The 72,089-nt window shown below is 42.7% G+C and overlaps 1 protein-coding gene across 3 annotated transcripts; it reads left to right on the forward strand.

The window, feature by feature from the left end:
- Window positions 1-24,814: 24,814 nt before the first annotated feature.
- Window positions 24,815-59,672, forward strand: LOC142488744 (anterior gradient protein 3-like). 3 transcript variants are annotated; one of them, XM_075589120.1, is made up of 8 exons: window positions 24,815-24,900; window positions 37,974-38,106; window positions 38,372-38,435; window positions 41,727-41,779; window positions 44,266-44,342; window positions 46,774-46,837; window positions 57,405-57,488; window positions 59,453-59,672. In XM_075589120.1, exons 2-8 carry the CDS (start codon window positions 38,001-38,003, stop codon window positions 59,500-59,502), a joined length of 498 nt encoding a protein of 165 aa, XP_075445235.1. In that variant the 5' UTR covers window positions 24,815-24,900; window positions 37,974-38,000; the 3' UTR covers window positions 59,503-59,672. The 3 variants fall into 3 exon arrangements, with proteins under 3 accessions (XP_075445235.1, XP_075445236.1, XP_075445237.1); XM_075589121.1 differs by lacking the exon at window positions 24,815-24,900 and adding an exon at window positions 25,137-25,204; XM_075589122.1 differs by lacking the exon at window positions 24,815-24,900 and adding an exon at window positions 33,982-34,111.
- Window positions 59,673-72,089: the final 12,417 nt, after the last annotated feature.

A 72,089-nucleotide genomic window follows, 5' to 3' on the forward strand; every position in this document is an offset into this window, starting at 1 on the left:
AAACTTCCATTAAAATGAGCTTTGAGTGTGTTACGGCACATTCGCAGCTAGCTTCAGATGTGTGTACAAGTTTCCTCCAGCTGTTCAGGCTACTGATCAACCTGTGTACCACAACTCCTGAATCTTCTCCACTTGCAGGGTCTGGAGTTCCTGCAAGATGATAGCCGGAGCCAAGGAAGGTTTCCCCTGAGAGACACAAAGATAGATTAAAGAGAGTAAAGTGATTCAAGCAGCAGCGTTTATAATAGATTGTAGGGGATACAGGTGAGGGGGCAGGAATGCCAGACAGCATACAGTTACAATAGTTGATATGGGAGAGAATGGGGGCCTGCTTCAGTGTTTAGCAGTAGGGGGTTAATGTTGTTCAAGTTCCCCAAGTGATGAGGTTAAGGCAGGCATACAGGGACTCATCAGAGGACATACCGACAGAGCCGCCCCAACAACCATTACGCTTGAGGTAATGCTCCTTCTGGGAGTTCTTATTCTCCCTGAAACTTATAGATTAATCAGGTTATTTCTGCTTGAGTTTAATCATATCTAAACAGATTATATCTTATTAGACTGAGGTTCTGTTTTTCATCCTGTGTACTTTGCAGGCATCACTGAAATTCATGGATTGCAGGTTGCAGGTATAGCATAGCCTCCGGCCGCTATTCTTCTGTTGGGCCTCCACAGTGTAAGTCCTGGCCCAACAGAAAAATAATTCTGTTTTTTGTTTAGGTGTGCAGTAAACAATGACATGCATGTGTCTTATATATTCTACAAATTTTACTAATGTATCTAAAGTAAGGCACTGTTTAGTCTACAGCTTAAATGAAGACCAGTAAGAATGGAAGCCCTTAACTGCACCTGTACAAAATGAAGCATAAATGGAGCACTATACGTAAAATATAAGTAGTGTTAATAACCTATCATTTACTGTATAAAAGACTATTAAATATGTTGCTCTTAAGGCTCTGTTGTTAGATACTAAATGGATGTAAATTGATCTCTGATCATGGAAATACATAGGCCTGGATACATCAAGCTGCGGTAACTTAAAAACCTGGTATTATTGGGGGGGGGAACGTGTGTTGTTTTTAGAGGGCAATACATCAAAGTTGCACCGCCAAACACTCTTTATATTGGATCCTTAACAAATATTGGATCTGAAAAAAAAAGACCTAATGCTGAATTTTTTACTATTAACGGTTATTGTCACATTCCGATATTTATCGGAACAGGATGAACTCCAGAGAGACCTCAAATATTTTATCACCAACTCCAGGCTGACGTTACACCTGTCATTCCATGTATATAATGGCCATTATATAGGCAATTATGTACGTAGGCAAGACAACCAAAACCATCATCATCATTTATTTTTTGAGTAAAAACACGACTCCACTTAAGGATTCAGAATAAACAGCCAGAAGGAAGAGGTAAGTCTTACACTGAGTCTGTAACCTGAAATAGGTGATAAAATTGTAATTAAAATACAGTACATATTAACCCCTTAGTAGCCCACGGGTCAACTAGACATGAGTTTCCATGACAGCTGAGCATAAAGGGCCAAAAGAGGGTTAATATATGTATAAAACTACACTACCTAGCACCCTTGGCCACCTTAGTGGCAAGTAAATTATTGCTGTGCAATGCTTTACTAGTCGCTATGGTAAACAAGGGGATAACCCAATCCACCACCCCACCCGGAAAGCTTAACCATCCTTCTCGGGACAACTATCTCCTACCTGCACCAAACAAACCTACCCACCCTCTAGACTAATGCTCAATATCTCTATTGGCCAAATGTAGCTAATAGTGGTTTTGGGCATTCACCAAACAATAAATAAACATTTACAGTATAAAAAAAAGCAGCATAACATTAAAAATACATTTCCAATACATTTGAACTATTGAACCACTGATTGCCAATTTGGCTATCCAGGTCAATTAAGAAGGCCTAGGTAGCCTCAGTGTCAATCAATGGTAAACTATAATGAAAAAAATGATCCATTTACAATATGAAAAGACATTACTTACCCACCTTCATTACCCTAGTGGCTAATCACTAAGGAAATTAATGGGTTAACTCCTCCTGCCACCCCTACCACCAACCACAGAACAACTACCCCCATCATCCACTCTTCCTACCCCCAACAAGACTATCCTCCACAAGATAACAAAATACAATAAATAAAATATGCATTATAATAATTAATAAAATAATCAAAATGATTCCATTTAATTCATTGATTGTCACTGTGGTTACCAAGACCTTCAATGGGGTCCTACATAGCAGCATTGGCAATCAATGACCACCCTAAATAAACATATTACTTACCCCTGCCAGGATGAAGGCTGTCATCCACATTCTCAGTGGCACCCGCAGATTAATCCAAGGGACGGTGCTTAACTCTAAAAATAAAGCAAAGAAACAATCCCTGTCCGTTGATCAATAAAAAAAAAATACATGCAAAACAATCCCATGCCCGAAGAAAAACATACAATTCTCACAATTAGTCTTGTTTGTCTATATAAAAACGTACATGCATTACCAATTACAGTATGTTTTTAAAGGCAGTTTTCCTTGTTACAGGCCTAAGCATGTCCACGTTGAACATACAGTACTTTCTACCTTTCTTCCCAGATAAACAAAATATTTGTCTAGAACATCTTACAAAAAAGCAGGATTTGCAACTAGTTTTAATTAGGCATTGCTCAAAGCGCCTGTTCAGTTTAAAGCCAGTAAACATTTATTACACTTGGGATTTTATGGTAAAAAGACATCTGTAATTACATTAACAAATTATTAAAACTTCATGTTAATGGTTAAGAGGAGACATACATTATGAGATTGTGAAGCAATTGTGTTGATCCATTAATAATATACTCAAACCAGCAAGGTTTCTGTACATACAGTACTTTTATTTGCCTTTTAATATAATAATAGTTTTTACATGCTTCTACAGTTATAGTAATACATGAACTTTACTGCCCTCTGCTGACAATGATTTTATGGTGTACAGTAAGAAAACATTACTGGCACCACGTTGTATAGACACACCTTTGTGTTCCACAACTTGATATCTCTTTCATCTTGACAAATACATTAATCAAATGTCTACTATTCAAATAAACAAGGTTACAGTTAAAAATATAAAGATGTAAACATTATACTGTATCTATCAACATTTCTAGTATAATTCTTTGGTGATCTACAAACTAAGCTTTACACTTTAGCCCATTTACGAAAATAAAATAAGATTTCTATTTTATGTAATATTTATTAAAAAAGCTTATTGTCACTGTTTTTATGTATTTATTATTATTATTATTGTTGTTATTATTATTATTATTATCGTTTATGTGTAATGTGCAAAATCATTCTGAAGTGCGGTATAATGGGTGTACAGAGTTATGTTCTTTACATAAATAGAATGACATACCAAATAAGGACCAAAAAATTCAAATAGATACAAAAGTTAATGATATCTCTGCTATTGAGATTTTACAATCTATAGCGAATAAGGGGCAATGTAGAAACAAAAGGTAAAATGGCTGATTATTGTGGGACAGAGTATTCTTCGGGGTTAATTATGATCCACCTGCACAGCTGATCAAATTAAGGTTTTGGGGTGAGAATGTTATTGGGTGTTGGCGTGGAATTTGGTTCAGTTGCACATGTGGTCCCAATAGATTTGCAGGAGGGTGTTGGAGGTTAGAGGTATGCCAGATTAGAGGATATGGGAAGTCAGCGTAGGGATTTGCATAGTGTCGCAGCAGAAGGGGAGTGGTGAGTGATGTACAGATATAGCTAAGGCACTGAGGGAAGAGATCCATTCCTTTCAATGGGACCTCCTGCTGCATTAATCCTTCCGGGTCGCAATCAGCGAGGTCATGGCGCTGGGAATGGTAAGGCTGTCTACAGATGTAGCAGACGTTATGCAACCATTTTTCAGGTTGAATGATGCACTAAAGTGCGTCATGGTCCGAGATTGTCTTCTGCAGACTACAGTAAAAGGCCCATTAGATTAACACAGCAGATGTGCCTGCTGTGTTAATCTACCGGGGTCTACCTGTCAGTAAGAGACACGCAGTAAGAGATATGCTGAATCAGTCACTCTACCTGCGTACCCCTAACAGGTGATCGTGGGGGTTTTATTTAAATTTTAACACCACATTGTTGTAGCAGGGGATCTCCGGAGCTGAACCGCATTGATTTCAGGTCCGGGTCCCGTTATCCCTCTGCTTTGTTTACTGTAGATCCCACGGTCACGTGACCCTCAGGATTTTAACATGGCAGGGATACCGGCATGAAAACCCCTCCTGTCCAATTTGCATAATGTCCTCCAGCAAATCCAATGTAGTATCCTTTGCATTGAATCCGCTGCAACTCCGTTATTCGCTGTGTCGCACGATCATGATCCCCCGACGTCATCACGCCTGCCTCGTAGTGGAACGCATCCTCCTTACGCTGCATGTCATGTCACCTAACGCTGCGTGTCACGTCTCCTTGTCTCCCAATTTCACTGACATTATCATGCTTCATGGCTCCAATTGGAGGCATCTGGGTCATCTGATCCCGCAACCTCTTTCAATACTCCAATCCTCTACAGTGGTATCCGGTATCCCTTGATAATGGTGGCGGTCTTTGTCTGGATGTTAACATAAACGATCCGTGCACATAAAACAAAATACTGAATAGTCCAGCACTCCCTATTGTATATAAAGAAATCAGATTACTGGTATAGAACCAAAAAGGTAAGTTTTAATATATGCACAAATGAATCAAAAAAAGCATACAATACCACACATGGAAAACTACAATAACATAAAGGTAGTACCATATATGGGGTTTGTGGAGGAAAAAAGTGGAACAAAAGAAGGGGGGGGGGCGCAACAACAAAAAGGTGGGTATACAGGGGAGTACAGGGGGGCAACGTTTCGGGGATTAACCCTTTGTCAGGCCCATTCCCCTCAGTCCCAAAAGGGACAAAGGGTACTTCCCTGATCCCAGAACCCACAAAACCACAAATAGGCCCCAAATGAGAAAGAATAAACCCTCCACTAATTCTGATAGCAACAATTTGTAAGTCTAAATGAATAAGTAATGACAAATATATCCTCCACTAATCTAAGTGTTCAAAACTAGACAGAGATAAACATAGTGAGATAAATGCAAAATCTAAACATAAAGATCATAAACAGGATGCAGCACTAGGCGTTCAAAAGTCATACGAGGTGGGTAGAATAAATCAAACCACATGGTTCTCTGCACAATAATCAGAACGCGCCTGCTCCTCACTCAGAAGGGTGCCTGCAATCATCTGCACAGTCAGGAAGTGTTTTAAAGCCCTGATGGCGTCATTATCAGTGGGCGGGCTCTGAGATAAGGTAATTACATCCAGCTGACACCCAGAGCAAGATCATTGACAACAGACGTCCTCTGCATAAGTGTAAATAGGAACAGTTGCCATGGAGAGTCCCCGTGATGTGTGGAGATCAGTGTAAGCCTCATGTGCAGTGGTACTCCATGGTGTACTTGTGTGTCAATGCACAGCAGCAGGCAGCAGATCACCAGCAATCACACTGGGACTCAGGATTCATCCAGAAGGTGGATATAGGTGTACAGCAGTATGCAGCAGGTTACCAGCACTGACATAGGAATGCAGGATATGTCCAGAAGGTGGATACATATACAAATCAGGTGTCAGAGACTCATCATTGTAGTATCAAGCCTCCACAGAACAACAATATCCCCATAGGGGCTACCTATAAATGGTAAATAAAAAACATACCACAGTAAATGCAGAGTAATCCATAACTGTAATTGAATACAGATTATATGTGAAAATAAAAGGATTTGTAATAAAGAAAGTGTATTTACAGAGATGGTTAAAAAAATGTTTTTGATGGTTAAAAAAAAGGGGGGGTGGGTTGTGTGCACAATATAGTAAGCATCAATAGTGATCTTCTAAAGAGATAACTGTTCCACCAAGTGGGTCAAGAGGTCCCAAGGAGCTCTATAATATAGGGGGCCAAGCTAGTGGTGGGGGGGCCTACCAATGCGAAGGACGGATCAACCCGTACAGACAACCGCACGCAGGGACCCATCACTATATACACATACCCCAATAAAAGGGGCACTAGAGACATATATATATACACAGGTACCAGGCATCATGATGCCAAAATAGGACACGGTCACTGTGAGCACATATTGATATGGCATACGGGCATAGCTGCCTAAAAAAAGCAACTCATATTCAGATCTTTGTTCATGCCTGCTGGGACCATGGTGCCCAGGGTCCTAGTCCATTTTGACTCTTTTTGGAACAGCATTTTCAGTATGTTGCCTCCACGTCTTCCCATCTTTCTGCCATCTATTATCTGGTACCGTAGTTGACTCACAGTATGCCCAGCCTGTGTGAAGTGATGTGATACTGGCGCTTCAGGGTCACACCTACGTATAGCAGCCTTATGCTGTCCAATCCGATCCTTCACCCTCTGGGTGGTCTCCCCCACATAGCCCTTGCCACCTGGATATTTAATTAAATATATGACATCTTTAGAGAGGCACGTATAGAAATCTGTAATTTTGTGTTTCTTACCAGATAAAGGATGCTGAAATGTAGAACCCTCCACAATATTGTTACAATGATTACAACTACAACATCTGTAGCATCCCAACCTGGGGGTGCCCATAAAGGTTTGCTTGGTAGTGGTCTCCCAAAGGTCAGCCCTAACCAGACGAGCCCGCAAATTTTTACCTCTCTTATATGAGAATAATGGAGGGTCACTAAGAGTAGGAGCTAACAAGGGATCACTACTGAGAAGAGGCCAATGCCGTCATATAATGTTCTTAATAGGTCCACTATTAGTGTTATACGTGGAGACAAATGGAATTGAAAATTAATTTTTGTCATGACCTCTTGCCCAGTGGGGATCCAATTCTCAGCCTTTACACATTGATCAGAAAATACTTTAACAGGGTAACCCCTAGAACGAAATTTACACTGAATTTTATCCATGCCCTCAGTGATCTTAGATGGAGTGCTGATGATACGCTTAGCGCATAAAAATTGACTATATGGTAATCCCGCGGTAGTGCCAGGAGGGTGAAAACTTGTGAAGTGTAACAGGTTGTTTCTATCTGTGGGTTTGGAGAACATATCGACTCCAGTTTGCCATCATGCACACTAATGGTTGTATCCAAAAAAATAATGCGTACAGGGTAATGTGTAAATGTGAACTTAATGGTTGGGTGGGCCATATTGAGATCTGAGACAAAGCTCAATAATGATGTTACATCACCCTGCCATATTAAGAACACATCATCTATGAGCCGCACCCACATACGCCCACAGTCTACAAAGGAATGATGATGATACACATTATCAATTTCAAATTTGGACATAAAAATGTTGGCGTATGTAGGTGCTACGTTCGAACCCTTGGCCGTACCCTGAGTTTGAATGTAATAATTGTCTTCAAACAGGAAATAGTTGTCATGTAATATGATCTCTAATAAGTCCACAATTAGCATACCTTCTCTAGGAGAGAACACATTGGCCTGTTCCACGGACTCTTTAACCGCCAATATCCCATCCACATGAGGGATACATGTATACAGACTATTAACATCAAGGGTAGCGAGTAACAGTGGTGTATCCAAGGTGGATAACATTCTAATCTTCTCTAAGAAATCTGTGGTGTCTCTGATGTACGATCTACTTCTGGTCACCAAAGGTCTAAGCAATTTATCTAAAAATATCGAACAAGGTTGAAAAACTGAATCTGTCCCTGCCACAATTGGTCTACCAGGTGGAAGGGAGAGATTCGTATGAATCTTGGGGATGGTGTAAAGCACAGGAACTATAGGATCCTTTTTGATCAAAAATTCCTTTTGTTTCAAAGAGATAACCCCACTCTCCATTGCAGCAACAACTACCTTGGATATCCTTTCTTGTACCCTGTGCGTGGGATTTGAGGTGACTAATTTATAGGAATTACCATCCGCTATCTGTTTTAGGATTTCATTCCTATAGTCAGTTTTATTCATGACCACCAGTGCACCCCCTTTATCAGCTGGTTTAATGAATAGACTAGTATTGATTTCCAATTCCCTGATAACCTCCTGCTCACTTTTAGATAGATTAAAGGCTATCTGTTTTGTCCTACGCTTGAGTAAAGACTCCACATCACGTTGGACAAGAGAGATATACTGTATGTCTCAATAGCATGATTGTAGGTGGGGGGTTGAAAGAACTTTTATTCTTACAATCAGCTGTGAGCAGATGAAAATTGGCATCAACATCAATATCTTCAATGGGGGGTGTGACATCAAAGGTGGGTTTAGAAAAGAATCCTTTAAGTCTAAGTGACCTATAAAATCGTGCTAACTCGACCTCCAGATCTCTATTGTTGGTTAAGTTCGTAGGTACGAATGACAGGCCTTTATTCAGAACCCTGATCTGTTTCTCAGACAACACCACATCAGATATGTTAATGACCAGCGAGTCTGTGAATGTGTGGACATCCCCCTCCAGGGTTGACACGAAACAATAGGGAAAAGCAGGCACTAATACTCGGGAAATAGAAGGATAAATGATGTCGAAGAGAGCGTGTGCCCATTAAAAAGAATAATTTAATAAATACTACAAAAAAAAGCTACTTTACGGGTACACAGACCCCTACCAACGCGTTTCAAGCGTAAGCTCTTTCTCAAGGAAAGTCACCTTGAAAAAGAGCTTAGGCTCGAAATGCGTTGGAGGGGGTCTGTGTACCCCGTAATGTAGCTTTTTTTTGTAGTATCCATTAAATTATTATTTTTAATGGGCACACGCTCTCTTGGACATCATTTATCCTTCTGTTTCCCGAGTAATAGTTGTAGTGTGGTACTCGGGCGCTTGCTCTAACCGTTGTTTATTATTAGATATATATATCTTATTGGGAATAAGAAATAAGAAGGGTATGGTACAACCTTTTTGATGTTCTCTTAAAGGATCCTCGTGTGACTCAAAATACCCCAAAAAAAAGGTCTATCCTTGACCCTTGATAGATATGGAACACAAGAAGATATGGGGGAGCACAATGTGAGAGGAATGAGCTTTCTTTCGCTGATGGTCAATGTGGTATTTAAACCTCCATTGATCCCTCAGAGGAAGATCAGACAACTCCTTGGATGAGGAGCTTACATATGTGTGTATTGTCACAGGGGTGAATATTCAAATAAAGTTACCATCACCCATACTGCTTAGTGTCACTCAATTTTAGATTGTCATCAGCCCTCAGACACTGGAGCATCAAAGATACCTTTATTAGTGTGTACTCACACTGGCCCGTGTGAGTATTTTAATATATCCCACCATTTTCCCTTCCACCATTTTTGTATGTTTAACCTCTGGTTAGTGGTTGTACGCTTACCCGCCTGATGACCTGTTATTAAGACGGGAGTTGAAAAGATACGGAGATAGGAGATCACTCACATTAGGCCGTGTGAGTGGAGCACTACCCATCAATATTTGTCACAAGCAGTATTATATTGCTTTATCCAGCAGCTGACCTGTGTTTATATATACCTAACTGCCTTCCTTTATTGTTTGTATTCACATCCACATGAGAGGCGAATCACAGTGAAGAGTCCACCTATCGAAACAAGAAGCATCAAGGACGCAGAGAGAAGTAAAGAAGGAAAAAAGACCAGGAAGGAAGAAGTTCTACCATCCAGAAGCAAGAAAGAAAGAAACCTTGATGGGATACAACTTACACAAGGCCGTGTAAGTTATTTATTTATTTAGTTATTTACATATTCACCCCTGTGACAATACACACATATGTAAGCTCCTCATCCAAGGAGTTGTCCGATCTTCCTCTGAGGGATCAATGGAGGTTTAAATACCACATTGACCATCAGCGAAAGAAAGCTCATTCCTCTCACATTGTGCTCCCCCATCTCTTCTTGTGTTCCCGAGTAATAGTGCCTGCTTTTTCCTATTGTTTCGTGTCAATTACCTCAGAAAAAACGGAAGCACACCCCCTGTTGTAGAAGAAGACTGGACAGTCATAAGGATATCACCAACCCTTACGTGAGTTATTCAATATCACATGCAAATTCTCCATTCCGATATCATATGTTGGGACACTTTATTGTGAGGTCCCTTACTGCATTGCTTGTGGGGACCCTAGCCTACTAGTCGGATTACAATGGATTAGTGATTACAATACGGTTGCTTCATGTGTTATGGGTTGGCCATCCCTTATTCATTATTCAGGGGGTTACACTTCAGGTATCATCACTCAATTTCATTGAACTTTATTTTTTGTTTAGTACAACTTTGAGGCTTTTTTCCAGAGCACCACACATTTTGCTTTTTTTCCCCTCCAGGGTTGACTCTGTCCGGCGATGTTTCCTCCCCACCCGCCGCGTCCTCTGTACTGGCCGCGGGCAGTCGTGTTTCTAAAAAAGCAGGAGTAACCCCAGAAGAAGAATCGCTTTCTGTAGAGTCGAATGCCTCGCTTATTTCTGACTGACCACCCTGTGGGCGAGGAGCCCTTCACCTTCTGTTCTCTCTCCCTACTTCTCTCCATCTCCAATTATATACTCTATTGGTGTTATTGTCTCTGGCGTTCTTAACATATTATCCCTCTTGCGCATCTCAATATCTTTTTTGAGGGTCTCTAAACTTTCATCTAACTCCTTCTTAAATTTATTAAGATCAGGCTCTGGAAGGGTTGTGGCAATGGACCCCTGCAGTTCCTCTATCTGTTCTTTAAGCTCTATGACTTCTTTCTGCAGATACTCTATAGTCAGAATTATAAGGTCCAAGGAACACTTATTAAGTATCAATTCCCACTTGGTGCAATATTCTTTATTATCAGCAAAGAGAGTGGGTCTAAGATTAGATCTAACACCCCTAGGAATTCTTTTAACACGATAATACTCTGCGAGTGTGGTCGCATGCAATTCAAGATTCAATTTGTGCTTCAGCTTCCTCTCCAAATCTTTGGAGGAATCACTTGGATTATTTTCCTGGAGGAAGTCCCTACTCCCCACACAGAGCATAGCTATATGGCTAGCATCCAAGTCTGTGTAAGCAAAAATATTTGCATCAATGCGAGGAGCAGCAGTTTCCTGGGATTCCGACATAAGGGTTAAGTGGTGCACGTTTATCAATGGGTAAATACAATGCAATACAATAACGATAAACAGCACCCACACTAATGAAATAAAGTATACAATGCGGGGTGCCAAGGATTAGAGAGGACCCAATCCCTCTCAAAACAATACAAAATACTGAATAGTCCAGCACTCCCTATATTCTGAATTAGTGGAGGGTTTATTCTTTCTCATTTGGGGCCTATTTGTGGTTTTGTGGGTTCTGGGATCAGGGAAGTACCCTTTTGTCCCTTTTGGGTCTGAGGGGAATGGGCCTGACGAAGGGTTAATGCACGAAACGTTGCCCCCCTGTACTCCCCTGTATACCCACCTTTTTGTTGTTGCGCCCCCCCCCCTTTTTGCCCCACCCCCTGTTTTGTTCCACTTTTTTCCTCCACACACCCCATATATGGTACTACCTTTATGTTATTGTAGTTTTACATGTGTGGTATTATATGCTTTTTTTTATTCACTTGTGCATATATTAAAACTTACCTTTTTGGTTCTATACCAGTGATCTGATTTCTTTATATAGGGAGTGCTGGACTATTCAGTATTTTGTATTGTTTTGAGAGGGATTGGGTCCTCTGAAGTCCTTGGCACCCCGCATTGTATACTTTATTTCATTAGTGTGAGTGCTGTTTATCGTTATTGTATTGTGTGCACATAAAACAGAAGGACATAGAAGGGACTATATCAGCATAGAGGATAAAACAATAACTATCCCTAAATATTAAAAACTACTGTGACCAGTGACCAGTGTAAAAAATTAAAAATATGGTTGGTATCTATTCAATGTCAGTAACAAAATCAACATAATATTAACAGATCCAAAACAGCAAACAGTGGCAACATCACTAGAAAATAGTGGCAACAACACTAGAACATATATTTATCTATCTTCAATGATGCAGCTAATTGACAAAAAGTCATTCAACACACTAGGATATACTGTGTCTAATTTATGTATCCAGTATGCCTCACGTTGTAATAATAGGACATCTTTATCTTTCCCTACTTTGGCTTTTTTAATGTGCTCAATCCCCATTAGACTAAGGGAAGAGACTGTATAGCTGAAGTCAGAGCAATGTTTTATAAGAGCAGTATCTTCAGCACAATGCCCAATTTTGCTTTTATGCTCTATAAATCAGGGTTTGAGCATTCTAGTACGTTTAAATATAGAAAAAACCTGGCGCCAAATTGTCAGTGGAATGTCCTGTACTCCTCAAGGGATCCGCACACTTGCTCGACAGACCATGCAAAGAGAAAAACACAAACAAACAAAAATCATAGCGCAACACTGTAGGGTAAGCAGTACTGCACTAATCACACAAACAATTAAGAGTCCTAGCGACAATTAAAAAACTATTTATTAAAAGGAACTATGCCAAATCAGGCATTGGCAAATACAAAGAACCGCAGGTCATCTGGAACACAAAAACTGGAGCCCTACTTACAGACAGCAAGGCTTTAACTCGCATTGGTAGGAACAAGTCCTAAATTCAGATGGTCTCCCTGCCGGGTGATGTCTCTGCTCCGTTGCGGCTTAAGCTCCAAACCGTCCCTACGATGGTAGCTGGAGCAGCTCCGGCCGTGGAGGCTGGTGTGCGGGGTCCACAGCTCTGCACCGCGTGTAGACACACGCCTCACTTCCTCCTCCGGAACAAACGGGAAATCATTGCGCGCCCGCGCGCGATAGTACCCGTAGCCTTAAAGGGACAGCTGGCAAGCTGAAGGGAAAGCTGGGCTCCAATGTTCAAAAGCCAGACCAACAGTGGCAATGCCACTAGCCCTACGCGTTTCTTAGATGTCACTCTACTTCCTCAGGGGCTTAAATCAAGCTGTTCTCTCTCCAGAGTTTTCAAGGTATTTCCTAGGCTTCAGATAGGATACAAGAAGACAGACCTTGATTCAGTAATCTCTCCACTAACTCACTCCTGTCTGCTGGTCAGAGAACAGCTTGATTTAAGCCCCTGAGGAAGTAGAGTGACATCTACGAAACGCGTAGGGCTAGTGGCATTGCCACTGTTGGTCTGGCTTTGGACGTTTATGGTCATTTGAACATTTGAACATTGGAGCCCAGCTTTCCCTTCAGCCTGCCAGCTGTCCCTTTAAGGCTACGGGTACTATCACGCGCGGGCGCGCAATGATTTCCCGTTTGTTCCGGAGGAGGAAGTGAGGCGTGTGTCTACACGCGGTGCAGAGCTGTGGACCCCGCACACCAGCCTCCACGGCCGGAGCTGCTCCGGCTACCATCATAGGGACGGTTTGGAGCTTAAGCCGCAATGTAGCAGAGACATCACCCGGCAGGGAGACCATCTGAATTTAGGACTTGTTCCTACCAATGCGAGTTAAAGCCTTCCTGTCTGTAAGTAGGGCTCCAGTTTTTGTGTTCCAGATGACCTGCGGTTCTTTGTATTTGCCAATGCCTGATTTGGCATAGTTCCATTTAATAAATAGTTTTTTAATTGTCGCTAGGACTCTTAATTGTTTGTGTGATTAGTGCAGTACTGCTTACCCTACAGTGTTGCGCTATGATTTTTGTTTGTTTGTGTTTTTCTCTTTGCATGGTCTGTCGAGCAAGTGCGGATCCCTTGAGGAGTACAGGACATTCCACTGACAATTTGGCGCCAGGTTTTTTCTATATTTTTGTGTTTTTCTGTTAGTACTGGCACTATCACCGGGCAGCCAACCTTTAATATAAGTCATTTTATATTACCACACTGTGTTTTACACTTTAGCGCTAGTTCACAATTTTTTGTTCACCATTCTAGTACGTTTGCCAATATAGCAGAGTCCACATGAACATTTGATCATATATACAATATTACTGGTCATACAGTTGATACGGTCTTTAATAGTATATGATTTACTACTCCTTGGATGATGGAACTGTTCCCCTGTTGTTAGGCTGTTGCACACACTAAAGCCATAACATCTGTAACAGCCCGCTTTAGGTATTGTCATAAAATGTGGAGTCCTGTAATAATTGGGATTATCAGCTTTGATCAAAGTCCCCTTGATATTTTCTCCAGTTCTTTGCAAACATTGCCAAGAGTTTCATCAGTCTGTAATATTCTCCAATGCATTTGTAATTTTTTTTAATAAAGCCACTGGCCATTGTAAACTTACTAATGAAAGTCATACGTTCGTCTTTGGATATTAGAGATCTATTTTTAGGTTCTATACTGAATGCTGCACGACTTCTGATCTGGAGACAGGCCCCGCCATGACAGTCTTCAAACATACCCCTACCCAATAGACTGAAGACTCAGGCAAGGTTATATAAAACAGGATCATTTATTGCATCCACTGCAGGTGTTGTTACAGTGAATACAGTTGGTAGCATAGGATCCCAGGCCTCTGGATGGTGCCTTGCCTTCTCTGAATTGAGGCCTTGCAGTCTGGTAGTTCTCCTATCCTCAACCCCCTAAGGGGTTGAGAGCACATCTCTTCCCGGCCGGAAGGGACTCAGCTCCACTCCTCCTCAGACTAGACTCAAAATAAACTCTCTATCATTTAGAATGCCTCCTCTCCTAGTACAGAGGGGGAGGGCACAAGGTCAGCACCGATTGGCTGTACACAGAACCAGTTCACCTCCACCCCAGTCACTCAGAGGCTGCATGAGGGGGGTGGTAAACCACACAGGATAGCCTGTCACTGCCTGTAGCTACTAAGACTTACGTGACAGAGGCAGAAAGTATAGCCTCGACCAGCCATGGCTAAACACATAAGGGGCAAACATCTTCCTAGTTAACGTTTAAATATTTTAATGGGAAATATGTAGCTTATTCGTAATGCTACTGATTTGGGAGAATGTACCCAATAGTTACCCACATATTTTTTCAATAAGTGTGTGACTGATTTGTTCTGCAGCCTTCATTAGAAATATGAACCTAATAAGAAAATATGCGATAACAAATTCTACCTACCACAAAATGTTGCATCGAACATTTATTTTCTGCTATTATTGACCACAAATGTCATGCTCCTTTCTTTTGAACCTCTTATAGATCTGTTTGTAGAGCCAGGATTTTTTTGCTGATACAGCTGGTGGAAAAGCAGTTGTTGGTGGGACTGCAAGCACCGGTGGGACAGCATCGGGTGTCTGCGGGACTAGGCAAAAAAAACAAACTGTTTTGGATAGGCACATTTAATATCAAGAATTCATTTGTGTTGGACGCTTCCATGCTTGGACCTGCTCCACTCCTCCCAGTGTGTCTCTGCTCCAAAATCCAGCTAATTTTTAGTAAACTGTCAGCACGGCTCTCTGTTGCTGTTGTTTGTCTCACCTGGTATTCTACTGTAGGTGTTTTTGTAGCGTAGCATTGTTGTCTGACAGTTGTTTTATTTATGTGTTTGATATCTTCTGACACACCTTTTTAATCTATTGGAGCATGGACCACCTCAGTGGGTTGTACAGGGACACAGACTAGCTGTGTTACTTCCATGATTCTCTGTACAGATGGCTGAGGAGTATCCTCCCTCAGCTCATTTTCCTCCATACTTTCAGACCCCCTGTCTAGCATTGAGGATGTGTTTGGTAACACCCTACCCTGCCTCCCCTTCACATTGTGCACAGGGGTTAATGGCCTTAAGAGGTTAACTGTGTGGGCTCACATAGAGTAACTAATGCCCCCCTCCCTTCATATGGTATGGAGTGACGTAGCAGGAAAGAAGTAACTCCCTCTGTATGCAGGGTGATCAGTGATCTCACCATGAGAGTATACAGGCATACCCCGCTTTAAGTACACTCACTTTAAGTACACTCGCGAGTAAGTACATATCGCCCAATAGGCAAACGGCAGCTCACGCATGCGCCTGTCATCACTTCCTGAACAACAATACCGGCTCCCTACCTGCACCGAAGCTGTGCACAAGCGGGGAGACTATAGAGCCTGTTACAAATGCATTATTTACATCAGTTATGCACGTATATGACGATTGCAGTACAGTACATGCATCAATAAGTGGAAAAAGGTAGTGCTTCAGTTTAAGTACATTTTCGCTTTACATACATGCTCAGGTCCCATTGCGTACGTTAATGCGGGGTATGCCTGTATAAGACTGCTCCGAAGGTTCCAGATCTTATCGGAGTGACAGTTGGAGGAGCCTCACTGTTAATCATGTAAATATATATATATATGTGTATAGTTAATGTATAGTGATAATACTATGTCCCTGTTTGTTATTTTATTGTCAGGGAAAGTGGCCCATAGCCATTATACTACAGATGTTTACAGGTTCTCAGAGAGGAAGCCCATGTCCCATAGGGGTTCAGTAGCAGCACAGGGACATAATCGGACTGGCCCTGCTTAGAGGCCCCCTGTTGTCTCTGAAACATAGTGCTTAAGAGAGGCACACAGTAACTTATACCGGATTAGTGATGGCAAAGTTCATGATGGAAGGGGAAACCTATGATGGGGCCCAATTGATACAGAGAGTTGCGGACATTACGCAGAAGATGGCCACTTTAGATAGCCGTAATAGCAACAAGCTTAAGTACCTCGCTAGAGAATCAACTGTGGGTGCTAACTAGGGAATAAATAAATAAATAGTACAAACACTGTTAAGATACAAGAAGTATGTCTATTGTGGATAATGTCAATGTGTGTGGAGCATTGTGAACGACTGTCAATAAAGCTCTTATTTGTACAGTACTACAAAGGTTTCTCGCGTCCTTTATTATACTATGAGCATATCTATGTCCAGCCTGCACAGATCCAACATGAGAGGGTTACACTTCTGTTGGCTATTATCGAAGACCTTAGTTTACCGGATACAGCTGAACTTGCACTGACTGCCATGTCACTCTGTTAGAGTTCAAGTCACACTGTTGTGCCCATATACAGTATTTCCACCTGCACTGCTACCGCAGGTGAGTTCAAACTGTTAATAATAATAATAATAATAATAATATGTTTATCTCTGTTTGACCTGCAACAGCTAGGACCAGATCTGTCTGAATTCACACTTACTACTCTGTTCACAGCTTACCTGCTTCAGGAGGTATTACTGACTCTGATTACCTACTAATTTTTCTGCCCATACAATAACAAGTGAAGACCCTCAGCCAGATGCCATTCAGCTACACTTTTCTGCACCTAATGTCAATGAGCCTTCCTTGTAACCACAAGGGGGGACCGACACACTCAGAGCTGAGCTTACTGTGACTTCCCGAGCCCCTGTCCCTGCCATTATAAAGCAGAAACTTTTAGACCCTTTCCCATTCAAAGTGAAACTCTCCGTAATAGCAGCTCTGTCTATTTCACCGATACAAGGGAAAGACAAAAGAAGAAGCCCAATTATGATATTTAAAACTACAAAGCAAATGTTTTTATCAGGGGAGGTCAAGGTCACAAGGAAGCCACGAAACAAATCTATTCCACTATTCCTCAGCTATCCACTCCCAGGATGTTAAAGCTGATATTCATAATAATTCTTCTTTGACATTGCACCATCCGCATCACTGCAATGGTAAGTACCACAGAACTGCTATACAGAGACTTTTCTCAGCTTTCTAAAGTCCCAACTGTTTCATCATACAGTGGTTAAGTTGCAGGCAAGGATTCTGGGTAGGTGCATGCAAATAAGCACTCGTTATGTGCCACTTTTAGCTTCTTATCCATTTACATAGAGCTTTTGCATTACACATTTTTACCAATCTCGATCACATAGGAAGCCTGTAGAAGATTATTGAATTCAAAATCATTAGGTTGTACATTTTATTGGAAAAAATGCACTAGGATTTAAAACAAAAATAAACTCCACCAAAAAACACTATAGCTGTTGATCCGTGATACCTCTTATGCTTTTATCTTTGTTTTGACCCATTTTGTAAACAGTGAGACTGATAAATAGACACTTCGGTTCGCATCTTTATTGGTAATGTTAAAAGGGGGGGGGGGGGGCCACAAACATTACTGACAACAGCGATTCCCCTTCCTTATCCTTAAATGGTTCCATCTCCTTTTACAAACTCAATTTCTGGACCTCCCAAATTTACCACAACTTGCATTCTGAGGCAAGTTTGTCAGAAGTCAGTTCTTGAATATTGGCACCTAAACAATTGGTAGCCCAGAAATCACATAATACAATTCATGTTAGCTCTAATGCTGGGATTATCTTATAGCTTCCAGTCTCAATAGACTGAGATAACAATTTTTCATAGTTTTTTTCTCTATATCATTGGTGCTGTCGTTGTGCTGATGTAAAGCATCCATAACAGGAGATAAGACCTCCTCTTGCACAATGCATAAAAACATTAGTTTCTCCAAATAACTTGCAATATATTGATTTTATCAGGAGACAAGCAGGGCCATCAGGGCTGCCTATAATGTAACAGAATCTCTTACAATCACCTGTGTACACAACCAGTGTTCTGTAATATAACCCATTTGCTTCTACAAAGTACCACCCTGCAGGCCCCTCTGGCATAAACAGAGGGATACAAACTGCAACAATGTGGATCAACTGTACAGATAGATAAAAAACCTGTACTCTTATGGCTTTCACAGGATTAATATCTGGCCATTTGCCCAGTTCATCAAAACCCCTCCCCTCTCAGATACGCTCACGGAGGAGAGCCGAGACATGTGTCCCGGTCCTGGTGGCTAAAGGGAGCCCAGCTGGCCGGCAATGGAAGTTGGTCAGAGGTCAGACCCAACTTCTTTGTCCTGCTGTCAGTCGTCTCGTTTCCGCCTGATCCTGGCTCTCTCCAGCTGCGGGCCTCCCTTACTGGCGTTGAGGGTGAAGTCTCACACAAGCCCGTGTGAGTCACTGAAACTAATTGTTTACGTTTCATTTACTGTATATCCAGTGACAGTTCACCATCACCCCACCCTTCACATCCCCCACCTCCTCCCCCCTCCCCCCCCCCTTTTTCATCCCCCACACACATTGATGCAAGCACTAATACTGTGTTTTATTCTATTTTATTCTATTTTACTCCATCTTTTATTCAACTCCACTCTGTTCCACCAACATCGTGAGGTCCATGAGTTTGCGTTGACCATCTTCATACTTCCATTGCAACATTAAGAAGGACTCGGGGTTTCCTTCTTCAAGGTCAAGCAGCAGCCAAAACCAACAAAAAGGGCCAGTATACATTTTTATACTCTTTTATACTACAACATAATTTTTACATTCTTTTAATTATTTAATATATCCTAGGCATTGAAATATTATCTAGCCACACATTCCAGGGAGCGCCCCAGTTCAAACATCCATCTGGCCCGCAGGGCTGCCAACAGCGGGGGACAGAGGGCACTGGCGTCCCGGGCCCCATGAGTCAGGGGACTGGCCGCCAGAGCCCCATGCGTGGTCGTGCCCCTCGATAAATCCCGTCGCCCGGTCAACACCGGGTGACAGGATTTTGCGCTCGCGATGTGCGAGGCAGCGCGCGCTTCTCTGCAAAGAGAAGGGAAAAAAAACCTACCCCTCTCCTGATTGGCTGGCACGTGTTGCTATGCTGCCAGGATTTTTTTTTTGGCCCGCAGCAAGCTCTATTTGAGCTTGCAAAGCGAGGCCCGCCTCTTCCTGCTGCATGGAGCAAGTGGTAAGTCTGCTCCATGCCTCATTGAGTCAGAGAGAGTCAGAGAGAGAGAGAGAGAGAATCAGAGAGAGAGAGACAGAGAGAGAGAGACAGAGAGTCAGAGAGAGAGAGAGCTAGAGAGAGAAGAGAGAGAGTCAGAGAGAAGAGAGAGAGTCAGAGAGAGAGAGAGTCAGAGAGAGAGAGAGAGTCATAGAGAGAGAGAGTCAGAGAGAGAAGAGAGAGATTCAGGAAAAAGAGAGAGAGTCAGAGAGAGAGAGAGTCAGAGAGAGAGTCAGAGAGAGAGAGTCAGAGAGAGAGAGTCAGAGAGAGAGAGGGAGAGAGTCAGAGAGAGAGAGGGAGAGAGTCAGAGAGAAAGAGAGAGAGAGTCAGAGAGGGAGAGTGTGTGTGTCTGTGAATGCATACAGAAACCAATCCACAGTCAGTCATAGTCACCCACCAACTCGTCAGTCACCCACCCAAGTGTCAGTCAGTCACCCACCCAAGTGTCAGTCAGTCACCCACCCAAGTGTCAGTCAGTCACCCACCCAAGTGTCAGTCAGTCACCCACCCACCCACAAGTCAGTCACCCACCCACCCGCCACACCCACTCTCTCTGTCTCTCTCTTTCACTCACACTCTCTCTGTCTTATCTTAACTGCCCTATACCTACACCGAAATAACATATACTGCTTTCCTCCAGCTTTGACTCTCAAGCTTCACACAGGAGATATCAGAATCCCCCCGAACCCAGAAGACAGGTAGGGAACACCCCAGTCCCATTCTGAATCCCCCCCTTGTCTTTCTTCACATAGGATGTAGCATTGGGTATCTTTGTCTTTTGTTGAAAATATTAAAATAAACAGATTGCATTGCAATGTTTTTTTATTAATAATAAAAGTTAAGTAAAAGTTGCGCACTAAAAAAAAATTTCCGCGGTAGGTGCGCTATGGGGAGGGGGGCTGCTCCTTTCATTTGTCCTGGGCCCCATGATTTCTGTTAGCGGCCCTGCTGGCCCAAGCAGGGCCTCTCTATGACGTAGGTGTGCCGGGCCTCTCTCTGATGCCGATACGCCAGCTCAGCTTCCGGCACGCATGAGACAAAGGCCTGGCATGGGACAGGGAGGTAGGGCAGACAGGAGCCCCGCAGTAGCTTGGGAGAGACAGAGACCATCCCCAAGGTAAGTGTGTTTTGGGGGGTGTTTTAAAAAAAAATGTTGTGGGGGAGGGGGTGGTGGGAGGGTTTCCCACAAGGAAACCAATCATGCCCATATTATACGGACATGGTGTACCACTGTGCCAATCATTAGTTAGAGGGTGGGGGTAGTTGCCCCGGGGAGGATGGTTAGGCCTTCCGGGTGGGTAGCAGGGGAGGGGGGTTAATTACTATAGTGGTTACTAAACGATAAGGTGATTAAGGGGTTAGTGACATTAGGTTTTTTATTGTAATGTTCCTGCCCACGGAGGACGGAGAGGATGGGGAAGACAAGGACGGCCTTCATCCTGGCAGGGGTAAGTAAAACTTTTATTTACTTTTTGCGGCTGGTTTTATTTTTAATGGACAAATGCACTATTATCTATATCTGGGAAATAGTAATTTTGCCCATTATTGTATTGTTCGGTTTAGGGGAGGGAGGGGGTTGTATTGCACTGTAATTTTTTTTTTTTTGAATGGAGAAAAGCGCTCATCCTGATGAAGGTGCTTGCACCGAATAGTTGGATCTCTGTGACGTTTTTCAATCATTAAATTACTCTTTTGCATTAACTTGTTTGCATCACTTTTTGGTGTGCACAGCCCCCCCCCTGCCCGCCCCCCCTGCTTACTACGCTGTTGCCCTGACTAGGTTTCTAGCCGGTAGCATCCATGCCTTTTCTTTTTGCTTTTGTTTTTCTCCCCATCTACTAGGGTCATTCCAAGTTGCATTGGTCCTGATTCCCTAGCCTTTGAGTTTGACTTTTGAAAAGCGCTATTAGCCATCTTCTTTTAAAAGCCCTGTTACCCATGCCTGTTGTTGGTACAGGGTGTGGTAAAGATGGTAGTTGCCCCGGGTGGGTGTTTAGGCCTTCCGGGAAAGTAAGGGGCGCAAGGGGTTAACACCTTCATTACCTTAGCAATTGTAACCGCTAAGGTAATAAAGGGGTTAACTTCAACTGCCACCCTCCCACAAGGCCTAAACACCCACCCTGGGGCAACTACAAGCTTCAGCCACCCCATGTACCAACAACTATGCAGTGCCTACTATTTAACCCTTTCATTACCTTAGGCTTAGCGGTTACCCGCTAAGGTAATAAAACTATCTGCAAAAATTTTTTATTGCACAGGATTGGCTCCACCGCTATGGTAATGAAGGGGTTAACTCCTCCCGCAACCTTACCAGTAGGCCTAACCACCCACCCTGGGCCAAGTACCCCATTTACTCACCTCCTCTGCCCCCAATAAACCAGCTATTGTGCTTTAACCCCTTCATTGCCTTAGCAGTTAGCCATTACGGTAATTATTATTATTATTGATTTATTTTTAAATACTAGTGTGCGGAAGCAGGGGGTCCCCTGAGCTGAACCGCATTGATTTCAGTCTTGAGGACCCCCTTTTTCCCAAGATACAGGCCATGTTATGGGGGACCAGTATCTCCTGCAGTATTAAATCCCCCGGTCACGTGACGCGGAGGATTTAAAAATGGTGTGGGATAACGGCACCCCATACGGAGCCAAAATCTCGGGAAGTAGGGGATCCCCAAGGCTGAAATCAATGCTCAGTTCAGGAGACCCCCTGCTCCCGCACACTAGTATTTAAATGAATATTTAAAATGCACGATCATCTGTAAGAGTCGTAACGTATCCCTGCAGCTCTTCCAGGCTGCAGTTTCAATAATCAGTAATAGCGCAATAACACTTAGAAGAAATACCAAAAACCAAGTACCGAACTTTACCGAACTTTAAAAAAAATGCTGTTTTTTCTTGTGAGTACCATTTTGACACACGTGTTTTAGAGCGCGATAAAACAATGCACAGTTAATCGGCAATGCACTGATTTTATCGAGGTTTAGTGAATAGGCCCTTATTTGTTTACTCTTTTTAATTGGTATTAAAAGCATTACTTCTACTGTATATCCTTTATCCTTTTTCTTTCTCTCTCTTTAATACACTGGAGAGATTATCTAATATACCCGTAAATTAAAGTGATCCTGGACACCCTTTCAGCATCATTGACTGTAGGATATTCCCTCCTATCCTGAGGCTTGATGTCGTATTCTCAAAGATTAACTGCTCGTTGTCTCGTTTGAGTGCAGTATATGTCTGCTTTATCCAGATAACCTGTGAGTGCACCTATTACCCTTCTACCTGACACTGCTACCTTCTGCCTACACTGTGTAGCCAGGTCACCCCTCTTGGCCCTGCGACCCCCATTACCTCCGTGGCCAGGATCGATGGCGGGTGCTGCCGGAGGCAAGCGGCAGACCCGACGGCCATTCCGGAGGGTGGGGGCCGAGCAGGGAGCGCTCCGGTGCTCCGGAGATCCCCGGCGGCTCCCGTGCAGGGCGCCGCCATGTTGCACAAGTTTGCACATGCGCAGTAAGCCCCCGGCGGCCCGGCAGAGTTGCACATGCGCAGGAAGGAGCGCGTGAACGCTAACCTACCAGGGAAGGCTCTTGGAAGGGACTACAAGTCCCATGAGCCTCAGCAGCACCCCATGTGATGCCAGGGAGCCAATAGGGCTGAAGGAGTGCCCTGCAAGCGAGGAATTGATACATTTGGCGCGCTGGAGAAGCTGGCAGTCAGGACCAGGACTAGTAAGGGATAGGAGGTGCGTGCAGGGGTCTGTGACCCGTTGCAATAGGCCAGCCGTCCCCCTAGGCCCCAGATAGGCCCTGAGTCCCTCTGATAGCTTGTGGTGCTATAGGGACAGGCCCTAGGTTAGGGACCCTGCCCCATTAGCCGTTTGCTAGTTAGGGACACAGCGGACGCTGCGTTTCCTGCTGAGAGACTTGGGCTCAAGTCTCCGCCATTAAAGAGAGCTGGACTATCTTCAGGGTGGGATTGCCCCTGACGGATCACCACGCGGGTGGATCCTGGATGTCGTGCAGGAACTCGTCTGATCCTTTGAGAAGATTCTTTAAAGCCAGGTGCCGCCACACCAGGCAGTTATCGTTATAAGTGCACCAACAAAGTACTCACACATAGTGGCAGTGCTGACCACGGGACAAGGGGGTTATACTGTGGACACGGTGTGGGGGTACACGATGGTGGGCAAGGGGTATACGCTCCTAGCTGGAGTGACTGACACTTGAGACTTTGGTACAGTTACTGAGTTGCTAATAGATATATATATAGTTAATGTGTTGTGTTATTGATGCTGCATATAGTAAATGGTTATACCTATACTCCAGTGTATGTGATTACTATATGCGGGTCCTGTGTAGGGTACATTCTATACTCCTAGAATCCTGCACAGGTGGAGGCGCTGATCAAGAGACGTTTCAGAGAGCACCCCAGGTTCCCAGCAAGCGGAGGCTCAGGCCCCTGGTGAACCTGCAGGTATACGCACCACACCTGGTAACACCTAGGTTTCCACCCACACACACTATATCTGTGATTGGGGTAGAGGGAATACCCGTTACACTGTATTATACAGAGTTACTCTATTTGCCTTTTTTCTACCCCACATGTGGTTCCTGGGAGTCGTGCTTCAACTTTTGCATCTTGATTTTAATGTAGTTGGTTTTTTTTTCGTTTGACCTCTTTCCCATTCTATTGTGTGAAAATATATGTGAGTATTTTAATTACATTTCTTAATACAAGATAACGTTTATGTATTGTTTAATCTCCAAGCACCAGTGAACCAAGAGCTATTCATGATAAACAATAGGTGCATACAAGTCCAACTTTCATTGCTGGTTTCAATTTTCATGGAAACTAACCAAGCCCATATACCTGAAGAGCGCTCACACAAACCCCTTTTTATTTTGCCTCCTAATTTAGTGATATTTGATCTGTGGTGGAAGAATGAAAGTGATGTATCTGGTATTCAGCCATGAGAACTTACAAGAACAAAATAAAAATAAAAAAAGAGACTTCGCTCTACCCACTTTTTTTTTTTTTTTTACAGGTAACTTTACCTTGTTGTCATAGTTACAAAAAAGGGCAGGTCAGCTGTCCAATGTGCGGCTATAAAATACCTTCATCTCAGCTATTGCACAGCAGGAAGAATTGAATCACAGGACTCAACTGCTGTGAGTTAAACTGTGCTTTGTTTCCAATAGTTATCTCGTTTTGTGAGGGGGAAAATAACAACGTTAAACTTGGTCAATTTATGCAGAAAGCATTTAGAAATCTATCTGGTAGTCAGAAATTATGTTTTGTAAAAGTAATTTTAGTGCATGTTGTGTTAGATATTTTAGGCTACAATCGCAGTGCCACAAGTTGATGTCTTAATTCTGCCTAATCTTTTAACCCCCTTTTCTGCCAGAGGAGACTGGTGGCTTGGAAAGGAGATTTGAACACATTGTATTATAGGCTTCTTTGTCTCTGAATGGGGTAAATATGATAATGTGTTTAATTGAAATGTTACATTGCTAGTTACCCATGTATGTTATAGCATTATTACCCATATTATTGCATTAAAGCTTGGATGTTAATATAATGTATGATATTGTGACCCGTGCTTGACCTCCAGAGGGACTATGGCATATATCAATGCAAAGGAAAATGTTAGTGGAAAGACACCATATTTTTGTCTGTCAATATCAGAATGTCACATTGGTAAATGTAAGAAGCTCACTATTTTGCCATATCTTTACATGAGACCTAGATTATTGTTGTTATACATTTTTGATATTCTATTTGAATAGGCAATTGTGTATTATGTTGAGTTGCATCATGCAAACTGTGAGAACTAATGTTTTCCGTCACGTGTCCTTGATAACTTCTCAGTTCTGCCAACACAATACTCTGATTATTAATTGGATTTCATGCATCAGTTTTAATTTCTTCGTGGTGCAAATATAAAGTATTCTTTACATAATACTGTACGTTGGTTTTTTTTTTTTTTTTTCTCTCATAAATGACTAAAATACCTGTCTGAATATAAAAACAAAAAAGAAAAACCTTAAGTTCACAAGATGGCTTTAATGCTTTCATGACGGGAGTTGTCTTTGTGAATCATGCTGCTGATTCTATTACAAAGGCAACTTTATGCTGATTCGTACAACAGGGCAAAATAAAAGTGTATTTCTTGATGCAAGTCGTATGCTACAACATTTATTTCAGTTAACTCTGTAAAAAGACAAATGGACAGGTACGGTATCTCCACTGAACTGGTGCTTTTTGCCTTTTATCTAAAAGTTTGAAAGGCTTGGGTTTTTCACAGAAAACTATTTCATTGTTAGGCAGCAAGGTAGCTCTGGAGGCCTGGCTAAGCTTTGTGATACAAGGGTTCAGAATGGTAACAAGTGCAGAATTTGATACACTCCATTAAAATGTCTCTTAAGCTCCTTGATACGTCACAATCTTTATTGATTTATACTGTATAGAACCTTTGGTGTTTTAAGTAGTCATTGGGTCTTATCTGACTTCCCTGCTTTTACTGCTTGGACCAGGAAAGAGACAGAGGAGGCAAACAATGAAGTATGTATGTGTTGAAATGTGAGGATTGTAGTCTACCATTTCAGTGGGTGAAAGTACTTGAAATATAAATTAAGTGTTAAAAGTTCCTTGTTCCCGGGCTGTTCCTTTCCTAGTAAGAAAGCATGCTGACTGACCGTGATAGTGCTTTGGTAATTGTGTGTTTAAAAGTAGTAAACGTATATTTATCCTGACAGCCTTCTTGTGGTTTTAAAGCCCCCTCCTGCCCTCAGACTCCCTTTTACATGAAATAAACACACAATGCTTCTTTGGGAAACAAGGCCACAACCTTATTAAATTAGAACAACAACCAGATGACATTGCAAGCCCGTCAGTCATCTTGAGACAACAGCATTGCCTCAGTTTGTGTTCACCGCTCCAGCCACTTCTCCAGACTGACAGATATTTTTTTACATAATGGGGAACACTTCCCAAATTGAATAGCACAAAGGGGTGTGACCCCCAGTATACATATCATTACATTTGACCTCACTTAATAATTGAGCACAAGCCTGGCAAATCATTTCTGCCAAGCTGTGACAAATTACACGCACTTATAAAATTACATGGATATTCTTTTCTACTTAAGATTCCAATTTTGTGTTTTTGCAATAAATGCGCATGCACGCTCCATGAGTAAAGGCATTGTCTCTGAAAATAATGACACTGACTATAAAACAGTCTGGTTCAAATCCAGTTGTCAGATGCCTGTGGCCTTGGGCAAGTCACTTTATCTCTGTGCCTCAGGGATTGTAAATTCTACAGGGCAGGGAATTGTGCCTACAAAATGTCAATGTACAGCACTGCATACTGTCAGCACTATACAGGAAAACAACAATATTTATTATTTAATATATGTATATCTCTATTTATATCTATATACGCTGTTATTCGAACATTTACCTGGGTACATTTTGCGTTGTGCCGCGTGGAGGTTGATATATTCAGTTGCAGACATAATGGCCCATCGGATTAACACAGCAGGGGTCCCTGCTGTGAGTCCTACCGAGGTCTGCCTGTAGAGAGACGCGCAGTAAAAGAGAGGGGTGCCGGTATCTCCCATGCATGTAAATGTCTCGCGTCACGTGATTGGGACATTTCAATGCATAGGAGATACCGGCACCCCATAACGGGGCCTGTATCTCGGGAAGTAGGGGTTCCATGGACCTGAAATCAATTCGGTTCAGCTCCAGAGACCCCCTGCTACATTACTGTAATGTTTAAAACATTTTTAAAAAAATGTGATCGCCTGTGAGGTGCGCAATTAGTGATTGATTTAGCCTCCCTCTTGCTGCGTGTCTATTATAAAAAGGCAGACCCTGGTAGGTGGTAGGACTCACACAGCAGGGTCCCCTGCTGTGATAATCCCATGGGCCATTATGGCTGCCCCCCGGAAAAACTAGTGAGGATCACAAACAAAACTCGAAATCCATTTCGAGATTAGCTCGAATTACGGCCGCTGCATATGTATTAATGCAAAAAAGTAACCGCAGACAACAAAGAAAGGGAAGGACTGCATCAATGGAAAGCTGCCCCCTTAAGTCTTCCCTGAGGGCACTTCCCCAGTAGAATTGGAGCCTTAGCCTACGTGATGGAGGGAGGTGGCAGTCTTGGTGCAGCTGTTTTATTTTGATTGAACATTTGAACAGGTAAAAATACCAGGTTAAAGAGTCGAAATGTGTGAATGTTGACTATTGTAGGTCACCATTTTTATTGAAATGTCACAATTATTATTTTTTTAAATGTATTTGGCAAACCCCTACAATTTAATCAAAATCTGACAAAATGATGCCATTTCACCACATTTTGCATCCGAATTTCATATGCATTAATTGTCTATGCATGGTAATGTTATTTTGCATGTTGGTTATGGGACTTTGCATATTTTTATCTCATAATTTAATACATTTTTGTGGTGCAACTTGCCGTTTGCACATTTTTTTTTTTAGCACAAAATGGCCTGTTTCAATGGATTTGTGCACTTGTGCAAACATTTCACACATCCTTATTATGTACAGTACCAGAGTTCTTAAGGAAAAGTTAATAACTGATATCTTGATCATTATTTTATTTCTGAAATACTGTACAATAAAATAGAAATAGGACATATTGTTGAACTTTACTGTTGTGAAGGTTAAGTTTTTAGGCGATTAACTAAGGCCTCGTTCAGGGTGCCAGAGGCAGGAGTTGGAGGGCGGGCGTTCGGGAGGGAGGGCGGCAGTCTGCTGGGCGATGTGTGTTCATCCCCAGCAGACGTTTTCAGGAGTTGAGGCGGCGGGGCTACAGACGTGAGGTTAGGGATCCAAGTTGCAGTCATGAAATCATTCTCAAGAATGATTTCATTGGCTGCAGAGGTCCCTGTGACGCTACTGCAGCTTCAAAAAAAATTTTGTTTTGTTTATTGAAACTGTAGCCAGCGTCAACTCCTGGCTTCGGAGACAGGGTAGCTGCTACCCTGACAACCAGTATTCAATTTGAATACTTTGTGTCCCACGGCAGCTCGCACGGCAGCACGCCCTCCCTCCGAAGCCTGAACCCTGAACGAGGCCTAATAGACTTACTGTAACGTTTAAAAAAAAATACTTGCAGTACATCAGGGTTAAGTAACATACAGTTGTGTGAAAAAGAAAATACACCGTCTTTGAATTCTATGGGTTTACATATCAGGACATAATATCTGTTCCTTAGCAGGTCTTAAAATTAGGTAAATGAAACCTCAGATGAACAACACGACATATTACACCGTGTCATTATTTATTTAACAAAAATAAAGCCAAAATGGATACACCGGTATGCCTGGTGTGGAGTAACTGCTTACTCACGATTCACCGTCCTGTTCCTCCAGCTGATGGAACCACATGCCGATCAGCTGTCTGAAAGTTCTCGGTTACCCCCAAGTGCATCTCCTCAATGGTAGGCATCAGAAAAACAGTAGGTAAATCGATGAGACTGCAGCTCCTTGAAAAATAGAAACTCGCCAGCAATTGAAAATTAAAAAAAAAAAAGTTTGACCTACATAAAAAATTACAGAACTAAACTTTCTCCTCCCACGCGTTTCATGCCCCTATGGCGCTTTCTCAAGGAGTACGCGCCATAGGGAGCGTGGGAGGAGAGTCTAGTTTTGTTTGTGTCTGTAATTTGTTTTTATGTAGGTCAATAAACGCTTTTATTTTTCCATTGCCTACTACTTTTCTACAGGGTTAAGTGTTTTTTTACTATTATGTGGTAATTTATGTTGCTTTGTGTTGGAACGGACTATAAGGCCTTTCAGTTAACACTGCAAATTAGTTCTTTGTGATGTGAAACATAGACAAACATAATATCCCTTGTGTACACAGGGAAATGCAGTTTGAGTATATATATTACAGTAGGTAAGAGCATAAGATAAGGGGAAATGTGATGCTAGTACAAAGGTAGCAAACCACCTTTAACATCAGGTTATAACGTCTACAAACTTTTCTTGCATAAACATCCAAAATGTATGTACAAATACTGTTTTATTTAAGTCGCATCTTGTTTTACCTTATTAAGCACATCTGTTATTGGTTCAATTTGTTTCTGTGAATTGCACTTTTCATAATAATGCTGGGTGTTTATTATAAAACAAGCAGTAAAGGCGCACTCATCTCTAGTGTTATGGAGGGAGAAGGGATCCAGTTATTGGAAACATACAGTAGGTACAGTATAGGAGGGGAGGAAAAATGTTTGCTGGAGAGCAGTAGCAAGAAATGAGGGGGGCGGGGGGAACACACTGAGATTTTAATTCTGTTAGTTTGTCGTATTGCCCCTTTCCTAATTATTTACTAAAAATAACGATGTAGAAGTACAAACACATTTTAAAGTGAGGGGAAATTTGGGAAACTGATCAATACAGTCTCATTTAAAAAAAATAGTTTTGAGTTTAACAGACTTAATTTTAGGAAGGCAGATTGCAGTAAACAATGGAAGATTTATAGAAAGAATACATTTGGATGAGGTTCAAAAAGGAAAAAAATTGATCAATGAGCAGGCTTAATATCATTGTTAAAGCATTTATTACACTCGCTATCACACGATTTCATAGCAAAATCATGCGATTTTCCAACTTGTGGCTTTAAGTTAATGTATTAAAATTAACAAAAGGGCAACCATATTGACAAAAGTTAAAAAGCATTTCAGTGTAAAGTAAAATACATCCTAACAACTTCTTAAAGTAGTACAGAAATCGAAAAAAAAATAGAATGCTGTCTAGGCTATGCAACCTTCAGTGTGGCAGAGTTGTGTGTATGTATATACATATATATGCGTATGTGTGTACGTACACACGCGCGCACACGTACGTACGTACGTACTTTTTAATTTTTGGCAATATGGTTGCCCTTTTGTTAATTTTAATACGTACACACACGTGTAGACACGTACGTACACACACACGTGTGAATCTATATAAACAACCTAAACATTTCACTAAAACTGGGGCAAAAGTGGAATGGAGGCTTAAAAAATTAAGTAAAAGGACCTGATGGCATGCACCCAAGGTTTTGTTGAGGAATTTGGCTTCGTAATTGGTAATAGCAAAACTATTATATTTAATATTGATGGATACCATAGCCACGGAGAAAACTTACTGGTGCAATATTCCTTAATTTTGCAAAGGCTTTTGATCATGTTATCCTGTTTAAACAAGCTTCAGTGCTCTGGAATAGGGGAATACGCTTTAAACTTGTTCCACTCCTACATATCGGGTAGATCCCAATATTTGTCTATCTCTGGCTCTAACTCCAGCCAGTTCGATGTAACCTGTGAGGTCCCGCAAGGCTCTGTTCTGGGGAGCCTACTCTTTTCAGTCTTCATTAATGATCTACCTACAGCATGTAAGGCATCTTAAATGCAGATGAAATAATCTTAGGATGAGATTATACAGCGTGCGCGCCAATTTCAAATTGACTGACTAATGCCTATGAGGCCACTCTGTGTGCGTGCTTTGGCACGACCGTGATTTGAAGATAGACAGAAAAATGTGAGCTGGTTCAGCCAATGAGGTTGATCCAGCTTCGTGATGCCTCCACCATGCCCCCAATAGCCTCCTACACTATGAGCAAAGATCGCGTGTGCTACTGCAGCAAGAGCTCACACTCTTGCAAACAAGCGAAGTGTGTGAGCTCGACCTTCTATTTACACAGCCCTAGACCTGACCTTGGACACATATTTCAATCTGATTTTAAGACTTGAAAACTGGATTTCTCAAAACAAACTGTTTTTTAAACACTGACAAGACAATGGTATTAAGGACTAAGGTCCCGGCAAGTATACGTTTACTCTGATTTCTCCTGTCCCAGACTCGGCCAGCAAGACTACTCTACATTCCGGACAGGGTGTCTGTGGCTGGTGGCTACTATTCCCATCTCAGCACAGGGGTCTCGTCTAGTTTGTGGCGCACTGCGTAACAGTATTGCGCCTACACAGAGTGACCATGCTAGGTTTACTTTATCGGAACTAATCCTCCCTAAACATACTTGTCAAAGTGCATCACACAACAGATGCTAATGCCATTTATAAACTATAGGGACATAGTATATGGTGGAGCACCCCAAACTCCCTTAAACTAGACACCCTCTACAACTCCATATGCCGGTTTGTCCTAAAAGTAATTACAACACACATTACTGTGAAATGCTTAAAGAACTAGATTGGTCACCACTTGAGTCTGGGCACAAAGTTCATCTTACCTGTCTTACCTTCAAATACCTTCTGGGGAAGCTACCTGCCTATCTGAACAAGCACCTCACCCTTACCACATGCAGCACTTATCACCTGAGATCTGACTCCAAAAGACTGTTCACGGTCCCAATGTTCAATAAGGAATCTGCTCACTCCTTCTGTTATCATGCACCTCACAACTGGAACAACCTACCAGAGACTCTCAAAACCACCTCTAGTTTAAGTTCATTCATTTTAATCTTGTCTGTAACTTTTAATATACTGTATGTTTGAGCATATTTATCTCTAAATGTTCATGAAATGTCTAAATATAATAACTTCTAAGAAGAAAAGTAGCGCCAAAATAAACGTGATACTAATGAATCATATAATATTAGATTCAAAACTTGCTAATAGAGGCAAACAATGTTTGTCTGGATATTACAATAGCACAGCACTATGCATTCATAGACAGACAGCACAAAACAACAAAAAACAGAGATTGTAACCAGTCCCTTGAATGTCCCGTTTGTAGAAAACACTTGTAGTAATACAGTGTAGGCAGCTTTCAGAGGGATGAACCACATCCAATATGTGTGGGTACTCCAGGGCTCTGTCCTGTGACCTCTTCTCTTTTCTCTGTACACACTTTTTCTCTAGGTGACTTAATCACATCTCTTGGGTTTAAATATCACCTCTATGCTGATGACACTCAAATTTACTTTTCAACACCTGAACTTACACCTGCTGTACAGACCAATGTTTCGGAATGTCTCTGCAATATCAACCTGGATGGCCCTACGCCTACTTAAATTTAACATGGCAAAAACTGAGCTCCTCATACTTCCTACCAAACCTGGCCCTACTACCTCCTTCTACATTACTGTTGGTAGTAGTAGCCCAAGCACATTGCCTAGGGGTCAAACTCAACTTCTCTCATTCTCCTTTCACATTCAAAAAGTTTCTAAAACCTATCGCTTTTTCCTCCGCAATATTACAAAGATATGCCCTTTACTCTGTTTCTCGACTGCTAAAACTCTGACTCACCCCCTCATTCTCTCCTGTCTCGATTACTGTAACCTCCTGTCTGGCATTCCTGCCTCTTACATGTCTCCCCTACAGTCGATCCTAAACTCTTCTGCCAGAATCGCTCTACTCTTTCCAACACTAAATCTGTCTCGGCGTCTCCCCTGCTCAAATCACTCTTCTGGCTTCCTATCAAATCCCGCATCTCACACTCCATTCTCCTCCTCATTTTAAAAGCTTAACACTCTTCTGCTCCTCCTTACATCTCAACCCTAATTTCTCACTTTGCACCATCCCGACTCTTGCGTTCTTCTCAAGGATGTCTTCTCTCTACCCCATTTGTATCTAAAGCCCTCTCCCACCTTAAACCTTTCTCACTGACTGACCCACAGCTCTGGAATGCCCTTCCCCTCAATATCCGACTTGCACCCTCTCTATCCACCTTTTAAGACCCACCTTAAGACACACTTGCTTAAAGAAGCATATGAGAAGCACCGTGGATAGTACAAGATACATGATGCATAAAGCTTGGCCCCCTGCAGACGCACTTACCAGAATTCCCTCCTACTGTCTCTCTACGTTCTTCCTACCTACAGTAACAATTCGATTGTAAGCTCCTCGGAGCAGGGACTCCTCTACCAAAATGTTACTTTTATGTCTGAAGCAATTATTCCCAAGATCTGTTTTTTGTATTATTTGTTACTTATATGATTGTCATGTGTATTGCTACTGTGAAGACATTCTATTCATACATACATACATACATACATACATACATACATACATACATACATACATACATACATACATACATCACTCTGTGCCCAGGACATACTTGAAAACGAGTGGTAACTCGCAATATATTACTTCCTGGTAAAACATTTTTATTTATAAAGGGATTGACAGATGAAGCAAGACTTACTTACCTTGACACCGCGGACAAACCAGCAAAAGTCTGTGGCGCCAGGGACAGTGTCTGCCACAATGGAGCTGCGGGGAGTCCATGCCTCTGAAGGGGACCCCGAACAGCATTAATACTTTGGTGCCGCGAGCTCGCATGGAAGACATTAAATCTTACTAGATCTGTAGATCCACGGACCAGATAATTACAGACCTGTAAGACTAACAGTTATAGTGAGGAAGCAACTTTATGCACACTATATTGTATGCCTTTTTTTATTAAGGCATAATATTCAGGAACCGTAAAGAGTTGTATGTATCGCTGTAGCTCTATAGTCTATCGCTGCAGCGCTATGGTTGATCGCTGGTGCCTTAACTCTTACCGCAAGAAATTAAAAATATGCGTGTGTTTTTCACACAATGTGACAGAGCTGAACATGAAATGTTAGCATTGTTTGCAATACTGTCCAGAAACACAAGTGGGAGATCACGCGCTACAGTTATTGTCCAGTATTATCCAGTACATTTAATGTCTTCTCTAAATGCTCACATTTATTCTCCACTTTTTTAATATTTTTTTTATTTTTAAAGGTTGTGGCATTGTACAGGTACACCAAGTCATATAAATGCTCAGTTCAGGCCTTGTGTCTTTTTCCTTCGTGCGCATACAAGGGTATGGAACGCAGTAGGCCTGAGTGTCATTCAATAGGAAATTAAATTTCAGAGAAGACGGGCAGGGCTCATTTTTCCAATCTTGTCAGCCAAAGTTTGAAACTTTGGAGGGTGGGATTTGACTGCCCCATTGGGAGTTGTAGCTAGTGGGGGGGGGGGGGGTGCAGGTTAAAGTGTCCGTTTTTGTCTCTTGAAACGACCAAATTGAAGTGAGGCAGAGACAAGACGTTGCACTGTGTGTAATTTTATTAAAGGTGATTACAGCTTCAGAGACTGCTGTCCACAATACATCTATCTATAATAAATCTCTGTATATGTGCTGTGCCCAACAAGCGTGATATACAATAATTTAGAAAGTAAAAATTAAAGATTAATATGATTTTCACAATATTAGAATAGTACATGTTATAGTACTGTAAAACAAGAAAGTAACAAATATAGTATATGTGGTATAAATGTGTCCTAGGTAATGGTTTTAGTCTTCAATCGACAGCTGTTAATTTGATGCTTTCATTTCTGAAAAATAATTTTTAAATTTAGTGTACACTACAGTATTAATAAACTAATGAATTGCTTTAAGTATAGTATGCATGTGTGAAAGCACTAAAGTGCGCATGCATCAATACATTTATGGGCTATGGCACGCATAAAGTATGTGTGTCATTGGGAATGACATTTATATTTACCTTGATTTTATAAACCTTGCCAACCGGGTGGCAGTGACTGAATGTTGAGTCCAGGGGTGTACTGTGAGTAGATGCTCAAGTCGATCATGTAGTTGGGATGCAGGTTCATCTCTATGGTGGAGAGTTTGGTCCCTGCTGATGATATTGGTACCGGTAGCCAGACGGAGACATATAATCAGGTTAGGGCAAGTAGCTGTGATGTAGGTTCATCTGGGTTTCGGTGTTGGTTGGCCTGTTCTGCTAATGATATTGGTATTGAATCAGATGCTCAGACTGGAGCTGATAAGTGGTGATGGCACATTGGAGGGACCAGTTCGATTATTCAATACAGTACTCTTCGTCCTGATCAATTTCTTTCTCCTTCGGAAGTTTTCGTGAGCAAATATACCTGCTCAAGATAGGTGCAGCGACGCGCAACCCCCTTTCTTGCCAGGACGTGGAGGTGTTCTAATAAAGCAATCATTCAAACTTAAGGTGTCTGACAGAATTTTTCCACCATTGCTGGTTTGGTGAATTTTTGAAGTATTCATACTTGTCAATCTACTTATAGATCGCAGACAGAGTTGCCTTTTTATCTGTCCCGACTTGAATTGTGGAATATTTCATATATGCATAGCTACAAGCTGGTCTTTTGGTACAGAGATGCCCTCATGTGCTATACAGTACCAGACAATAAGTTAAATGTGAAATAGATAGTGATTTTTAATAAAATGTGAAACACCGACATTCGATAGAGTATTGACCGTACAAGGTAATTTAACAAAGAAACAAACATGCATTTCATCTGGGCTTTTAAACACGTGCTTTCAGACATTGAGCAGCACTGTTCAATACGGTGGCATTTGCAGCCCCATAGGCAAAGACATTCAGTTTGCCATCTGGCGGACATGCACTGAACTACAACCACACAATTAATCATTCCATCTGACCACAAAATAAATTCAGACCGAGCAGGTATGGCACGCCGTGGAGAAGCACAACTTGCATCACAAATTGCTCACAGACTGCTAACGAATAATTCATGGAAGCTGATAGGAACAAGATGCTGCATCTGTATGTATATCTTTATTTATATAGCGCCCACAGGTGTACTTAAATCTTTTCAAGAGAGACAATACAGTACAGTGAACTATAGTACAATAATTGCAACAAAAGATCCGACAATAGGAAGAAAATCCCTGCCTGGAAGAGCTTACAATCTAAGTGATATGGTGGGGAAACTTAGACAGCAAGGGAGGGAATAAGTGCAGTAGATGGCAGTCATTGGTAGCAGCGACTGTGTGTGACAGCTGTCTAGGCTACTGGAGTGCTTCATTTAAGAGGCGAGTTTTATGGTTTGTCTTAAAAGTGGGTAAAGAAGGTGCTTGGCATACTTTAGGGTGAGGGAGTTTCACAGGTATGGGGCAGTGAGAGAAAAAGGTTTAAGGTGAGAGCAGTAGGCGGTGGCGAGATCACAGATGTGCCTCTATGAGGCTGTCTATAGAGCGCGTGAACGCAGAGGCGCTTGCGATGCAGGAGGAAACAGAATCTGTTTTCACGCGCGGTGGCTGGGTCACTTGAGCGGTTCACCCAATGAGGGTGAACCAGCTCCATGACATCACGGTCGTGCCCCCAACATGCCTCCCCATCTCCTCTGCATGCAGGACACAGATACTCCTGTTGTAGGTGGTGGGGAAGCAGAGTGAACGCTTGCGCCCTATCCAGCATTCACCATGGTCGCAGCCATAAAGGTGAAAGGAGACAGCTGTGGGTAGAACGCAGGAGACGAGCCAGAGCCTAGCGAGAGATCAAAGCTGATATGGTAGGAGGAGCAGATGAGTGAAGAGCTTTGAAAGGAAGGAGGTGAACTTTGTGGGTGATCCAACATTGGCTGGGAAGCCAGCAGAGTAATTTAAGGAGATGAGCAGAGGTTGTTTTTGGAGAATGTGAAATTATTCTACCAGCAGCAGAATTTTGGATAGTTTGCCAAGTAGAAAGTTATGAGGCAGGGAGGAATGTTGGTAGTATGTTACAATAATCCCGATGCATTTAGCAGTAGTCTGTCCTTTTTAAAACCAACATGTGTTTATTTGCACTTTATATTTGAATTTATAAGGCCGCGCTTATAGTGCTGGCATCGCCGCCCGAAAATAAATGCATTGTCGCTGCCGCGTGCGCTTATAGTAAGGGCGACGTGACGACGCGATTTTTTTGCAGCCGGGAATATTTGATTTTTCTGGGGCTGTCGCCTCATGTGACAGCCCCTGAACCAATCAATGGCCTGGTCGCCCGCGACACCTCCGCATAGCAAAATACAACTTTCGCTAGCGGCGACTGTGACGTTGCATCGCCGTCACGGGCACTATACGCGCGGCCTAAAGAAGCAGGTAGGACATCCATGCTATTTGACAAAGAGACATTTGAGGTCACTGTCATCACATAAAGGTTTTGCTTGGGGCTGCTCGAACCAAAGCTCTTTAAGTTTGAGCTGGTTTATTTTAATGCACGTTATTGCTATGTATTACTCAGCATTGTACTAGCAACGTCCTGTTGTTAGATTAATGTTTATTTCATTAATATTTTACACCAAATAAAAACAAATCAAATAATTTAACTGTTATTAACCAAGGACATTTAAATATTGTTTATAGCTCTAGCTTTTTTTTAAATATTTTTTTTTTTTTTTTTTAAATCTCATATCTCTGATCCTTTAGTTTTGATGTTATTGTGTTTTTCAACAGCTCTGAAAGGGGACTACAGAAACCACAATGTTGCCTTCTGCACTCGCCTTTTCCCTCCTGCTTATCGCTTTCTCATCCAACTTGGCCATGGCAATCAAAAAAGAGAAAAGATCTCCACAGACATTATCAAGAGGTTTTGTAACTTATACGTTTACTACATATTTTCAAATACCATTCTAGCTGCCATATATGATGCAAGTGATAAAATATGCAGTAGTAATATATGTTGTGATACTATTATAGCCAACGGCACATCTGAAATACTCTATGGGTTTGGTTTCATAGACGACATACAAATATGATGTTAATGACATGTCTAAAAGGGTTAATTGCAATATATTCAACGCTTTTCATAAATATTTGTTATAAATTATATCTCAGAAAAAATGTTTTTGCAGGCTGGGGAGATGACATTACATGGGTTCAAACATATGAAGAAGGACTTTATAAAGCAAAACAAAGGTAAATAAAACATACATGACTGTTCTAAAGCAATTTTCTTCCATGCAGTATGTTTGGACTTTTTTTTTAAAGGTTATAACATAATGTAACATAATATACAAATTCTTGGTTTACTAATATTATTTTATACTTCATGAGAAGAAGCAGATCTGGTTTGATCAGAACAATGTACAGCATTCCTGTTAAAGAAACAAAGAAAACCAACAAGAACATTAGCTTTTGTGGTGTAATCTGTGATGGAATGTGTTAGCTACATAAAGTCACATAGCTTATCTGTGATTTTGAATGGTTTTAATGTAATCAGGGATCAAATCATAACTAGATATATTAATACTGAATTGCAAACCACTATGCCTAGCGCTTACAGGGAGAAGGTACATTTAAGCATTTTGACAACTCCTTTATACAATTTTACTCACAATACGTAAATACTGATTAATTCATTAACCTTTTGCCATAGTTGGGTTATAAGAAAGGAGAAATGTGCTTCGGAGTGATTTTCTAATTGGCATTATATGATACAAACCCAGCTCCACCGAGCTTTACGCAAGTGCTCCTCTATGGTCAGTTTTCCATATAATTTAATGTACGTTATTTTCCCTGAGGTTAATGCAAATCAACAAAGGTAATTATAGTTGGTAAAACAGGATAAGGCGAGCTCAGACCTACCCCTATAACGGAATGTATCAGTAACACTAACTTTATGGAGAGTGCTGCTAGGCAAATGGAGTTGGCCATACAATTATGGAAAAAAAACATACAAAAAACCCTGTGCTGCTCCCAAAGTGGCTTGCAATTTTTTTTTTGTTGTAAAATTCTACATTTTAATCCTAAATCTTGTAACAAAGGAGTCATTTTTGCTGCATCTTTCTTTTTATAACAAAAAAATATTCAAGCCTGCTAACCCATCAAGGTTAATCATAAGTAAAATGGTAAACTCCATTTAATCAGGAGAGCACTTTTGGAGGTAGCAGGTAGAGCTTGTGTGCCATGGTTGTGACTTATGTTGTCAGGGGCAGGAGCTGTCTTGTGCAAGGCTGGTGCAAGTGTACTATTGTATAGAGAGGTTGCTAGGTCTGGGCAGGAAAGAGTAGAGATTGAATGGAGGAGAGGTTGAAAGATGCTGAAAAGTGTGTGTGTGTGTGTGTGTGTGTGTGTGTGTGTGTGTGTGTGTGTGTGTGTTAAAGTGAGGCTAAACATTAGGAGGTGGTGATCAAAGAGTTGTAAGGTAGTGTTAGAAGAGTTAGAGACTGAGCAGAAGCGGGAGAAAACCAGGTCAAGGGTGTCCATTGCAGTGAGTAGGAGAGGTAATCCACTGGGAGAGACCAAATGAGGGGTTTAAGCTGACGGGGAATTTATGTTATCAATAGGTAGGTATGTTAAATACTGTTTGGCAGTGCATGGTGAAAGGGAGGCTTTGGGGTTGTATGTGGGATGTGGAAGAATTGGTATGCGGCTAGCAACAGGATTAGGGGATATTTCACCAGAGAAGGAGTAATAATGAGAGGCAGTAGGAGAAGGAGTTGCTAGTTTTATTAGTGATGGGGATGTGATGTGAGAAGCAGATGGATTTGGTGGCTTCAAAATGAGGGAGATCTCAATAGAGTGGGAAATTAGGAATGAAGGCTTGGTGGAGAAAGCGTGGGAGCTACAGATAGAGGCAAAAGTACAAGTGAGAGAGTGCCGGTAAATTAGGGAGAGCAAAGTAAACATAGTCCAAAGCTGAGAGAGGGCTGTAGTAATTCCTTAACATGAAACTGAAGTGTTTCCCGCTCGGTGTGTTGGTAGGTGCAGTGTGCAAATAAGTGAACGGCAGCACACCCATAACGGGTTAGCTGGCTTCAATAGTTTTATCAAAAGATGCAACTAAATGACTCCTTTTTGTTATAAGGCTTGGGATACAAATGTGGAATTTAACTAATACATTGCAAGCCAATTTGGGTGGAGCGCAGGGTTTCATATTTGTTTTTCATAAAGGTAATTAAATGCAAAAACAGCAGTTGATTATCTCATTGGCATAGGCTTAAAGCCATGTTAAGTTTGTGCTACCTTGCATTAGCTTCAAATAAAATGGCATAAGTTTTGTCTTAACCAAAAGTGGTGTTACTCACATCCAGACCCTGGATAGGTCTTTAAAGTTAAAAAGAGAAGACAGGAGAGGGAAAGAACCCCGTAAAAAAATGTTGTGGGATAAGCCATACCCAACTGTGATCTTTTACTCATCCAGACCCTGTTAAATCCCTATTTCTGTGTCGGGATGTGAGTAACGCCACCTTCTGCTCTGACCTAACTAACATCACGTTAAATCCCTGCGTTGATATGAGGAAATGCGTTGTTAGAGGGAACACCTGTTTTGCATATAATCGGCACTAACATCTATTGTAGTTAATGTAATGTCATCTCTAGCCAAAAACGGCACCCAACACTGTGTTAATTAGCTTTGAAGATACACGTTAGTACTTAACTAATGCATTAACTTAAGTTATCATTAAGTTAATAACGGATTTCTGTGGATCTGGGCTTTAGTGGCCTGGGCCAGACCTCTGATCCGTTACAAAATGTGTTCTGGATGTGTCTGCAGAATTCAAACATAGACCCACATTGAAGGAGACTAATTTCTGTAACTAGACTTTATTTGTCCTATTGATCAATATAGTATCAATATAACTATCTCTATCTGTGTTTACTACTTTTTTGTTGACACAAATCCATTTTCCTACTTGTGTTCTTTTTGGTATGTAAGCTTGCAAGTATGCAGTTTACAAGCAAAATAACGGTCAGATACCGCAGCTTCCCATGGCAGCGAGAGGGGGGGGGGTCCCATTCATCCGAATAGTGCCCCGCAGGCAGCTGCAGCTTTTACTGTCCCACAGGGGCACAGTGATGTACTTTTCTTCCCATAGCTCCTGGGACAGTAAGTTTGGATACATCTGTACCTATCGATTTTCCCCAATGTTATGAAAACTATGGCCCAGATCCACAAAAGGGTGCTAGGCTTTTAGTATGACTTGAATCTCATTCATATGAATGGGACCCTTTTGTAGATCATGGCCTGTGTATATAATATAATTTAATCTATGAAAAAATGTCACAATCCATTAAAATGTATCACAACCTTCAAAATATTTGCATGTACTTTTTGTTCATTTCTGTTATGTTCTATTTGCACAAAAAAGTTTGTTTTTCTGTTAAATATTTTTTTCATGTACATTTCATCTGAATGATTGTAACTTCCAGGAAATAAAGGAGATAATTCAGTGTAAACTAATATATATTCTGGTCATTTTGCAGTAATAATCCCCTAATGGTAATTCATCATTTGGAAGATTGTCAGTACTGCGAAGGTAATGTCGCTGTTGAATCATGTTTGTATGTTGAATGAGTATCAGTCTATCAAGCTCACACCTATCTACACGTAATTATTATAAATGAGGAGCTCATTGTAATGAAACAGCATCATGCACAATAGCAGCTTCCAGTACTAGATGTAGGACTCCTTTTGTGATGATTGCAATCTGGGCATTCTGTTAATGAGGTAAAAAAAGTGTGTTATTTATAATATAATGTGAAACACTGTGAGAGATCTATCAGAAATCGCAGAACAGAAATGCCAACAGGAATTCAACCACAAATATACCACTGTCAGTCTAAGGTAAGAGCTGGAGTCTGAGAAGCTAGCTATCTCCACTAATAAACTACACAAACTGGATATTGTTCTTTCTTCTTAAGGTTTAGTAATCAAAGAAATACAGTAGGGCAGTAAGGCTAATCCAAAAGAATGTGCTGTTCCATTATGCACTCATGTTGCACAGTAGTTTATTACATTTCCCAACATACCAGTCAAGGCAATGTAGTCTCTAATCATCAGTGATTGTACAGTATAAAGAGATCTTGTTTGAGAAGGGGTGGTAGTCTGTTTGGTTGGGTAACCAGGTGAACTATATTTAAAAGGAGATTGCCTCACAAAATAATATCATTAATTTCACAGTACTATGTTCCCATAAGTGTTTGCTTGTTTACTTACACCTAAACACAAGGAATCCAATTGAAATAAATTATTTGCTGATGTAAGGGCCATGACACGGAGTGTCATTGGAATCTGGCTGGTTGTCACCACGTTATCACTTGTGAATTAATCACGTGGTCACGCCTGTCCCAGATTACGCAAATAGAAATGCAGGCCAGTGAAGGAGATCTAATTTGGAAAATTAATAAAATCGCTATGACGTTCTCAAGACATCCTGAGAATGTCCTAACGTCCTTGAGATGTTTACTTTATTTAATTGCTTTGTAGCTCTTTATCTTTTCTGTTTGATAATCTTATTGTTTTATCAAATTGTCATATTTCCTTCCGTTTTTTTCTCTTTAATAATCTCCCCCGTTTTACCACAATATTGTTTAAAGGGCACAATAAAAAAAAATAACAGGGTCTATGCTCAATTTGAATGATAAATGGAGAGGAACCTCGCTCAAACCTGATGCTTCAATGGTAGCAATAAATAAACAATGTGTGTGTTCTTTGCTACCCATGTGATTAATGTCCTGGATTCCTGCATAAAAAATCCAAAAAAGCAAGGTATGAGGGTGCCACACACAAACACACACACACACACACACACACACACCCCTAAAAATATAGTATTCTTAATTTATTACAGGCTGAAGGGCAGATCAATATATTCCACACAACTTTCTCAGGTGCTCTTGGCAATGTATTGTGTACCCCCATTTCCTGTTTTAACATGACATAAACTACAGAGGAACGTAGTGAAAAAGGGAAGGACATAATTCTGTACACATACCCACTGTGCTTGTTTACTGGGTGACCATTTGCTAGAGATATAAGAATCTCTGGTATTTCACTTTACAAATTAGTTTGGTTTATTCATCTATACATAAGTTGTAAGGCACCATTTTTGTTCCTCCATTAAGAAATATTACAAACCAAATTATTCGTTAGAGTACAACAGCATGTTGCAATTGTGAAAAAATGAATACTTCAATAGTTGGTGATATATTTTTTATTTTTTTTATTTGGACTAACAGAATATATTTTCAAGACAAACTTTGAAGCGCAATGGTCTGAAGAAAAGTAATGCTTTTAAAAACATATCCCTTAAAATATATCTAACTCCAAATAAAGGCAATACCCACGAATAAAGTATTCACTCCTTTTTGCACAGAAAACAAATATTAAACACAGGCTCTACACATGTAATTCTCGCCGCGTACTAGACCGCACGGAAGCAAAGCAGAGCATGAGCAACTGTAGCCGTGAACTTTAAATCTGCATTGTTATTGGTATTAAGTGAGCCGTATTAACCTAAGGGTTAATTCTGTTAGGTCAATTATCACCCTGGTATTTTTGGGGGCTGTAGTTTTGAAACAGAGTATACTGACTCTTATTATTGAGGATATACTGTACTGTATATGACTTTTCCCCACACTTTATCACAAATTTATATAATTGTCATGAACCAATTATTTTCAAGCTTTGTCCTGGCCCCATTCTGCTCACTTACCTCTTCTCCTTCTACATTTATATTTTTTATTTCAAACTCTGAACCTTCCTTTCCTATTATACTTTTATACCTATAGTATCTTTCTTTCACTCTGTCGTGTGTGTGTTTGTGTGTGTGTTTTACACTTAATTTTTCTTGCCCACTTTTGCTGAGGGGCCACACAAGGATGATACATACAGTATTTACTTTCATAAAACCACACCATGTATCTTTAAATGTTTCATATGTTTGTCTTCACTTGAAAATGTTTTCAACCTACAATGATATAGTATGTTTAATTGAATCTCAAAACCATTTTCTTTTGTCAGCGTTAAAGAAAGTATTTGCAGAAAGTGCTGAAGCTCAGGAACTAGCCCAAGAAAATTTCATAATGCTCAATCTTATGGTAGGTAAACAAATTCTATAGCACATACCAAGGTCTTAATATCTTATTGTAGATGCAAGAGCAAAGCTTGCAGTCTGGTGTGTTTGAATGAGTCAACTACAGTAACTGACCAGGGCAAAACACCACAGCCCTATGCGATGTTCATCGCCGATAGACAACTTCCATATTGAAAACAGTATATAGCTAGGGTCCCCCTGGTTCCTTTCCCCCTTACGTGTGTGCTGCTGTGGGGGAGAGCGCATCGCCGGTGGCAGCTGCGGCAGGACGCCGCCATGTTTAATGTGCATGCGCAACGGTTTGCGCATGGGCACACGCGACGGCCATTTTAGTGTTTGTGAAATGGCAACAGAGGCTTTCTGTAGCGCAGGGGCTTTTCCAAGGTTGCACATGCGCAGTTAGCAGCGGTGGTGGCCATTACAGATCGCGCACGCAGCCCCAATGTTAGAGGGCCATGGAGGACTACAGCCCCCAGAATGCTTAGAGGCAGACAGGCCACCTGATGCAAGGGAGCCAATAGGGCTGCAGGATTCACTGGAAGGGGAGGATATGTTAACAGGCTTGCAGGAAGGAAGTCACTCAGGGATGGGAGGTAGGTGTGCAGGGGTCAGTGACCAATGCACTAGGCCAGAATACCCTCCCCAGGCCCCAGATAGACCTGAGTCACCAGATGGGGATGCTGCCACCTTAGCTGAGCAGGATAGCAGAGTTGCAACAGTGTTTTGCAGTGCAGCCAGAGTAGTTAGCTTTGGCTGCTTCAAGAGAGACCCCTTCAAGGCAAGGGGGGTTGCTTACAACCAGTGTTATGTGATATCACCGGTGCCAGTTGCGCGCGGTAATCGCGGCCTGCGTCTCGGCTCAGACAGGCTCTACACTAAGACATTCTGTGGGTGAGACGCTCCACGAGGGAGACGCCTCACACAGAGGTGGGAAATCGGGGAGACGGATTCCTGTTCCTGCGTCCGATCCTTTTCGAAGATCTTTACACTTTGGCACGGACGTATGCCCGGGCAGGTATCTATAAGTGCACCAACCATACACATGTGAGCAGCACTGGTGCCGAGCACCAAAGTATTGTGGGCACTGTGTGGTTAGGGTTCTTTGGGGGCGGAAAGGCCAAGGGCCTTTACAAGGGGATATTGGTGCCCCTTGCACCCAATGTATGTCATATTGTTGATGTAGGTATATTGTGTTATGTTTGATTCTGCATATAGTAAACTGTTTATATATACTCCCGTGTATGTGGTTACTATTTGTGGGTCCTGTGTGGGGGACATTGTACACTCCTAGAATCCTACATAGGTGGAGGCGCTGTAAGTAAGATCGTTCCAGAGGATTCACCCCAGGCTCTCACTGGCGGAGGCTCAGGCCTCCTGTGAGCCTGTAGGTATACGCACCACACCTGGTAACATATAGGTTCCCCCTCACATGCACTCTATCTGCGATTGGGGGTGGGGGAATACCCGTTAAAAGTAGAATATTTGAACAATATTTTTGACTGTCATCGCTTTCTGATACACTGATAGGAAGAGCATTCCAAAACGTGAAACAAATTGAGCTGTCAACATCCTGCAACTCTTTGGAAGACAGCGCTCTTTGCCTTTTTATGTGCATTTGTTTTAACATATGTTAAGATGTGTAGCATGTCTTATTAACAATTATTGGACCTAAGTGATTCATACTGTAGATGTAATTAAAACATCAGATTTTTCAGAGAATTCAACAGAAAACAAAAATACCCAATGCTACAGTACAGTACATTCAATGTGACAGAAAATACATACAGTAGTAAAATACTTAAATGTTTGTATTCTCATAAGTAAGGGTCATTTAGATAAACACTTTAGCATTATAAGGCTTCGTCCATGCAGCAGAAGACCATGTGGAGGCGACCACGTGAGTGACATCACCAGCATTAAGCGGGAGCGTTTTGTGGCCGAGGGATATGCGCCATTGGGGCATGTCTGTGACATGATGCTGGTTCGCCCTCATTGGGCAAACGGCTCATGTGGCCTGCCCGTCACGCTGAGGAATCAGATTGAATCGATTCCTCGCGTGCCTGTTCCTGCTGTCACAAGCGCGGTCTATGGTCGCGATCAATGCCTTAATGCAATGTGATCGCGACACACGTGCATGCCTGTGCACGATCTCCGCCAGCATGGATACCGTCTAAGACTGAAGCCATGCTTAGGCCAAAGGGTAAGACTCACAACAATTGCCGACCCCAAAAATAATTGTCACTTTAGGCTATAGCCCTATGTGCAATCTGCCCCTGGCTATGATTTGAAATATCCAGCAGCTCTGCCCTGTAGATTTTGTTTGGTAGCACACATGCTAACTTGTAAATCCACCTAACGTTATGGAGTTTTTTTTGTTGCTGCTAAAATATTTTTTTTTATTATTAATCGTCGTTATAATTTTTTTCCGTGTTTAGCATGAAACTACAGATAAACACCTTGCTCCAGATGGACAATATGTGCCTAGAATAATGTTTGTTGGTAAGTAAAAGACATGGCTTGTATGTACTCCTTTTTTTTTTTTTTCTAGAAATCACAACTCATTTTTTCTGCTGGCAAAACTAAGTGAATTCGAATCTTTCTTCTTAGAATAACACTAAAACCTGGTAATAAAAAATAAGCATAAGAATAGAAAAAGAAACCGCACAATTTTTTTAAACAATGAAAAATTATATTTACGTTTCAAGATATTTGTAATGTAAGATTTACGTCATACATGCATACAAAGTAGAGACACGTCAGATAGTACTATTTCATTTTCTCTGTGTGTGTGTAACCCCCTTTCCCCTATGCCTAAGGGAAACCGCGGGTGATTACGTGTGCTGCTGTTATCTGGGAGGCTCACAGGAGGCCAAAGCCTCCACTTCGGGGGAGCCTGAGTTCATATATCTCGCGGTGCAGCGCCTCCACATATGAAGATCCAGCGTAAGCGGGATTACTCCGCATAGGAAACAATATACTCGGTAATAAACATCACAAGATATTATATAACTTGTCTTTACTGTGGTCCCACAGTATGGCAAATAATACAGTACAATAACATTGTACCCTTGTGTGTTCCCCCAAAGTACTGAGGGTGCCCTGGGCACCTAGAACCCTGGTGTCCGCAGAACAATATCCACCCCAAAGTATGTGAAGGTAGCGCTAACCTCCCTGATGTGTGGTGGTACCTTCCAGGCTACGACCAGGAAAGTAGGGGGATCCTCTGATAAGCCGCATCTGTGGTCCCACGATGCAGGGTCTGCAAAACTCCCCTCACACCTTACAGGTGGTGGTCCCATGGACGTGGATTGTGGATCTCTAGGAGGGATGATCCCCATCTAGGGCCTTCCCTTCAATACTACTCTTTTATTAGAGATTGGGGCCTTAGGGAAAAGTTCTGGCCAAGTCCAGGGGCATTCTTGTTCTCTGGACATGTCCGTCCTCTTTTTACTGGCTCCCTCAGGACTAACCACGCTGGCTCCTAGTCCCTCGGAGATCTGGATCCACAAAATGTCCACTCACTTTTAATTGGCTGGGATGGCCCATGTGATCTATCTCCCCCCAAAGGCTTCTGGGAGTTGAAGTTCACTTGGTTACTTGCGGAGCCATTCCAAGCTGGCCTCACCCACCTCGAAGGGAGCCTCTTGCCATCAGTCAGCTAACTTGTGCTTCCCCGGGATTCCGAGGTTCCGCAAGAGAACCTTGTCTCCAGGCCGTCGTTCCCGATAGCTTACTTTGCAATCAAACCTCCTCTTGTTATTTTGATTCAGCTTGGCAGTGGCGTCTTCCGCCAACTGATATGCCCTGTGGAGGCAGTCTTTTTATATACTGATAATGGGCCATGGTGGACACTCTTAGACGGATATCCATTGGTAGTCTGGCCCCCAATGTTTTCCGCTGTATGCACCGCAAGCCTCTCCAGCAATGGTGTCCGAGGGATTCCCGCATTTTGGGCCAGCAAAATCGGTCGCTTAGGATTCTGAATGTTTTGTCCACTCCCAAGTGCCTGTGGTCATCATGTAGGGACATTAGAACCTGGTACTACAATCTTTTAAGCAGAACTAGTTGTGATTGGGGATGACTCGATAGAGGAGGCCATTGTCGATTTGGAACTTGTCCCACTCCCTCATGAGGATAGCTACTGTATCTGCGAGAGCACACTTCACTAAGGAGGAATTCTTTCCTTGGATGGCCTGACATAGGGCTCCAGCCACAGAACCCCATTCTGAACCATAACCAGCTTTTTCCACCTCATTATGGAGTTATGGACATGGCTTCCAGGTGGCAGTATGCAACAGGGAGTGCCCCTGACTGGCATCCCAAAGAGTCCACCACACGGAGTTTGAAGAAGGCTACCTTGTCCTCCACTATAGCTGCTGTGGAGCACATTGCATGAATCCTGGGACCAGGAATCTCTTCCCATTCCCCATCGCCAGGTGCTAAACTCAATCAGAGTCTTCAGGACAGAGCGTCGGCTCTGACATTCAAGGGGTCCGGCTTGTATTTTAGTGTGAACTGGTAGTTGGATAGGGCGGCCAACCACCTGTGACCTGTGGCATCCAATTTGGCAGAGGTCAGGATGTAGGTCAACGGATTGTTGTTGGTCTGTACCTCAGAGACTCCATAGAGATAATCATGTAGATTTTCTACAACAGCCCACTTGAGCACTAGGAATTCCAGTTTATGGACTGGATAGTTATGCTCGCTCGGTGTCAGACTGCAACTCACGTAGGCTACTGGCCAGAGTCCCACAGGGTATTTTTGATGTAGTACAGCTCCCAGCCCATTGAAGCTGGCATCCACATGCAGGACATACAGTAGATCTGCATAGGCCAGGACAGGAGCTTCAGTAAGACTCTTCTTTAGCTCCAGGAATGTGTTCTCATAGGTGGAAGTCCACTTGTCACCGAACAGCGTTCGAGGGGTTGTCAGGTCTTAAGGATATCCCTGCTCCAGCACAGGTGGCTCAGTCAAAATGACTGAGCTGCTGATTGACCCACCTGTGCTGGAGGAGGGATATCCTTAAGACCTGACCTGTTGTGGTTCCCTGAGGACTGGAGTTGGGAAAACACTCTCTGGGGTTCATGTCTCTGGTCTTTTCCATCAATCTCTGGAAAGTGGCAGGTGCTCCACAGATGCCTTGGGACATCCGGGTGAACTGATAAAAACTAAGAGGGCAGACACGCTGTCTTCTCTTGGTCTTCAGGGCTCATAGGAACCTGGTAGTTCCCAGACAGCAGGTCCAGCACGCTGAACCACTGACTGCCGGATAAGGCGCTGAAGATCTCTTCAATCCAAGGTAAGGTGTATTGATCCGGAACCGTGCGACGATTCAGGGTGCGATAGTCAATACATAGGCTCACAGAGACATTCTTCTTCCATACCACTACAATGGGGGATGCGTAGGGGCTGCAGGACTCAGTCACGCTGCTAGCAGTGTCCATCTCTTTCAGGATGTCCTTCACGTCGTCCACATCTCTGGGTGCTATGCGTCTGGAGCGCTCTCGGAACGGGGTGTTATTGTTCAACCGAATCGCATGTTGAGCACTTTTGCTACTGTCAATTTCACTGTTGGAGAACACCTCTTTGCACTTAGCCAGCTTGTCACTATGTCTCTTCTTCCACTTTGGTGGCAAGGACGATTCCCCGTAGTCTAATTGCAATCCGGGAGGAGCTTCCCGCACAACAGCAACATTCACATGAACCAGGGGTTCTATTTGAGCAACTGGGTATATTCGGCCCAGTACTTGACTGACGTCAAACCGAATAGGGTGAGGTGAGATATTTTGAATGGACACTGTTTTGACCGACGAGTAAGAAAGGACTTCCACTCCATCTCTGACACCACTGTGAATCCTCTCTTTGCGTCCTTCAGGTGTTTTCCAGTGAGAAATACCAGTCCTTTTCATCACTTGTAGGGTAGTAGGGAAAACAGCTGCCATGTGTCTCTCTCCCCCAGGTGGAATCTTTGTCAACCACTTCTCAAGGTTGAAAACCTGTCCGAACCCATCTAGGGCAGAAATTCGGTAGCACTTTGAAGGCAGGATAAATCCACAAGTACGACAAGGGTAATTCCCCGGCTTCTTTAAGGTATACCTGGATCAAGGATTGCACCAAATCTGCATTGATCCCTAGTACTGTATGATGGGGAAATTCAGATGTTCTCTGGGTTTAGGACACACCAACGTTTCCACTTCCATGGGGTGAGTCTTGTTTGTGTTAAGCTGCGGTATATCCAGCCTCACTTAAATCACCCCGTCGATGGGGTAGTCTTCGCTACTGAGGCCCCATAACGTTATTTCCTCTGCCGACTGCAGGGGCAGATGCTGGAGGTGCAGGTCATGGAAATACCAGTAGATGGTCCTTTTGAGAACCAGTGTCCAGAAAAGTAGAGCATAGATTCCCTCAATCTACTCGTACTATGGCCGCAGATCCTATTTGGTTATACGCCTCTTGTTGGTGCTCATTTTTTGGGACTAGCCACAGGGGCACTGTTCAAGGAGGTGGATGGCTGCTCCACCGGGTGAATGGTTAATGCCAGGGCAAGGGGGTGGGGGTCCCAGACTTTGGACAGTCTTTGCAAAGTGACCTTCTCTGTTACAGGTATAACAGTGGACAACTTGGGTTGCACCTGAGCTGGGGTTAGGGGCCGAACTCTGACGTGTCTGGTGTGGAGGGTCCTGGGGGGTACTCTCCTCAGGATTCTCCTTCGCACTAGGCTTCCTGGACAGAGCCACTTTACTCTCTCCTTTGGGAGACTCCCAAGACATTTTGGGAATATGGAATGACACTTGTACCTCCTGCTTCTTTATTTGACCTAACTCCATAAAGCTAGGTGGTTTCTCCATCTGAGGGGCGCATCACAGCATAAAGGCTATAGGATTAAAGGGTAAGGATCCTTTCAGAAGTGGCTTGAATTGGTACTCATCCACGACCGGTGCAGAAATGACTTTCTTTGAGAGTAAAATCAAGAAAGATGGCTGTATGCGTCAGACGATTGTGGACAAGTCCTCTCTCTCCTTCTGCCGGAGGGCACGGAACTGTGCCAAGAGCTCATCTTCATCATCCTACCACCATAGGCCTGGGCAAGGAGTTGTACCAGCTCTTGGATGGTGGCTTTCCCCTGTAGCTCGCGGTACATTCTCACAATATTGGAGGCTGGGGGCCTAAGGCATTTGACTATGCACTGCCTCGTCACAGCTTCCGAACAATACCATACTTTGAGCACTTGCAGGGTGTGGTCTCTCCAATCCCCAAACTTCTTCTTTCCTTGTGGGGGTGGGCGGTACCATGGAGAAAGCTTCTAACTTGGGGTAATGGTGTGATTGGGAGGCCTGCGCTAGGCCATCCACCAGTTGCTGTATTGCTTTCCCGAACACCGGGCATCAGGACGAGCGAGACTTCGGTGGCTGTGAACTGACCTGGGACTAGCGGCGTTCTGACAGCCCCAGTAAGAGGGGTTGAAGAGTACAGCCCCCAAAGGCACCTCAGGTGCTGGTCTGGGACTAAAATCCTCCCATCTTTATCGGAATATCGGGGTATATGAGCAGGCAACCCCTTGGCGGGGCTCCAGGAAAATGCAGGGCCGCGGGCCATCTTCATTTAATTCATCATCAGCTGTAACGGGAACTATGCTCCATATGTATGTAGGATCCCATTTTCGGCCTAGGAATCAGGTCGTGGCTAAGCCAGTGAACCGCCTCAGGGAGGGACAAACTTGGTGTGGGGGAATGGTAGCTGGGACGTTCCAAAAGGCGACCACGTGGTGGGGAGACTCTTGGAGCTCCATTGAATGACCTCCTGTCTGGACAATATGAACATGGTTTCCTATAATTTAGTTCTACCTGGCACCCCAGGTCTGAATCTCGGCAGCACCTCCAAATGTAACCCATGGTCCCCCACCCTAAGGGAGATTCACTCTGCTGTTACCTGGTGTTGGTGCTACCTGTTAGACTCACAGAAGGCCCTGAGCATCCACCGGTGTTCGTGGGGATAAATAGGGCTGGTTTTTGGTGCTTGGTTGGTTCTTTTCTCTGTGTTGCAGCGCCACCATTCCCACAGGGCCTATCGCAAATAGTTGCTGTCCCCTGTGGAAAACACCCTCGCCCTCTCCCTGAACTGCAGCCTCAGGCAGGAGTATAAAACAGTAACTGGTTCTTTATTCTTTAGGGTACAGCAACGGCATACTAACATATACAGCATACATCCGTACACTCTCTTCTCTGACAGCAAGAGACATTATCCCCCACTGGACCCTACATAACACAGCAGTGTGTTACCTCACAGCTTGCTGTTCTCTTGGTCCCTGGAGTCATCCCCCAGAACTCGAGGCCCCAAACGTCTATCCCTGTTTCCTCCACTCCCAGGTGGTGTATGGGGTAGATGATCCTACTCCCCTGAGGGAGGGGAAGGAAGGTGAACCAGAGCTCTGGTGCCACACTTCCACAACACTAAATTTGGAACTGCAGCTCCTTTTTGTTACCAGTGGAGGGGCTCCAGGTCTCAGCCCTATATGGTCAGTTCCCAGGCCATAAGCCACACCCCCTGTCACTCAAGGGAACTACTTACTTACAGTATGGCAGATTTTAACCCTAACACTGCTTATACCAGGCTGCTGATTCCAGGAATTATGTGTTGGGCAGAGAAATTAGTAGCCCAGGGAGTTACCTGGCTACATACAGTATATATTAATAAAACATGTCATAGGATCAAAGCATGTTACCTACATTACAATTACAATTCTGTTAAGTCTGAATATAATGCAATGCTTTGAACTCTGTGTGAAGTGATTTCTCTAAACACTATTCAGGAAGTGGATTTTATTTGGAGCCCACGTCCAACTTTCTTGAGCTGAGGCTCAAGGGGGGGGGGGGTGGTATAATGGCAGGGTTTAGGCTCAGAAATGGAGCAACCACACTGCTATAAGGATTCTCTCCTGATTGGCCAAAGAGTACCTTGTGCCTTCAATTAGGGGTATATATATTACCTGAGTGTAGGAGCAATGATTGACTCCTTCAACCCTGAAGTGTGGATGTCACACGAAACAGCCTGTCGGATTTTAGTGATGTCATCACTGACGTAGGTGGTGGAGCGATAGCGCTGGAAGCTGACTAGGAGGACGTAGATACCTGGTTGTATAGCGTTGTCCATTACCTTACACTGAGCAACGCCGTTTGCCATTTTTAACATGCAAGGGGGTTTTCTGGCAACCCAGTTCATTTCTGTATATATCTCTATCTGCATGATAGATACCGGGACCCTACAGTTATTTGGCCATGTTGCAATAGTCTTAGTTTAGAGGATGGCATACAGTACATCAACCTATTGAGACGTATTTATGTCTGTTTACTGCACCGACACACTTTATTCGAGCAAATACCCAGTATGTACCTGGCAGATACCTGGAATGCGCCGCTCCTCACCTCTGACAAGCCCCGTTGCGTTTGCCTTCCCAGCCTGGGTTCATGCCTGGCTGACGGGCGGCTGATCTGTTAAATGATAATGATTAGGATTTAATAGGCTGCAATGCTTCGCGTGTCTACCAGATGGCATAAATTCATGAATTGTAATGCAGTATATATATATATACTGTGCAGTATTGCAGCCAGCGGGAATAAAATGCTTCAATCCCTGCCTGGAAAATAACCCAATGCACTCGGGCAGAAAACAGTCACAAACCTCAATACACCCGGGTATACCCGAATTCGTGGGACTAGCCGAGCTCGAATAAAGTGTGTCGCCAGTGTATATGTTCAGATAGGTACTTCAACCTATGTCTTCACTGTAACACACTATTATAGTTTGTTATACCTGCATATTTTAAGAAATATCAACGCCTAATACTAGATCATTTACAGCTATACTTCCTAGGGACCAGGTTATACAGTCAATCATACCTTAATGTATGTGTTCAACCACAGTATACTGCAGTGGATATGAGGGCATTGGAGTCTGTCGGCATCCTGCATTTTATTTGGAGACACTGTTGCTAAAAGTGAACAGTTTCCATTCAGCAAGTTTCATTGCGTACTTTACATCAATAGTATATGTGGATACACTTTACTTAGACATACTAGATGTGAGGTCTATGTGGTTGAACATAATGACCCTCAGAACTGATTGAACCCGTGGAGTGATGGTTATACTCGGGGAGTACTAACTCCTTGTGGGGCGATTCCTGCCTATACCACACACTGAGTACTCTACTCCAACTACAGCACCACCAATCAATATTTTATTCACTCATTTATGTATATATATCCTCAAACCCTATGTCCCATTTTTGATGTTAATAAAAAATGTATTTAAGGGAATATTTGTACCCTAGACCACATTATCCCAATACTTACCTACTTTCCGTGAGTGCAATTTTATAAAGGGAATCTTTTGGATGTAGAACCTACTTTGCCTTTTCACGGGAGACCAGGCAATTTACACCAGGATCATTCATTGAGCAAAACATGGTAATGAAGTAAATTGAAGTTTATTCTCACAATTTCTCTTACACACAATGGAACACAAAATACAGACAAAGACACGTACTGGGGGATCTGGGGTTAAAAACTAGACTTTCCTAGGTGCAGGGAACTAAGTAGATGAGTGTTACCCTGACTGGGACTTGGCCCAGAATTCCCTGGAACTCAAATCGGCATGACATTCCACACGCCACCGTTCCCTTCTCTTCTAAGAGCTTGTATTTTCTTGACCGCGAGTTACCACCAATCTTCTGGAACTCAAATCAGCCAGTCCACTACGTTAAATTTTGAGAACTTGGGCACAAAAGTCGGTTTCTTGCAGGCAGACTTTTCAGGCTTGAAATCAAAGCCAGTTGCTCTGCTTTTCATGCTAGAGCAACTTTGAAAAGCCTGCCTGCGCTTTTTCTACTGGAGAACTCAAAACTGATTGGCTCACAGGATCGTGTGGTAAAATTCCCAGCAGCTAATCAGAGCCAAGCCGGCTAGAAAAGCCGGCTCAGCGGGAAATCTGAAATTGCCATGGGACATGCGCAACTTTGCCATCACAATCACTGGCTATCTCCATGCCACCACTGGGAAAGGCTCCACCAGGTCTGGCAGAGCCCGGATGGCTGCCATTGATCTCCGGACCTGGGACTCCACCTTTTCCCTGCTGCAAATGCTTTTCACACCTGGCATCCTCTGACTGCTTTGAACCCCGATGTCCAGCAGACTTACCAGTGCCTATGGGTTAGCTCAGGCAGCCTAACTGGACATGGGGTCCGAATGTAAAAGCACATTACATTACATTACTAAAGTATATTTTAATGCACTACATGTTTTAATATAATTTGAGTCTCTGGGTATAGCGGATCAAATAAGAAGGATGTTGTATTTTTATTCTTAGCTGCTTTATTCCCCATACACTATTTTCTGGACTCTGAGTCCCCCCTTATATAATGATGGGGCACCCACAAGCCCTACACTGGTTCTGGGGTACCCCCCTTTAACCTAGGGATTCCCTCAGCTACAAGGAAACCTATTGATCCCTGTCTCATTCTCCTGTCTGGGCTGTGCTGACGAAGGGTACCCTAGTGGTGAGTCGCGCTTGCATTTTCAAGTGGAGATCTTGCCGGGATAATGTGCCTACATGTAGCCGAGAATCGGGCATGATTCCCAGATACATTTATGGGGGAACCGACAGCTCTGGGCCCCAACCTACTAGGCACATTCTGACAACAATTCCTCTTCAAAAACCCCTTTGACACTCATACCCTAGCAATCCCTGCACGCTGGCTTCCCCGGAAATGGAAAAACACATCAAATACTTTTATTACATGTCATACATTGGACAATTATAATGTTGCTGGGCCCAAGAATTAACTCTCTTGGACCCTTATACACGGATCAGGGGTAACCGAAACAGTCTTAACCTTTTATTTGAGAGCCTGGTTACCCCCTACCGTCACACCTTTTTCATCCAATTTGCATATATAGATTTTACACTAAGACGGGTAAAAAAAAATAATACACATATATATAAAAATAAAAAAATATTGTACAATAATTTTAGAAAAGAAACCGCAGGATTTTTTGAAACAATGAAAAATAGGATATTTACTGTTTGTTTGAAGATATTATTTAAGTAAGATTTACTTGTTGATATTACTATATACATACTGGCAAAGCAGAGACACGTCAGATAGTGCTACTTCATTCTCTACACCTACAGTATATATTATTATTTTTTAAAAATTCCAATTAGCATGCTCAAAACCCAGAACCACAGTATTATATATTGTGTCGACTGTACTACTTCAGGGAAAGTGACCTCCCAATATTCAACAGTAAACAAAGTAGCGTATCCAATACGACAAATTATTTAGTTAATTTCTATTTTTTTTTTTTTTCTCGTACGTATGGGTCATTTAGTTCAATCTTTTTGATGAAACATTTCAAGCCTACAAGCACATCAAAATAGTCCCTATTATCAGGTTCATACACTACCAATTGTATACTGTGTCCTTTTGTATTTCCCCCACTGCATAGACACACATGCTTTTGGGAAGGGTTTTGTTATACATACTTAGAAAGGGAATCTGGGCAAAGAAACAAACAAGCGTCTGGAAAAAAAAAAATATATATATATATATATATATATATATATATAATGTGTTCGACAAACCTATACATTTGCTCGCCCCGGGCGAGTGGATTTAAAATCGTGGCGAGCTCCTATTGGCCCAAGCAGCACACGTTTGGTACTAGGTGGCGAGTATTTTTTTGTTCGGCGAGTAGATTTTTTGGTGATTTGTCGACCACTGTATATATATATACATGGGGCCAGGCCTTGGATTAAAATTTGATTGGATCCCCAAAGTTCAGTGTCCTTGTGCATCCTGACACACCTATAACTTTGATTTTTTTTTTTTATATAGGACCTTATCAGCAAGATCATGACCACATAACCCCACTATGCACATTAGACACTGACTGTTTTTCAATACAATTTTTATAAACAACTGAATGTGTTTTTCAGATTATAGAGCGACATGAGATATGCAAACAAATGTAAATACATATCAAATTAATATTGTTCTCTTGCTTTACAGATCCATCTCTTACAGTAAGAGCTGATATTACAGGACGGTACTCTAATCGCCTTTATACTTATGAACCACAAGACCTGCCGTTATGTGAGTAGTGTTGCTGATACAAGTAGACTGTCATCAGGTATCACGATTTATCCCCTTTTGGTGCCAATGAGGCTACCAAGGTGCACTGGCACTCAAGGGGCTAATGACCACAGATATAATGTGCTCTATATTGTAAATTGTTTACGTACACTATGTTTAATGTTTATTTATATTTTGTCTTGGTTCTAGTACAATGCCTATTAGCCCAAGCTGGCTAATGGGGCTATAAGGGGGAGGGTTGTTAACTGTGTTGAGGTGGTTTTTGAGTGTAGTTGCCCTGAGCAGGGTGGTTCGGTCGTCAGAGGTGGGCGGTTGCATAGGGGTTACTAAGGCAAGGGTCTTTCCTACTATTTTTGCTTGCAGTAAAATGTAAGCTACAGTATGACATACCACTACTGTGGCTACAGCGCCACAAATGTAACAAATTAATATTGTATCACTGACACTAATCCACTGATTCTATGCACCTTCAAATCTGAAGAGACAATTACATTTCTTTGTAATATTCTTGGGTGTCTGAGATAAAGGGGAGGGGAGCAAGACTTAAAGGTCAAACCGAAGAGCTTAACCCGCTTTTATGGCTGTAGTTAGAGCACGAGGGATGGGCTGTCCTCAGGTAAAATAATACCGTGCAGAAGTGAGTTTTTTACATCACCACAATTCAATGGAAGGCTAAAGACCTATATTCTTAAATCTTTAATGAATGAAGGTTACCTGTTCGCAATTTGAGACCCTTTGTGAGCAATGCAATCTGTTCTGCTATTACCAAAGAAACAAATTCCTTACAGGATGAGGCAGAGTTTGTAATACAAACAAACCTTGTTCATACCCAACGTCCACCAGGCAAGGACATTAAATAATGCTCCTTTAATCCACATACAGATGCAGCGGCCTTTATTCGAACATATCACGCGTTGTATACCTCGGAATACCCATGTCCTGGCGCGTTATTACCGCGTGTTGACTCGTGTTTTATCGAGTGCAGAAAATGGCATTTTAGTGTTTTGGTTTTTAAACACCTGCAAATTGATACAGTACTGTACACATTACAATTCATTCATTTCTGCCCCGGAAACGCGAAGAATTCCACCCAAAGAAATCGGGATCCATGAAATTAAAACAAATCGGCCGGGTGTAGTACAGCAGTCATACGAAGACAGCTCCGTGATATGTTTGAATAACGGCTACTGCATCTGTAACATACAGAAACTTTTTTTTTTTTTTAATGTATTAAAGTTTATTGACCAGTAATTTATTTTATATAAAGGAGCATGGGTTCCTGACTCCGATCATATTTAAAAAAGGCATCACTTAGGTTGGATTCCACGAAGTGAACAGGGCAAATATCACAGGTTAATATGGCTATTAGAATTGATGGTGCTTCTCATTGGGGTGTTTCTCATACACATAAGGAGGTTAAGTACTTAACACTTACAGGAATTATATAGGTTAGTCATACTATTATTGCATAAGTGTTTCTGTACATATCACTAGACCTATACATGTATTAGAAATCAAGGGCTTTGTTAAAAAAAAACAAAAAAAAATTGACATGAAATGCAAAATATAATTTTTTTTTTTTAAATTAAAATGTACTTGAATGGTACAGACAATCTCTAGCTACAGTATCAATCCAATGAGCGATTGTGAAATACATTGATATTTAGAATGCAGATAAGGTTTTATTGAAGTATCTGGTTAATGGCTGATAAGATGGCCAATGCCCACTGTTTGACATTACCTCTCCTGAATTGGGACTCTTTCTCCCCCCCAGTTCCAAAGATCTAAAAATAAAATAGGTAAATTGTTGCCACTTGGAGCCTATTTGCCTACAGTATATTGAGCCTTGAATATTTATCATACCATGCAGATATCATTAAACAGATGGACTAATATCTAAAACAGCAAAATTTGCATGAAATATTAATGGTAATGTGTATAATTGTTTTTTGTTTTTTTTGCAGTGATCGAAAACATGAAGAAAGCGTTACGCCTTGTTCAGACAGAACTATGATTTTGAGAAGGTCCAAACATTATTGTAAATCATGAATGGCCAGTTTAGTGCCATGAATTTGTCATATATACTGTAATACATATTCTTCTACCTCTATATACAATAGTGTCAAAAGAATGTATAAAGATTGACAAGCCAGCATGAAAAAAATAAAACAAATTAGAAATCAATACTAGTGTTTTAAGTGTCTTTCCTGATACCTTTGCTATTTACATGATCTATCACTCAGTCTCTTTAAAAAAAAAAAAAAAAAACAAGTGCATGAGAAACAGATGTAGGCATGTCCTCCGGTACCACTCCTTCTTACCCTGTGCTAGTGGGGGAGGCCGCGGCGCCGGGGATTCCCGGAGGTATTGGCTCAGGGCGCCGCCATGTTATGCGCGATTTGCGCATGCGCGATAGTTGCGGCAGCCCCTACAGATAGAGATGCGCAGTGATACAGGGGAGGCGGCCATTTTAGATAGGATCATCCCCAGCGGCGGCCATTACCAGGGAAGGCTCTGTGTGGGACTAAAAGTCCCAAGAGCCTCAAGGAGTTGGGATACCAGGTCAAGAGAAAAAGGTAAGCCGGCGCCAGTTCAAACCGTGACGTGCAAAGTCCAAATCAAGTCCTTTAGTGATGGTGATGAGCAAAGTGCAGATTTCCTCCAAAATGTGACGTGATATGTGAAAAAACAAAGAGAGAATTATGGTGCAGTATGTCAAATTGAGAACATAAAAACATATAACACTAACAACATTTAACAAACAAGACAGACTCACAACAACAACTAGCCAGACAAAAATTAATAAAAAGCTATTTAATGACAACTAATGCAGAATTCTGGATAATTTCACACACTAATCCGGGGGGGCAAAATCGTTGCCCTACTCACAGGGTGCAGGATATTTGAAAGCAGTAGGACTGGAAGCACTTTCTGTGGATCCAAGATGGCGACCGGAGCTCACTCTCTGGCGTCCCCACGTGTGGCAGATGCTGTATGGAGCTCCAGAGGGTCTGGATCAATGATGCTGCTACGCGTGTCTCTCTCTCCTCCTGCCGGTTTCAAATTCTCCCTCTCTCCTGTACCCAGCCGTGCGGTGTACTCTCCACGAATAATCAGCTTCTAAAAACGAGTCCTCCCAACGCGTTTCATGCGCATGCGCGCACTTTATCAAGGGATGTAGCTCTTACTGATGTTGAAAAGAAAGTACTCAGTAAAGGTTTGACATTTGCCCCTGTCTGTGGGCCAAACAGTTTTAATGTATTTATAGATGTGCACAAATTTGCTCGCAAGCTAGCCCTGAAAAAGTATTTCGCAAGAGATGCTGTATCTAGGCAAGTTATTCAACCTAGCGATGTGAGCAATGCAAAGAGTCCCCCACAGAAAACTTTCAAAAAACCATCAACATTTTACCCCAAGTTTGCACAAGGTCACTTGGTTAGTTCTTTTGTGGAAATGGTGAATACGGATCTTGAGAATTCATGTCGTACATATAAAATCAAGTATGACAATTTTAATGTACAGGAGAAGGAAGCTGTGTCCAATTTAGAAAAAAATGATTCAATAGTCATCAAGTGTGCTGACAAGGGGGGGGGTATTGTGGTCATGGACAAGGAGTATTACATCAACGAGTCGATGAGACTATTGGGTGATACGACCACATACCTCCCACTCTCAGGCGACCCTATAGTCCAATTTAAGGCTGAACTTGGTAACCTGTTAACTACTGGCTTGAAGAATGGAGTTATATGTGAAGATGAGTTTAATTTTTTATCTATAGAGTTTCCACGCACTCCTTTATTTTATTTTATACCCAAAATTCACAAACATTTAACTGCACCTCCCGGGAGACCCATTATCTCAGGTATCTCCTCCCTCACTTCCAATCTATCACAATTCATTGACCATCACCTCCAACCAGTTGTCACGGGTGTCCGGTCCTATTTGAGAGACACGACGCATGTATTACAAATCTTAAAAGATCTTGAATGGCAGCCTGGATATATATTAGTAACAGCTGATGTCACATCACTGTATACAGTGATTGACCATCAACTAGGCTGCCAAGCCGTGTCTCGCAAGTTGGAACAGGTGGACAAATATTCATCTGACAAAAGGGTTTTTTTGGTAGATGGTATTAGGTTTATTTTAACACACAATTATTTCACATTCAACTCACGTTATTACATTCAGAAATGTGGCACCGCCATGGGCACGCGGTTTGCTCCTGGTTATGCTAATCTATTCATGGACAGTTGGGAGGAGGAGTTCATTTGGAACAACTGTCCACTAGGGGCGAGCCTTGTGCTGTGGCGGCGCTACATTGATGATGTGATTTTTGTTTGGTCGGGCAGCCAAGCTTCACTTGATGATTTTTGCACTTATCTTAACCACAACCAATATAATCTTAAATTCACCTGTAATTATAGCACGGAATGTATTGATTTTTTGGATCTTCACATTTATATTAGAAATAATATTATATGCACCAAGACATTCTTCAAGCCAGTACAGGCGAACAATTATGTACATGCAGATAGCCACCACAATCCACAGTGGCTACGAAATATCCCAAAGGGCCAGCTAGTACGTCTTAAACGAAACTGCACTGATGACGAAACATTCAGGACACAGGCACGGGACCTGAAAAATAAATTTATCATGAGAAATTATCCAGAAGATCTTATTGATAAAGCATTCGATCAGGTCAATAACCTTCAAAGAGACACCTTACTTAAATACAATATAAAGAAAAAAGAGAGGACTGAGAAATATAATAACCAAGTTTCATTTATTACTCAGTATAACGAAATGGCCCCAAAAATTAAACACACTTTGAATAAATATTGGCCCATTTTACTTAAAGATGAAGATTTGGTGGATATTTTGCCCAATAAACCAAATATAATTTTTACAAGGGCCAATAATTTAAAATCAAAACTAGCCCCTAGCTGTCCTATCAAACAGCACAAATCAGAACATACAGGGAAAATCACGGGGTTTTTCACTTGCGCAAAATGTGTGGCTTGTTCCTTTAGTAAAAATGCTAGGCAATTTACATCTACGGTCACCTCTAAGACCTACCCGATAAAAACATTTATTAACTGCCACTCAACTTTTGTGATCTATTTGCTGCAATGCCCTTGTGGCTTGCAATATGTAGGCAGGACGGGGAGATCCTATCAGAGACGTGTTTATGAACACGTATACAATATAAGAAAAGGACTAGTCACACATAGCGTCTCCCACCACTTTCTTTTATGCCATAATAAGAACCCTATAGGCTTAAGATGTCAGGCCATTGAGGAGGTTCAAGCTGGCCCCCGAGGTGGGAATAGACTCAATCATGCCAGTATGCGGGAAGCATACTGGATTTATGAATTGAAGACACTCTCACCAAGGGGGTTAAATATAGACTTTGAATTGAAGGCTTTTTTATAATATAATCCCTTTCCTTGAGCTCCTTTTATTATATATTTTAGTAATTTAAAGTCTTTTAATGTTTTAATGTTGTATTGTTTTGTCTTATTTTTAGTATGTATGTTTAGCCAGGCTTTCTTTGTTTCTACCTCTGTTCTGGCAGCCAAACAGTTAATACATAGCCAATTATAATATGGACCAATTGGAACAGTAGACTGTGTATATAAACCATCCAGACTCAGGGGTAGCTACATCCCTTGATAAAGTGCGCGCATGCGCATGAAACGCGTTGGGAGGACTCGTTTTTAGAAGCTGATTATTCGTGGAGAGTACACCGCACGGCTGGGTACAGGAGAGAGGGAGAATTTGAAACCGGCAGGAGGAGAGAGAGACACGCGTAGCAGCATCATTGATCCAGACCCTCTGGAGCTCCATACAGCATCTGCCACACGTGGGGACGCCAGAGAGTGAGCTCCGGTCGCCATCTTGGATCCACAGAAAGTGCTTCCAGTCCTACTGCTTTCAAATATCCTGCACCCTGTGAGTAGGGCAACGATTTTGCCCCCCCGGATTAGTGTGTGAAATTATCCAGAATTCTGCATTAGTTGTCATTAAATAGCTTTTTATTAATTTTTGTCTGGCTAGTTGTTGTTGTGAGTCTGTCTTGTTTGTTAAATGTTGTTAGTGTTATATGTTTTTATGTCCTCAATTTGACATACTGCACCATAATTCTCTCTTTGTTTTTTCACATATCACGTCACGTTTTGGAGGAAATCTGCACTTTGCTCATCACCATCACTAAAGGACTTGATTTGGACTTTGCACGTCACGGTTTGAACTGGCGCCGGCTTACCTTTTTCTCTTTGCCTAGTTACTGACTGTACAGTCAGTTTTTGTCTGGCTGCCAATTCATCACATCTTATCACCATTATATTATTTTATTATTGTGTGTTTAGCGCTGTTTTGCACCGTCTTTTCTGTTTTTGGGATACCAGGTCGTCACAGCAGCCAATGGGGTTGTCAGAACTCTCTGCTCTCTGATTCTGAAACATTCCGCACGCTGGAGAAAAGAGGCAGTTGGTGTCAGTTGGTGCTGGGAGGCAAGGGGAGAGGAGGTGCGTAGTGCAGGGGTTCAGTGACCCACTGCATAGGACAGAATATTCCCCTAGGCTCCAGCGCAGGCCCTGAGTCACCACCAGCTTGTGGTACTGCAGGGAACAGCCCTAGATAGGGACTTTACCATGTACTGATAGTAGCAGTCAGGGACACAGCATCTTCCTGCGCTACAAGTGATCTGTAGTTTGGGATCAGACTGCATTGTGGAGTCGAGCCTCGTGAGAGACCTCCCTGACAGTGAGGAACTACTCGTGAGAGACGACGCTGGATCTGCGGATCCTTTTCGAAGTATCAGCGACCGGGTGCTGGAGCGCCTGGCAGGTATTAATATAAAGTGCACCAACACTGGTACCTACAGGTGCTGATCCCGCCTTGGGGGGTGGGTTTCTTGGGGACATAAAAGGTTAAGTGACCAAGGGAATGGTCCAGTACATTGGACACGGTGTGGGGTGCACACGGTGGTGGGGAAGGGACACTTGCACAGTGGGTGCACTCTGAACTACTGGTATACAGCTATATCATTCTTATATGTGTATATGTCATTCAAGCTTATAACTGCCATATAAGTGTGTATGTTCGCTAATGTTATTTTATGCATATGTGTTATTAGGCCCAACGTGTGTGTATGTATATGTATATGTATAGTTATGGTGAGAAAAAAAAGTGACAAAAAGCCCCCACAGCAAAGCAAATATGCAAATGTAAATACAACTGTATGCTCATCTGCATGTCTTAGGCAGGTCTGCAACCCCGCCTTTCACCATTATCACCCAGCACACAGCACTTCCACTGCCGCAAGGGATTCTGGGAAATGACATGCAAATGAGCACACAGTGCCACTTTTTGCTTCAAAAACCATTTTTAAAATGGCTCCCTATAGGCTTAAGCTTGCTGCATGGTCACAGCTTTGAGCACAGCCAGGGTTCCTTATATATATATATATTTTTTAAACTATTACATATACTTGTGGTTTGTTATTGTTCTTGTCCAGGGGAATCTCACATCTAGGGGATCCTGGGCAAGTGGAGGCGCTCCCAGTTAGCGGAGGCTCAGATCTCGGTGAGCCAGCAGGTATATACAGCATCAGTAGCCTGTCTAGTCAGCAGGAAAGAGGGTTACACACATTAAAAAGTTTCTGTCAAATAAGCATAAATTACAGAGAATATAATGAATTAAAAATAAATGTACCTTAACCTGTACAGTTGCTTAATGATGTACCTGCTACAGCATGGGCCTTATATTATACCAGCTACATCAGGGGCACTTGCTTGTTTTTTAGGGGGTGTTCTGGCCGACTGCTCCAAAGAGAGACCAGTACAATCCAGGGGAAAGTGGCGCATAACGGGGCCTGGTCGCGTCATGTGATCGCTCCTGAAGCCGGAGGCACTCTGGTTAATAACCGTTCAGCATCATGCCATTGTTTTATGATGAACAATGATTTTACTGTAAAAAAATCTCTTGCCTTAAATAAAGTAATGGAAAATAAATACATAGAACCTGTGCTCTCATTATGAGGTGTGCAGCTGGTAAAAGGATTGGCCTCACATTTATGGAAAACACAAATACAATTCCAGAGCTCCTCCCAAAATGGCTAACAAATTAACTAGCATGATTTCTACATTTAAATTTTTTAATAACAAAGTAGTCATTTAGTTGCATCTTTTAATCAAACCATGATTCAAGCCTGCTAACCCCATCAAGGTAAATCTATTTCAACAAGATTAGACAATGGGACAATAAGCAATTGTATTCATTCAGTGTACAGTACTGTAGGTATCTGCTAGTTTTGGAGTTTACCTTGCAGCTAAATGACTCCTTTTATTTTTTTTTCACATTTCAATTGAATTGCTGTTTAATAACAATTTGTACATTTTTCTAAATATGATCGAGGTCATTAATACTTATCTGAATGCTTCAAATATTTGATTTCTTTATGACAAACACACATGATAAAAAGGATCATAAACACCATTCTTTTGTAAGGGTTTGTGTTATTCTATTCCTTGTCTCTAATCATGTTAAAAATAATAATAATACTACAAGTAATATATTTCTATAATATAGCCAGGTCCATTTTTGGTCCCTGCTCATCTCTGCTGTGGCTGGGGAGACTGCAGTTTGTCAGGGAGGTTGCGGCGGGAGTGTGGGCAGTGCAGGAAGCGCTCCGAGGCTCAGTGGCACACCCAGCTAGTGGGGGCCACTATGTTGGGATTCGCGCATGTGCAGAACATCCTGAGGTGCGACGGAAATTAGAGGGAGATGTGCGCATGCGCAATGCCGACACAATAGCGTTGGCCAGAAGCTCTGCAGGGGAACAACACTTCCCAGCAGCCCCAGGGACTGCTAGTCAGGTGCAGACACAGAGCCAATAGGGCTGCAGCAATCCCCTGCTCCTGGAAAGGATAACATTGGTGTGCTGCGAGCCATGCCAGTCAGAAGGGGAGCAGAGACAGAGCAGGTAGTGTCCAGGGAGCTGTGCTTCTCTGGACTAGGCCCAGTTTGCCCCCTTAGGCCCAGGTAGGCCCTGAATCCCCACCAGCTTGTGGGTGCTGTAGGGAACGGCCCCTTAGATTGGGACCCTTTCCACATTAGACTTATAGTGTCAGGGACACAGTCAAGACACCACGCAGTTCTTGTGGTCTGGGACCAGACCACCACCGCAAGATACTCTCTTCAGGTGGGACACTCCAATGGGAGACCACACAGAGGCGGACACCATCGCTGATGACGACAACAATGTGGGACCAGACTGATCCTATCATCAGCCGGCGGTACCCGGGTGATTGGAGTGCCTGGCAGGTACCACATAAGTGCACCAACGATTCACACACATTCTGTGGGTAGCGCAAACGCACACTTTGGGGTGGGCTGTGTTTCCTGTGGACACCGGGTGGTTGGGTGCCCATGGCACCTCCGTACTTTGGAAGAAACTGAACCAGGGTGTGGACAAGGTGGTTGGATAGTGGGAGATTGTGCGGGTATGGCCATGCGAGGCCTGTAATAATAATGTGGTTAGAAGTTGCATGTTCAGATAAAACATTATAATATACTATGTGTGTTTCATTGTATGGGGTCCTGTGAAGCGGTTATACAGCGATGCTAGGATCCCTCACAGGTGGAGGTACTGTCACCAGAAAGAATCAGGTAAACCCTAGGCTCCTTGCGGCAGAGGATCATGTCTCCTGGGAGCCTATCAGGTAATGCTCCACATGTAGTCACCCTAGACACGCGGGAAAGGGGGCTACGTTTGGAGGTGCTGCTGAGATTAAGACCTGGGGTGCCCGACCTTAAAGTTCAAAGCAGTCAGATAAATTTAGGGATCATATCCCGTCAGTGCATCCACGAGTGGGACCTAAGGCATCACACATCTACCCGCCAAGTGTTCGCCATTAGTCAAGTTCCAGTATCCCTACCCTTGCCTAACTTGCAAAACACATGGAGGCAGATACCGTGTGTCACCAAAGCCCGCATTGTAGGCGCAAAATGGGATACAGACATCCAGTGGAGTACACTCCTGTTCGACTGCCGCTGTGATATCCCAGTGGACAATGCCCCCCAGTTTCTACAGCTCCCCGAAGCTTCACCGGACGGGAGTCCACTTATATACCCCAGACTGAACACCAGAACGGAGCCCCTTAGTGCTTCCCCAAGTGTGGAGGAGTGTCGGGCGCATACGTCTGTCCCTCCCCCATGGATCCCTAGCCGAAGGGAAGCTAGCAGCTAACGGTCTGGATGGAGCCACCGTAGTACCCCCAGTTTAAGTGAAGCTCAGTTATTGATGGAAGCCTTGCAGCAACGGACTGAGAAAATAAGTGTAAGGAATCGGGGAACACGTCCTTTGCGATGTGTTCCCTCCTTACCTGTCTCTGCACAGACCTCCGCTCTGGCACTAGCGTGTGCATGCGCAACCCGGCTCCATTTACAGAGAGCGCACACGCAGCTCTTCTAACGCTGCCACAGAGCTTAGTTCCGCCCTCTCAGATGCGCTGCGCTTCTCTCACGTGCGGCACGCTCACGTGACATCGTGCACCGCTCCCCAGCTGCGAGGCAACTAATCTGATGCCACTTGTCTCCTGCAGCCTATCGTGACTCCCGCTGGGGCTGCGCCTCCACTCCGCCTCTTGTTCTATTGGCCCATGCCAGTACTTATTCCCTGTTCATGCTCAGTCATTGCTGATCATAACTAGTTGTAGCCTTGTGCTCCTGCGTCTGTTGTGCCTTGCACTCTCTTGCAGTTTTTGGATCCTACGTATACCGACCCGACTTGACTACTGAACCCCTCTGGATATCGACCCTGGCTAACCCTCGACTAAGTGTACCTCTCCAACCCAGACCACGGCTATACAGACTTCTACGATACTGATATCTCAAACCTCAGACTACGGCTTAACAGACTTTCATTATTCTGACCTCTCCATCCCAAGACCTTGGCAAGTATCTGGACTAACCCGCTCTCTCCAACCCAGACCGGCTACGTTAACAATCCGCCTGCCAGGCATGTTTCTGCTGCTGTGGGTGCGTGGTTCTATACTTCCCCACCTCAGTACCAGGCTCCTGTCTTGCTCGTGGGTAGCGCAAGAGTTACAATAAGTCAGCTGGCTCTGGTCCAACCCTACCGCAAGCTGAAAGCCTTCTCTGGTGTGCGGCCCCACGCCACTGGGAGATGAGGCGTTCGAGGAATGGTATGACATGGCGGTGCAAGTATTGCCAGAGTGGACATGCATGGATGCTGTCAAGAGACAGACTCGTAGAAAGCCTAAGGTCTCCTTCCGCCAACATGGTACTATTTTACCACGAGTGTCACCCGGAGGCTGATGCTCAAGCACTAATCCAGGCTCTAAACAAACTTACGGAGTCCCAGACAATGCCATCTATCTAATGGCCCAGTTCCATGCCCTTACTCTAACAGAGGGAGAAGTGTCAAAGTTCCTACGACGGATTCACTTGGCCATTTGGACTCTGGTGAACAAAAAGATTGTCAGAGCCTCCAAGGCAGATGACTTCAGAACCAAAAACCTATGGGGAGCATTACCTATGCACCCGGTCGCCATTTGGATCAGCTGCACTCTTTCTACGGAACATCCCCTTGTTTTGAAGACTTAATGGACAAAGTGCAAGCTCAGGAGATTATCTTGCGTGCCCATGCTCCCAAGACATCACGGGGGTCTTCTATAGGAGAGTCCTGTGCCTCCCTCAAAGGAGTCCAGCAAGGAAAAGTTGATGGGGGCATCAAACCCTAAGCCCGAGGAGGCATAAATTACTGAGGACAATTAATCTTGGAGGATGCCTGCAGCGGCACTCAGGATGCCCTGGAGGGACTCCTAACTCAAGGACCGGTGCGAACCAGAATAAACGTCTGCTACAAATGTGAACAGGAGGGACACAACTCTTGGGACTGTCCGAAGCCCAAAAATTCCAACCCTATGGTCATGACCTGCAAGGTACAACTGACAAACACACTCCCCATCATCGGGAAGTGCCTCAGAGCCTAGCCTCGATGAAGCATTTCCACCGGACGCCTGCAGTCGTGTGGCACCAGCCACTATTATGAATCCTCATCGGCTTTGCTGGATACCCCCACCTGGTCTCTCTTCCCCCCCACCTCTTCCATCATCCATTATCATGTTGAATCCGTTCCTTGTCTCGTGCTGAACGTTCCTCATCTGATAATTGAATCCTGAATATCAGAAGGTGGGGTCAACAGGAGAAAGGAAGAGCACCACATACTTTAGATCCCCCTTCCAAGCCACAGGGGGTGCATCCAATAATCAGGGTGGGGAAGGAAGCAGAAGCAAGGTTTTAGCTTTTCTGCCTCTGATTCGGGCCCCTAGTTCAGAGCCCCGGTCCGAATTAAATTGAACAGAAGCCCTGAATTATCACATTTAGCTCATCTGACCTTCCAATTCAAGGGGTTCTTCTTCCACAACTGCAGAACCATGCTTAATATATTTATACACATGCTTAAATCTATATATTATGCTTCCATTTGTATATGTAATATATTGTAGAAATAAAAAATAAAAAAAATAAAAATATATATATATATATATATATATATTATATATTATATATTATATATATATATATATATATATATATTATATATATGACCTAGGCGCAAAAAAAACCCCTGACGAAGCCACATTGGAGAAACGTGTAGGGCACATCATTAGCAGAGAGAGTGACAAGCTGATCTCCATCACGGAGCCGGAGAGCTGAGTTCCAGCAGCAGAGAGGAGATCTCGCGAGACCGGAGGTCACGTGATGCTGAAGTGACTGCGTGAGTTTGCTGAACTCGGAGCCGGAGCCAATTCATCACAGAGTGTGAGAGACTCATATACAAAGCTCTCAACTGCTTTTTCACAACTCACAAAATGTAAGTTGATCACTTATTTAGGTTGTTTTACCATTGTTTTTAATAAAAGGTTTTATGCTATGCTGTTCCTTTTCCCTACTTTATCCCTGTATGGGATCCGTCTGTAAGACGGAATCTATACACCCAGGCGCACTGCGACCACTGTGAAGCACTGCGAAGGCAGCTGCTTGGAAGTACAGAGAGTCCCTGGCAGAGAGACAAGAAATCTTCAAGCTGAGTTCCTGATCCAAGAGTGGATAAAAGGCGTATATTAACCAAGGTTGCTGTAAGTACATAGCTCGCCTATACTGCGATTCTGATTAATTGACATACTACCCTATGATGGTTCTTTTTCTCTTTTTCTCTTTCTCTCCGTGGTTTTTGTGCGCCTAGGTCATTCTTCTTTGCACATTTACTATCGGCGATTGTGGAGCCGTGGACCTTAGTAGCAGCAGATTGATTAGGGTCAGTCAGTTTATTAAGGGTTAATATCTCTCGTTTATTTTATAATTGGCCAGGTACAAATTTTATATTAATTACTGTGTTGGATTATTGTTTGAAGTTGCGCTGTATGTATCTAGATAGAGATAGAATCTTAGTTAAGTTATGGTGAGTAAAAAAAGTGACAAAAACCCTCCACAGCAAAGCATATAGCAAATGGAAATATAACTGTATGCTCATTTGCATGTCTTAGGCAGGTCTGCAACCCCGCCTTTCACCATTATCACCCAGCATACAGCACTTCCACTGCAGCAAGGGATTCTAGGAAATTACATGCAAATGAGCACATAGTGCCACTTTTTGCTTCAGAACCATTTTAAACATGGTACCCTACAGGCTTAAGCTCGCTGCATGGTCACAGCTTTAAGTACAGCCAGGGTTAAGATGCATAGCCAGTAAACCCACCCACAGACAGCTGTTTCGACTTTAATGGGTCTCATCAGTGTGGGGTTGGTTACTGGCTATGCAAAGCTGAAGCAATGAGGATGGAGTGGCATTGTGTGCTCATTTGCATGTATTTTCCCAGAATCCCTTGCAGTGGAAGTGCTGTGTGCTGGGTGATAATGGTGAAAGGCGGGGTTGCAGACCTGCCTAGACATGCAAATGAGCATACAGTTATATTTCCATTTGCTATATGCTTTGCTGTGGAGGGTTTTTGTCACTTTTTTTTACTCACCATAACTTAACTAAGTATGGTAAGCCCCCATCCTCATTGCTTCAGCTTGTTTAAAATGGTTTTGAAGCAAAAAGTGGCACTGTGTGCTCATTTGCATGTAATTTCCCAGAATCCCTTGCTGCAGTGGAAGTGCTGTGTGCTGGGTGATAATGGAAAGGCGGGGTTGCAGACCTGCCTAAGACATGCAATTGAGCATACAGTTATATTTCTATTATATATATATATATATATATATATATATATATATATATATATAATATAACTATATATATATATATATATATATATATATATATATATATATATATATATATATATATATATATATATATATATATATATATATATATATATACCATAATACTGAGTTAAGTTATGGTGAGTAAAAAAAGTGACAAAAACCCTCCACAGGAAAGCAAATATGCAAATACAACTGTATGCTCATCTGCATGTCTTAGGCAGGTCTGCAACCCCGCCTTTCCCCATTATCACCCAGCATACAGCACTTCCACTGCAGCAAGGGATTCTGGGAAAT

This window comes from Ascaphus truei, chromosome 2, assembly GCF_040206685.1.
Source record: "Ascaphus truei isolate aAscTru1 chromosome 2, aAscTru1.hap1, whole genome shotgun sequence".
Lineage (NCBI taxonomy): Eukaryota > Metazoa > Chordata > Amphibia > Anura > Ascaphidae > Ascaphus > Ascaphus truei.

What these genes read in the sequence shown, in the direction of transcription:
- LOC142488744 (XM_075589120.1), top strand. Translation starts at nt 38,001, where the DNA reads ATGTTGCCTTCTGCACTCGCCTTTTCCCTCCTGCTTATCGCTTTCTCA. An exon ending in CTTTATAAAGCAAAACAAAG is followed by an intron (nt 38,436 to 41,726) that starts GTAAATAAAACA and finishes GTCATTTTGCAG; the next exon opens with TAATAATCCCCTAATGGTAA. An exon ending in ACCACAAGACCTGCCGTTAT is followed by an intron (nt 57,489 to 59,452) that starts GTGAGTAGTGTT and finishes TTTTTTTTGCAG; the next exon opens with TGATCGAAAACATGAAGAAA.